The 71,588-nt window shown below is 49.5% G+C and overlaps 4 protein-coding genes across 4 annotated transcripts in view; 1 reads left to right on the top strand and 3 right to left on the bottom strand.

Annotated features, from left to right (window-relative positions):
* LOC109752401 (very-long-chain aldehyde decarbonylase GL1-2) overlaps positions 1–6 on the top strand; it is a 5,256-nt gene extending 5,250 nt beyond the window's left edge. Inside the window, exon 10 of the mRNA XM_020311304.4 lies at positions 1–6. This exon is cut by the window's left edge and continues 345 nt beyond it. The gene's annotated coding sequence lies outside the window, so the exon portion shown is untranslated.
* A 14,733-nt stretch (positions 7–14,739) lies between these two features.
* LOC109752405 (flavin-containing monooxygenase FMO GS-OX-like 4) lies at positions 14,740–22,409 on the bottom strand. The gene is made up of 7 exons (XM_020311306.4): positions 21,685–22,409; positions 21,514–21,584; positions 21,244–21,396; positions 21,055–21,137; positions 17,044–17,179; positions 15,352–15,525; positions 14,740–15,265 (listed from the first exon to the last, which is right to left on the bottom strand). Exons 1-7 carry the CDS (start codon positions 22,220–22,222, stop codon positions 15,068–15,070), a joined length of 1,353 nt encoding a protein of 450 aa, XP_020166895.1. The 5' UTR covers positions 22,223–22,409; the 3' UTR covers positions 14,740–15,067.
* Positions 22,410–29,849: 7,440 nt separating this feature from the next.
* Positions 29,850–31,012, bottom strand: LOC109752402 (transcription factor IBH1-like 1). The gene is made up of 2 exons (XM_020311305.4): positions 30,295–31,012; positions 29,850–30,191 (listed from the first exon to the last, which is right to left on the bottom strand). The coding sequence occupies exons 1-2, from the start codon at positions 30,809–30,811 to the stop codon at positions 30,115–30,117; spliced, it is 594 nt and encodes a 197-aa protein (XP_020166894.1). The 5' UTR covers positions 30,812–31,012; the 3' UTR covers positions 29,850–30,114.
* A 6,791-nt stretch (positions 31,013–37,803) lies between these two features.
* LOC141025896 (uncharacterized) lies at positions 37,804–38,441 on the bottom strand. The gene is made up of 2 exons (XM_073501829.1): positions 38,238–38,441; positions 37,804–38,151 (listed from the first exon to the last, which is right to left on the bottom strand). Exons 1-2 carry the CDS (start codon positions 38,439–38,441, stop codon positions 37,804–37,806), a joined length of 552 nt encoding a protein of 183 aa, XP_073357930.1.
* Between the last annotated feature and the right edge of the window lie 33,147 nt (positions 38,442–71,588).

The raw sequence follows: 71,588 nt of genomic DNA on the forward strand, positions 1-71,588 counted from the left end.
TTGATTCGTCATCTTTTTTCTATGACAAGAACCCCCCAAAAGGGATAGTAGAGTTTACATCAACATTTCGACGGAGAATGAACGACGATCAATCAAGGCCGGAGAGGGGCGGGAAGATGCGTGATAAGGTAGTGGTGCACGATCGATCTATTGCTCTCTGAAGTAGTAGCTATTACAGATTGATTACAAGGAGCGGGGCTCGAATGGGAAGAACAAGAGGAACTAGGGTTCGGGAGTGAGCTAGGTAGCCGCCGTCGATTCATTCGGTGATCCTCTGGATGGATGATGCAGCCTCTTTCGCCTCCTCAAGTAGCGGCGCAGGTGGGCTTCAGTTAGCCCACGTCGGCCCGAAGACGCGTGGGTTGGGCTTCCTGGGCCAGGTCGACCGCGGTGCAGAGGCGACGCGGTCGCTGTTGTCGCTGACTTGCGGCCCTGGTCTGTCAGGGGCGTTGACATCCCCCTCTCCTTGAGTCGAGGCTTGTCCCCAAGCCTCAGCTAGCGGGAACCGCTCCTTGAGACCGGCTTCGTCCTCCCAAGTGTCAACCAGTACATCTGAATTGGACCAACGGACGCGAACCTGCTCGCGCATCTTGCCCTTCGACAGCCTCCACGTTGACTGAAGAATTGTCACAGGAACTGCAAGTTCGTCAGAACAATGAGGAAGCTGAGGTTCGACCGTCATACCCGAGTTCAGAACGCGACGCAGCAGAGAGGCGTGAAACATGGGATGAATCGTTGCTTGAGGTGGGAGTTGGAGCTTGTATGCCACTTCATTGATCTTGGCTATGGTCGGAAACGGGCCGTAATACTTGTACGCCAACTTGTGATTTTCTCTTGGTGCGACTGAGGTTTGGATGTAAGGTTGCAGCTTCAGGTATACTTGATCACCAACCTCAAATGTTCGAAACGACCGCTTCTTATCTGCCTGACTCTTCATCAGTTGCCTTGCTCTGTTCAGGTGCTGCTGCAAAAGTTCTTGGATGGTATCCCTTTCTTCGATCCATGATTTGAGTACTGGCACCGAACAGGTGTTCTCTGCTGTGATCCCCCAGTGCCGAGGCTCGTACCCAAACATGGCTTTGAAAGGTGTCATCCCTATAGCCGAGTGGTGGGAGTTGTTGTACCAGAATTGAGCGAGCGGAATCCAGAAGCTCCACCGTCTTGGGCATGCTTGCATGAAGCATCGCAAGAACGTTTCCACACACTGGTTAACCCGTTCGGTCTTGCCATCTGTTTGAGGGTGATTGGCCGTGCTGAGCCTGAGCTGAGTGCCTCCAGCCTTGAACAACTCTTGCCAAAAATGGCTAGTGAAAACCGGGTCACGATCTGACACAATTGCTCCCAGAAGGCCATGAACTTTGTAAACTTGTTGGATGAAGAGTTGGGCCACTGATGTTGCCGTATATGGGTGAGACAGTGGCAGAAAGTAGCTGAATTTGGTTCTTTTATCGACGATCACCAATAGACAGTTGAACCGGCTTGATTGTGGGAGGCCTTCCACAAAATCCATGGAGATCATGTCCCATGGTTTGGTAGGGATCGGCAAGGGAAGCAGGAGCCCGGGTGAAGCCGCTCTGTCTGGCTTGGCTTGCTGACACACCGAACAGCACTGCACGTATTGCTTAATTTGTATCTTCGTCTTGGGCCAAGCGAAAAGGCATCTGATGCGTCTGTAAGTAACCGGGAATCCTGAACGACCCCCGACTGGGTTGTCATGAAAGGCTTGGATAATGCGCTGCTGAATGTGTGTTCCTCCTCCCAGCCAAATTCTCCCTCTGAACCTAATAATGCCCTGCTGTAGTTGGAACCTGCCCTTGGGGTCGTCACGAACTGCTAGCTGTTCCAGAAGCTTCTGGGCGTGAGGGTTGCTGTTGTAGCTGCTGAGAACATCTTCCAACCAACTGGGTTGACACGATGTGACTATTGCGAGTGCCTCTGTTTGGTTGGCTCGCAATAATGCATCCGCGCCGTTGTTTTCAGTCCCTTTCTTGTACTTGATGCGATACCGGAGTCCCAATAGCTTGGTAAAAGCTTTTTGCTGCCATGGAGTATTTAATCGCTGCTCTTCCAGGTGGGTGAGACTTTTTTGATCCGTGTAGATGACAAACTCTGTGTGTTGTAGATACGGGCGCCATTGGTCCACTTCTACAATGATTGCCAGGTACTCTTTTTTGTAAGTCGACAGACCTTGATATCTCGGGCTGAGTGCCTTGCTCATGAATGCGATGAGGTGCCCTTGTTGTTGCAGAATGGCCCCTATGCCACGGTCGCACGCGTCTGTCTCCACTGTGAACGGCTGCTCAAATTGGGTAAAGCCAACACCGGAGCCGTGATGAGTTGCTTCTTCAAGACCTGAAAGGCAGTTTCTGTGATGGAAGTCCAGAGGAACAGAACCCCCTTCTTCAGTAAATTGAACAGCGGTCGTGCAATCACACCGAAATTGCGGACGAAGCGGTGATAGTATCCCGCGAGCCCCAAGAAGCTGCGGACGCCCTTGACATCTTGTGGAGAGGACCAGTTGACCACTGCTGCTATCTTGGTTGGATCCGTGGCTACCCCTTGCGCACTGATGACATGGCCCAGGTAAGACACTTTGCTTTGCCCAAAAGTACACTTGCTGAGCTTCACTTTCCATTAGTCCTTGCGAAGCAATTCCAACACTTGCCTCACATGGCATGTGTGTTCCTCCAATGTGGCGCTGAAGATCAAAATGTCATCGAAGAAACAGAGCACACAGACGTGTATAACTGGCTTGAGTGTTGTTGTCAACCCTTCAATGAACGTGGGTGGGGCCCCAGCTAGCCCAAAGGATAACACCTTGAACTCAAAATGGCCCTGATGTGTTGAGAATGTTGTCTTGTACTCCTCCCCTAGCGCGAGCCTGATCTGATGATAACCCACGCGCAGATCCAGCTCGGAAAACCACGCTGCTCCATGCCATTCATCCAGAAGTTCTTCGATAACTGGGACTGGAAACTTGCCGATGACAGTCATGGCATTCAACTGCCTGTAATCGATACAGAGGCGCCAAGTCCCATCTTTTTTCTTGACCAAGATGACTGGAGAGGAAAAAGGACTGTTGTTGCGCTGAATGACACCTGACTTCAACAGGGCCTCAACCTGAGCTTCGATCTCTGTTTTCTGCTCCGGTTTGTAACGGTATTGTCTGACATTGACTGGTCAAGCTCCGAGGATCAGCGGAATGCGATGATCACACGCCCTCCTAGGTGGGAGCCCAACTGGCTCTTCGAACACATCCGGAAATTGGTCCACAATTTCTTGAATGCAGGCCGGTGTCTGTTCCCAGTTTTCTTGGTGAGGTGCAACCACACAGAGATGTATAACATGTGTGATCGACCCTTTGCTGCATAGGTTTTGCAGTTGCAAACTGTTGATGGTCTGACAACTTGTCGAGGCCGCGTCATGCCCTATGAGACGTAGCGGACCTGCTGGGTTGGAATCTCAATGAAGCGAGCGCGCTAGTCGACGTGCATCGGGTTGTGCTCTTCTAACCAATCCATTCCAAGTATGACGTCATACGTGCCCAGAGCCAGCACCTTCAGATCCGTATAAAACTCGTGTCCTTGAGCGTACCATGCACACTGCGGGGCGACTTTCATGCGGAGCAGTTCACCCCCATCTGCCACGCGCACTGATGCGTCTCCGTCGTATCTACTTTTCCAAACACTTTTGCCCTTGGTTTGGACTCTAACTTGCATGATTTGAATGGAACTAACCCGGACTGACGCTATTTTCAGCAGAATTGCCATGGTGTTATTTTTGTGCAGAAACAAAAGTTCTCGGAATGACCTGAAAATCAACGAGGATTATTTTTGGAAAATATAAAAAATACTAACGAAAGAAGCAAGGTCAAGGGGCCCACACCCTGTCCACGAGGGTGGGAGGCGCGCCTGCCCCCCTGGGCACGCCCCCTGCCTTGTGGGCCCCCTGGTGCTCCACCGACCTCAACTCCAACTCTATATATTCACGTTCGGGGAGAAAAAAATCAGAGAGAAGGATTCATCGCATTTTACGATACGGAGCCGCCGCCAAGCCCTAAACTCTCTCGGGAGGGCTGATCTGGAGTCCGTTCGGGGCTCCGGAGAGGGGAATCCGTCGCCATCGTCATCATCAACCATCCTCCATCACCAGTTTCATGATGCTCACCGCCGTGCGTGAGTAATTCCATCGTAGGCTTGCTGGACGGTGATGGGTTGGATGAGATTTATCATGTAATCGAGTTAGTTTTGTTAGGGTTTGATCCCTAGTATCCATTATGTTCTGAGATTGATGTTGCTATGACTTTGCTATGCTTAATGCTTGTCACTAGGGCCCGAGTGCCATGATTTCAGATCTGAACCTAATATGTTTTCATGAATATATGTGAGTTCTTGATCCTATCTTGCAAGTCTATAGCCACCTACTATGTGTTATGATCCGGCAACCCCGAAGTGACAATAATCGGGACCACTCCCGGTGATGACCGTAGTTTGAGGAGTCCATGTATTCACTATGTGTTAATGCTTTGGTCCGGTACTCTATTAAAAGGAGGCCTTAATATCCCTTAGTTTCCGCTAGGACCCCGCTGCCACGGGAGGGTAGGACAAAAGATGTCATGCAAGTTCTTTTCCATAAGCACGTGTGACTATATTCGGAATACATGCCTACATTACATTGATGAATTGGAGCTAGTTTTGTGTCACCCAATGTTATGACTGTTACATGATGAACCGCATCCGGCATAATTCTCCATCACCGATCCAATGCCTACGAGCTTTTCACATATTGTTCTTCGCTTATTACTTTACCGTTGCTACTGTTACAATCACTACAATACTGCTACTATTACCTTTGCCACTACTACCGTTACTATCATACTACTTTGCTACTAAATACTTTGCTGCAGATATTAAGTTATCCAGGTGTGGCTGAATTGACAACTCAGTTGCTAATACTTGAGAATATTCTTTGGCTCCCCTTGTGTCGAATCAATAAATTTGGGTTGAATACTCTACCCTCAAAAACGGTTGCGATCCCCTATACTTGTGGGTTATCAAGACTATTTTCTGGCGCCGTTGCCGGGGAGCATAGCTCTATTCTTTGAGTCACTTGGGATTTATATCTGCTGGTCACTATGAAGAACTTGAAAGACGAGAAAACTAAAATTTATCCCTCAACTATGAGGGGAGGTAAGGAACTGCCATCTAGCTCTCACTTGATTCACCTTCTGTTTTGAGTAAGCTTGCGACACCTAAACCCGCTTCTGCTATTAATTCTGATATGTCGCATGTTATTGATGATGCCACTTCTGTTATGCATGATACTTATGATGAAACTACTTCTATGCTTGATACTACTGTGCCACTTGGTGAATTTCTTGATGAACAACTTGCTAGGGCTAGAGAGAATGAAATTATTGAACATGCTAATATTGATGAAAGTGATGATGAAGATTCTCCCCCTAGATATGAATTGCCTGTTGTTCCTGAGGGTTATGTTATGGATGAAGAAACTGCTAGAGATTTTCTTGCTTGCAATGATAGAAGTGATCTTAAGAAATTATTAGCTAAGCTGAAACAAAAATCTCTGAATGCTTGAATGAAATATGATCCTGCTTATGCTACTTCACCTATCTTTGTTACTGATAAGGATTATGAATTCTCTGTCTACCCTGATATAATTACTTTGGTTGAATCTGATCCTTTCTATAGCTATGAATCTGAAACTGTGTGGCACATCTTACTAAATTAAATGATATAGCCACCCTGTTCACTAATGATGAGAAAACCCACTACTATTATATCCTTAAAATATTCCCGTTCTCATTAAAGGGTGATGCTAAGATATGGTTTAATTCTCTTGATCCTGGTTGTGTGCGTAGTCTATGATTTATTACTTCTCTGCTAAATATTTCCCTGCTCATAAGAAATAAGCTGCTTTAAGGGAAATATATAATTTTGTGCAAATTGAAGAAGAGAGTCTCCCACAAGCTTGGGGGAGGCTTCTCCAATTACTTAATGCTTTGCCTGATCATCCTCTTAAGAAAAATGAAATACTTGATATCTTTTATAATGGACTAACCGATGCTTCCAGAGACCACATGGATAGTTGTGCTGGTTGGGTTTTCATGGAAAGAACAGTTGATCAAGCTGAAATTCTATTGAATAACATGTTGACAAATGAAAATAATTGGACACTCCTGAACCAACTCTTAAGCCAACTCCGAAGAAAAGGAGTGTTCTATTTCTCAGTCCTGAAGATATGCAAGAGGCAAAGAAATCTATGAAGGAAAAAGGTATAAAAGCTGAAGATGTTAAGAATTTACCTCCCGTTGAAGAAATACATGGTCTTAATTTACCGCGTGTTGAAGAAACACAAGGTCTTGATACCCGGCACAGGTAGTGAAGGTAAATTCTCTCTATAGATATGACAAAGCTGAAATCCCGCCTACTAAGTTTGCTAGCCAATGCTTAGATGAGTTTGATGACTTTATGGTTAAGCAAGAAAACTTCAATGCTTATTTTGGTAGAGAATTAAAACGCAATGCTTATATGCTTGAACACTTGAGTGATTATATGTCTAGAGTTAAAGGTGAACTTAAACTCATTAGTAAACATGCTTCTATGGTTACCACTCAAGTTGAACAAGTACTTAAAGCTCAGAATGATTTGCTCAATGAATTGAATAGTAAGAATAATGATTTTGCTGTTAGAGTTGCAACTATGGGAGGTAAAGTGACTCAGGAACCTTTGTATCCTGAGGGCCATCCTAAGAGAATTGAGCAGGATTCTCAGAGAAATAATGTTGATACACCTAGTCCTTCTAAAAAGAAGAAAAAGAAAAATGATAGGACTTTGCATGCTGCTAGTGAACCTATTGCTGACACACCTGAGAATCCCAACGATATTTCTATTTTGGATGCTGAAACACAATCTGGTAATGAACATGAACCTAGTGGTAATGTTAATGATGATGTTCATGAGGATGCTCAACCTAGCAATGATAATGATGTAGAAATTGAACCTGCTGTTGATCTTGATAACCCACAATCAAAGAATCAATGTTATGATAAGAGAGATTTTGTTGCTAGGAAGCATGGTAAAGAAAGAGAGCCATGGGTTCAGAAACCCATGTCGTTTCCTCCCAAACCATCCAAGAAAAAGGATGATGAGGATTTTGAGCGCTTTGCTGAAATGATTAGACCTATCTTTTTGCGTATGCGATTAACTGATATGCTCAAAATGAATCCTTATGCCAAGTATATGAAAGAAATTGTTACTAATAAAAGAAAGATACCGGAAGCTGAGATTTCCACCATGCTTGCTAATTACACTTTCAAGGGTGGAATACCTAAGAAGTTAGGAGATCCAGGAGTACCCACTATACCATGCTCCATTAAAAGAAACTATGTTAAAACTGCTTTATGTGATCTTGGAGCCGGTGTTAGTGTTATGCCTCTCTCTTTATATCGTAGACTTGACTTGAATAAGTTGACACCTACTGAAATATCTTTGCAAATGGCTGATAAATCAACTGCTATACCTATCGGTATTTGTGAGGATGTGCCTGTTGTGGTTGCAAATGTTACTATTTTAACAGACTTTGTTATTCTTGATATTCCCGAGGACGATAGTATGTCTATTATTCTTGGAAGACCCTTTTTGAATACTGCAGAGGCTGTTATTCATTGCAACAAAGGCAATGTCACTTTTCATGTTAATGGCAATGAGCATACGGTACACTTTCCGAGGAAACAACCTCAAGTTCATAGTATAAACTCTATTGGAAAAATCACACTGATTATTTTTGGAGGTTTTGAATTTCCTCTTCCTACTGTCACAAAGAGATATGATATTCTTATTATTGGGGACGTGCATATCCCCGTTGAGGTAACTTAGTGCTATTCGAAAATTCTCCGGTTTCATGCGATTCGGAATGAGTTTGTTAACAAGACCTGATCAACCTTGTTAGTGGATTCCTTTTGATGAACATGAGATGGATGAAGTTAGGAAGCACAACTCTCTGTACCCTCCTTTTAATTTCTGTTATTTAGTTGAAATAAAGTAAAAATAGTTTTTTCTGTCTGTTTTCTAAATTATCCGTGCAATATAAAAATACCCCGAAAATAAAAGTTCTCCAAATGCCCTGAAATTTAAATATGATTTTTTCTGGAATATTTGAGAATATCTGGCACTGAGAACACAGCAGGGGGAGCAAGCACCTGGCCATGAGGGTCCAGGGCGCGCCCACCCCCCTGGACGCGCCCCTGCCTCGTGGGCCCCTGGTGGCTCCCCTCCACTTATTCCAGCCACCACACACTCCTTCCTCCTCCCAAAAAATCACCAACCAGCTCAAGCACGAGTTCTAGCTCATTTTGCTGCGATTTTCGATCTCCTTGCTCAAAGCACCTCTCACAAAACTGCTTTGGGGGATTGTTCCTTGGTATGTGACTCCTCCAATGGTTCAATTAGTTTTTGTTCTAGGCTTTATTCATTGCAAATTTTTGCTGCTTAGGTGACCAGGTTCTTGAGCTTGCATGTCAAATTTGTTTGGTCCCAAGTAGTTCTAATGCATGATATAGTCTCTAGGCACTTGTAGGAGTAGTTGCTATCAATTTTATTAAGTTTGGTTCACTTTTATTTGAAGTTACTAAAAATTTCAGAAATTTTCAGAAAATGATGAAGAGATTTTTGAGGGGCTCTTCAAGCCGAAGCTCGAAGGATAAGCAAAGTGAAGAAGAAGAGAGGCCCAAATATAATATGCCTCGCACCGCAGAGGTTTGGCCGTGTGAATGGCCCTGCGATGATTTTTTGAGAGCAGCCGGGATTTATGATGATTTTTATGAGTTGGCTGAGAATGCAGGCCTCACCGACTTCCTCCGCGACCAACGCGAACAATATCTCTTACTCACCAATATCTTTGTGCAAAATTTTCATTTCCATTCTAGGAGGTCACCACCTACGGTGGATTTTTATTTATATGATGAGTATAAGGAGATGACTCTTCGTGAATTTTGTGAGGTTTGCAAGTTGCCCTTTCCGGCCATCATAGAGGGACCACATCGTGACGATGTGGAGGGGTTTATTGATTCAATTGCTGTAGGGGAAACGAGGAAGGTTTCCGACGCACGAATCACTAGCATACACTTTCCTGTTCTACGTTACTTTGCTATATTTGCTAGGGGTGCTTAATTGGTCGCGGAAACTGTGAAAACCTGAGTGCCCCTGATATTGTTATTTTGTGCCATGTCTTGTTTCGTGATGAAACATTTAGTATGGGCGCTATTGTTGCAAAGTGGTTAAACCTTAACCGTACTAAGGGCCCCATCTTGGGAGGCATCTTCGCCTCGCGCCTCGCTGCATACTATAACATACCTATTAGGCATTATGAGAAAGAAGAAAAATTGCTGCCTCCTATTTTTCTAGACTATAAGAGTATGATAGCGCATGATTTTATTGTTAAGAATAGGGAAAAGGCGCTTATGTACAAACTGTTATTTGATAAAAATTACCCTGAGACTATTACCTTGCCTACCCCTTCCTTGTTTGACTTATCTGCAGGCAAGTATCTTGTTCCACTGGTGGCCATCCACGCCTACCGGAACCCTACATTAGCTACAGAGCCAGAGCCGGAACCACAATTTGATCCTCCATGACAGTCTGATTACCAGTGGGTTCTGGAGGTGATTGCCAACGGTGGCAATCCGAGGCTTCTTCTTCTCAGTACGACCCCAGTTATAACTTCGGATATCCGCCAGGCCAGCCATGGCAGTAGACCAACTTAGGCCAAAATCCTAAGCTTGGGGGAGTACGTATTTCTCACCGACATTATATTTATGTTCGCACACTCATGCTAGTTGTCGGTGTTCATACTTTTTCATTGTACTATCCATGCTAGTTTATTTTCCTTTTTATGTTTTCTTCTTGTGTGTTTGAAAAAACTTTAGAAAAAGCCAAAAAAATTAGTTGTAGCTTTTAGCTAGTTTACTTTCCATGCTGTAGTAGTAGTAATTAAAAAGAAAACCCAAAAAGATTTCTTGTTCTTCTTTTGCTTGTTGGGAGCTTTCCCGTGTAAATAGTTTTATTTTTTTTCTTTTCTTTGGGGGTCGATAGGAGAAGACCATGATGAAATTTTCAAAGTAGCTCTTATATGCATTATTGTTGATTTAACCAAGAGCCCATATTGCCTTGTCTTCTCCTGTTTATTGAATGCTTGCAGATTCCAGCTTAGTCCAATGCACGTGCACTATTATTATTATCATCGTTCGGTCGTGCAAGTGAAAGGCAATTATGACGATATATGATGGACTGATTGAGATAAGAAAAGCTGGTATGAGCTCGACCTCTCTTGTTTTTGTAAATATGATTAGTTCATCGTTCCTGATTCAGCCTATTATGAATAAACATGTTTGCAATGACAATTAGAGATTATAGTTGCTTATGACATGTTTAATTAGCTAGGAGTTTATAATGGTTTATCTTGCGTGCCAGCATGCTATTAAAATGATTGTGATGTGGTATAGTAGGGTGGTATCCTCCTTTGAATGATTCAAGTGGCTCGACTTGGCACATGTTCACACATGTAGTTGAAACAAAATCAACATAGCCTCCACGATATTTATGTTCATGGTGGATTATATCCTACTCATGCTTGTACACAATGTTTATTAATTTTAATGCATGTTCATGACTGTTGTCGCTCTCTAGCTGGTCGCTTCCCAGTCTTTTGCTAGCCTTCACTTGTATTAAGCGGGAATACTGCTTGTGCATCCAATCCCTTAAACCCCAAAGTTATTCCATATGAGTCCACCATACCTTCCTATATGCGGTATCTACCTGCCGTTCCAAGTAATTTGTATATGCCAAACTCTAAACCTTCAAATGAAATTCTGTTTTGTATGCTCGAATAGCTCATGTATCAACTAGGGCTGTCTGTATCTTCCATGTTAGGCGGGTTATTCTCAAGAGGAGTGGACTCCGCTCCTCATTCACGAGAAAATGGCTGGTCACCGGGATGCCCAGTCCCATGCTTTAAGCAAACCAAATCGAAATAATTGCAAACAAAACTCCCCCGGGACTGTTGTTAGTTGGAGGCACTCGTTGTTTCGAGCAAGCCATGGATTGATGCTTGTTGGTGGAGGGGGAGTATAAACTTTACCATTCTGTTTGGGAACCGCCTATAATGTGTGTAGCATGGAAGATATCGCCATCTCTCGGTTGTTATGTTGACAATGAAAGTATACCGCTCAAAATATTATTTATCTCTATTTCAAAATCGAGCTCTGGCACCTCTACAAATCCCTGCTTCCCTTTGCAAAGGGCCTATCTATTTACTTTTATGTTGAGTCATCACCCTCTTATTAAAAAGCACCAGTTGGAGAGCACCGCTGTCATTCGCATCAATTACTATTAATTTATATTGAGTATGACTATGACTGGATCTCTTTTACCATGAATTACAATGTTTAGTCAGTCCTTGATCTTTAAAGGTGCTCTGCATTTATGTTTTGCGGTCTCAGAAAGGGCTAGCGAGATACCATCTTGTTATATCATATCATGATTGTTTTGAGAAAGTGTTGTCATCCGAGATTTATTATTATTGCTCGCTAGTTGATTATGCCATTGACATGAGTAAACATGAGACCTAAGAGTTATTGTGAATATGGTTAGTCATAATCTTTGCTGAAAACTTGAATGCTGGCTTTACATATTTACAACAACAAGAGCAAATAGAGTTTGTAAAAGTTTTTCTTTATCACTTTCAGTTTTTCAACTGAATTGCTTGAGGACAAGCAAAGGTTTAAGCTTGGGGGAGTTGATACGTCTCCGTCGTATCTACTTTTCCAAACACTTTTGCCCTTATTTTGGACTCTAACTTGCATGATTTGAATGGAACTAACTCGGACTGACGCTGTTTTCAGCAGAATTGCCATGGTGTTATTTTTGTGCAGAAACAAAAGTTCTCGGAATGACCTGAAAATCAACGGAGATTATTTTTGGAAAATATAAAAAATACTGGCGAAAGAATCAAGGTCAGGGGGCCCACACCCTGTCCACGAGGGTGGGAGGCGCGCCTGCCCCCTGCCTCGTGGGCCCCCTGGTGCTCCACCGACCTCAACTCCAACTCTATATATTCACGTTCGGGGAGAAAAAATCATAGAGAAGGATTCATCGCGTTTTACGATACGGAGCCGCCGCCAAGCCCTAAACTCTCTCGGGAGGGCTGATCTGGAGTCCGTTCGGGGCTCCGGAGAGGGGAATCCATCGCCATCATCATCATCAACCATCCTCCATCACCAATTTCATGATGCTCACAGCCGTGCGTGAGTAATTCCATCGTAGGCTTGCTGGACGGTGATGGGTTGGATGAGATTTATCATGTAATCGAGTTAGTTTTGTTAGGGTTTGATCCCTAGTATCCATTATGTTCTGAGATTGATGTTGCTATGACTTTGCTATGCTTAATGCTTGTCACTAGGGCCCGAGTGCCATGATTTCAGATCTGAACCTAATATGTTTTCATGAATATATGTGAGTTCTTGATCCTATCTTGCAAGTCTATAGCCACCTACTATGTGTTATGATCCGGCAACCCCGAAGTGACAATAATCGGGACCACTCCCGGTGATGACCGTAGTTTGAGGAGTCCATGTATTCACTATGTGTTAAGGCTTTGGTCCGGTACTCTATTAAAAGGAGGCCTTAATATCCCTTAGTTTCCGCTAGGACCCCACTGCCACGGGAGGGTAGGACAAAAGATGCCATGCAAGTTCTTTTTCATAAGCACGTATGACTATATTCGGAATACATGCCTACATTACATCGATGAATTGGAGCTAGTTTTGTGTCACCCAATGTTATGACTGTTACATGATGAACCGCATCCGGCATAATTCTCCATCACCGATCCAATGCCTACGAACTTTTCACATATTGTTCTTCGCTTATTTACTTTACCGTTGCTACTGTTACAATCACTACAATACTGCTACTATTACCTTTGCCACTACTACCGTTACTATCATACTACTTTGCTACTAAATACTTTGCTGCAGATATTAAGTTATCCAGGTGTGGCTGAATTGACAACTCAGTTGCCAATACTTGAGAATATTCTTTGGCTCCCCTTGTGTCGAATCAATAAATTTGGGTTGAATACTCTACCCTCGAAAACTGTTGCGATCCCCTATACTTGTGAGTTATCACGCACCCGGCTGGGTTTGGACAGCAGCTGGATCCCTGAAAGTTTGCTTGCTAGTTGCTCGTTGATGAAAGAATTGGAGCTGCCCGAGTCGACCAACATGAGCACTTCGTGTCCCTGGAGCCATGCTCGAAGCTGAAAAGCTTTAGCTGACACACCTCCTGCAACTGCAGAAACTGAGATGGCCATGGCAGTGTCTTGAAACCCTTCGTTCGAGCTCACTTGGGTGTCGACGAAGCTGTCGATGCTGAACAGGTCCAGCAACTCCTCGACGACGTGCAATTGCACCAAGGTGGGGAACACATGGTCGTGCCCCCACTTCTCGCCGCATTTGAAACATAGGCCGCGAGCTCGCCGGTATTCTCGCAGTGTCTTGAGATTGGATGCTTCGGCGCGAGCTGCGTCAGTGCCACGGCGATCGGTGGCGACCGTGGCTGCAGGATGACGCATCGGAGGTGCAGGTAACGGCAGCGGCACCCCCGTGCGCTGCGACAGCTCCGGGGGTCGTACGGGAGTCGTACGCGCGCCATCGGCCACTTCTTCCTGAAGCAGAGCCAGCGCGCACGCCGTGTCCAGATCGGGAGGGCATTGTACCATCACCACCGCCCGTATATCAGTCCTCGGTCCCTCGACAAAACGAGTTAAGAAATAGTAAGGATGCATAGTATCTGAATATGAACTTAGGTGATTGATAATCAATTCAAATTTCTCAATATAATCCGCCACAGACGTAGTCTGATGGATGGTGAAAAATTGCCGAATGAGCATCTGGTGACGATCTTGGCCGAAACGCGTGCCCAACAGCGCGGTGAACGAGTCCCAATCGAACTCGTGCAGTCGTTTCTGAATTGACTGAAGCCAGATGGCCGCTGGCCCAGAGAAATTGAGGGCGGCCATGGGAACCCAAAAGGATTGAGTTATCCCAAACATGCTAAAGTATTGCTCACACAAAGTTTTCCATAGATTAGGGTTCTCGCCTGAGAATTGGGGGAAAACGATGGACGGGTGTGCCTGGCCCAGCCCTGTGAGCATCTGACTAGCATGGGTAAACGGGGACAGGGGAACAGGGGAGATCGGCGCTGGGGCTGACCTTTTGCCGGGGGCGGAGGCGGCGTCCCCAGGGACGCCACCGGGTGCCCTCGTTGGAGAAGAAATGCGCCGTGGCCATCGGGCCCTTGTTGGTTGCTCGCTGTGCCTGCCGAGGTGCCGATGTGGTCGCCCGGCGGCTGCAGCGTGGTGGCGCGCTGGTCCTCCTGCTCCTTCGATGGCGGTGGCACGGCTTGGAGGGCGGCCACTGCGTCGCTGAGATCCGCGACGCGGCGCTCGAGGTCGGGGCGCCAACTTAATAGATCGTCGATTTTTGTCGCGGTGGTTTGTTGTGCCTTGGTGAGACCGTCAATGGCGGCCTCGATCTTCGTCTCGAAGCGGTTGAGGAAGGCGGAGACGCTGGGATCCATGGCGTCGTGAGCTTGGCGGAGACCGCGCGTCTCGATGAGATGCGTCAGGGCGGAGCGGGGAGGGGTGGTGGTTGGCGTCTCTGATACCAGATGATAAGGTAGTGGTGCACGATCGATCTATTGCTCTCTGAAGTAGTAGCTATTACAGATCGATTACAAGGAGCGGGGCTCGAATGGGAAGAACAAGAGGAACTAGGGTTCGGGAGTGAGCTAGGTAGCCGTCGTCGATTCGTTCGATGATCCTCTGGATGGATGATGCAACCTCTCTCGCCTCCTCAAGTAGCGGCGCAGGTGGGCTTCAGTTAGCCCACGTCGGCCCGAAGACGCGTGGGTTGGGCTTCCTGGGCCGGGTCGACCGCGGTGCAGAGGCGACGCGGTCGCTGTTGTCGCTGACTTGCGGCCCTGGTCTGTCAGGGGCGTTGACAATGCGCCGCGAAATCTCGGTTTGCTTGGGCCAGCAGGTGGTCGTAGTCGCCGCCGTCCCACTCGTCCCGGTAGTTCTCCGGGCGTTCCACCATGACCTGCATCGCCGCGTCGAACATCTCCCTCCTCCACCCCTCGGGCCCGCCCCGCCGGCATTGCTCCGCGAGCCAGTCCTCGTTCTCGAACTGCATGCATAAACAACGTCAACAGAGAAAATAGAAATCTCGCCTTGCTGGGCCAGACAATGTTATTTCGGGCGAATTTCGCGCACCTCGCGGTCTCGCAGTCTGTGGGTGTATCTTCGGGGCCATCCGCGAGCGGCCAGACGCGAGTGGAAGGCCGTCACGTCTCGCACCATCTCATCCTTAGATGGGAGCTTGAATCGCCCCGACAGAACGCCGGCCACCCAGTGGCTCTGCAGCTCGAACAGTGGAAAAGGGACCACCTGGATGCACGTACCGAACAGAGTGGGGAGAACTAAGATGCATGTTCAAGATCGCAATGTTTTCTATGTGCTCTTGGATGTGATTAACTCTATGTACCAGGCGCTTTCACAAGATTCCAGCGAACAATTTTAAAAAATTAGAAAACTGAAGATACTGCTAAAAAAATAAATTTTTCATGTGGTAGCTTCGGAGAGGTGTTGTCTTTGACAAAGGACAACCTGGCTCACCGCAATTGATAAAAAAATCAAGAAGTGTAGTTTTTGTGCTCATGATAGGATAGTTAAACAACTCTTCTTTCAGTGCAAATTCACGCACTTTACGTGGTCAATGTTTCAAATAGAGTCTAATTTGTATCCGACAAAAAATGTTGTCAATATATATTTCTAGAGATATTGTAATCATTCTCCCATGAAGGCTATCTATCGATGTACGCATTGCCTTCATACATAGTCTATGCTACACTGATTGAAGTATCGTCCGCTATTCACAACAGTGGGTATGTGATTGGAGCAAGTGATGATTCAGCCATTTTTACTCAACATAGGTGACGGCATAGTTTTTGGATAGGACCTCCACCCTCCCGACATAGGCATATTTTCGGTCTCATACGAATGTACTTCTGCCATTCATGGTAGTCAAAGTCAGGATTCTCAGTCGGATCGATTTTCCTAAGACAAAATCGAGTCGTAATTCCGAGTAGTGGAACCAAGGATTCTACAAGATTTACTCAAGTAAGATATTGTGTATCCGTGCAACAAATTTATATGTTTTTTTAGAGTTTCAACACGAAATATAGAGCCAAAAAAAATACTACTTAAAACACAATAGATGTTTTGTAACATAGTAGTAATCTAACCTGATCCGGATTCATAGTAGGGTCTGGATCGGCATGCTTTCATAGGATCGTGAAATCATAGGATTCCACAGTAGAATTGCGACTTTGACTACCTTATTGCCACTGTGTCTTTTTACATTGTGAAATTGTTCGTGTTAACTGTGTACATTCTAGTCATGCAGAGGGTAGGTGTCCACTTATCATGCTTTGTATCTTTTTTTTTCGGATGATGCTTTGTATCTTGTTGATGCCACATTACGAGTTAATAAAAGGATTTTTTATTTTAAAAAAAAGACCGCGAGGCTCAGAATTATGATGGATAACTACTTGACATGTATTTCTAACACAATAATTACATGCTAACTACACGGGAGGTACACTGGATCCATATTCCTTGTTATATTGATGGTGTACACACTTCATATATGTCATGTATTTAGTTCTATACTATATTACCCTTGGATCTCAAAGTCTTTATTGATGGCTCAGATTTAATCCTCGCTTGGATACATGTCCCAAAAAACCGCATCCTACATATGTACAATATTATATTACTTAAGCTGAAAATTTCCAGACATCCTTATTCTTATGAACATAAAATAAATAAAAAACTCATCGCAATTGCCAAAAAATAGTGAGCCTGCTATATAGGCGCACTACAAATATAATGATAGAGACAAACCTTTAAAGGCAACCCGATGAAGGAGAGTCGAGGAGCAACCTGTGGCGGGAACACATGCTTGTACAGTGGATCGACACAATTGTCGTCCACGGAGACGGTTGCATCGTTGGTGAGGAATGGGAAGTTGTACTTGTATCTACCCTCGGGATAAGATAAACATCATTTCATAAAGGATAAGATAAAGAAAGGTATGAATTTTTAAAATTTATTCCACTTTGAATCATAATCCTGTGTAACTAAATGGATGATCCCCACTAATGTATTTCTCTTAACATGCAACGATGCATTGGAGAAGGCCCACCTCAAAATGCTAGCATGCATGGGAAATTCTTTACATTCTATTATGCTACTGATATTCAATAAATATTTATACAATAATAAAATATAATCAACATACATATTTTCAGCTTTAGTTCTCATACAATTAATCCAAATATTCATGTTCCATACAACTAAATATCAATGAATTATATTGCAACTATCATCTAGTTAATTATTGTCCTGGGCTCAACTTGAACCCCATATGCAGATGCTATCTAAATGGAACCATGAACTCTCTAAAACCATTAAAATAAACAGTGTAGTTGTTTTGAAAAGTGAATTTGTATTTTGGGCTTCTCAAAAACTACAAAAAGTTCATGGATGTAGGGAATGCTTTGAAGATAATCCGCATAAGTTCATAATAAGGACAATGTGCGAAAATAGGAAGATAAATTCGTTACAGTTTTTTGTACGGAATAAAAATGTTGACCCCCACAAAAAATGTTGATATTGGTTGATGATTTTTTTGATAGACCACTAACTTGTTTTAGATTTATTTTAGAATCCTGGAATAAAGTCAATTCCCAAACATTAACCGTAAAAAATCATTCGCAAACATTAGCCTTGTTATTCAAGGTGATTTTGCATTGAAACCCTAAAAGAAGACAAGTTATTTTGCACATTGCACAAACAATTATAATTTTGTAATGGAAGCTTGCATGTTTCGAATTCCTTGCATTCCCTACATTTTGTCTTATTTTGAGGAAACACCTAAATGCAAAAGTACTTTTCCATCGTGGCTAAGGTTGGAACTAAATGGTTTTGGAAATTACAGGGTTTAATATCTATGGTTCCATAGTTTCGAGTTTGAATCTATCTTAAATGTGTTTGGTGTGCCTGGGTGGCCTAAAGTGTGTCTGGAAACTGTATGCACCTTATTTGGTTGATGACTCGATAAATCCTCCAGCAGACTGGCTGGACGAAATATAGGGGCGATTAGCCTGGCCAGCCATCTAGGCATACGACGAGACTGGAGTCAGGTGGCCTAGGTTAGTCACATATCGTCCAAAAACGAGGTGCATGGCGACCAAAACTGAGCAGCCCATACTAATTCAAGAGCTCAGTACAACAAATAGCCTAGGCATCCTAGCTTTTTTTTTTAGAAAAGGAGGTTAACCCCTGCCTCTGCGTCAATCGATGTATGCAGCCATCTTTATTAATTATTTTACAAAGGTTTGACAAGAACATACATCAATTCATCCGAAGCCACCACTCACATCTACAAACTCGATAATATGAAATGCTCTCACTCCCCTAAAATCAGTGTCATCGCCGATCCATCCACATAACGTATCGGGACCAACAGCCTAAGCATCTTAGCTAGGAAAAAATCTTTCATTTTTCAAGCCAAGCCAGACACCGATTTTCCTCATGCATAGAGCCCAGGTTAGCAACCAAACATGCCACCAGCACCTTGAGTGTGATATGACTTCTGCTACAATATGCAGTATATCATACCACCTCTCCCTATAAGCTTAGACTTTTGGATGAGTTGGTTAGTTCTCGAGTTCAAGACTACCAACGCTGTATTTAAAAATATATTCTACAATTTACATCAATCACACGTCTAACAGTCTAAGGTCTAAAAAAGTCTAGATGTGAAGAGGTGTGTTGAAACATATTGCCTATCTCTTTTCACCAATTCAGACTTTTGAACGAATTGACTAGAGCATAAACTCATTACGTGTAATTCAAGTTAGTATAGTCTCGGATCACACAACATACTTAAAATGCATGTGGTCCTCTCTCTTAAAGTTCTATATGACCACCATGCTCTGATGACCACACGCCCATGTCTTGTGAGTCTAGACATTAGAGAGGGTGCACCAATATCTTGTAGCGCCCCCCTCCATTAGCTTAGCCAACCATTTCTTTTAGAAATGGAGGAGGACCCCCGGCCTCTGCATCTGGACGATGCATGCGGCCACTTTAATTATTTACACAAGACCTTACAAAGTCATACGACAGTAAGACTAAAGCCACCGTCTAGGCAACATCTGTCGCTACTCCTATCCAGTTGATGAAAGGATGCTGATAGTCTGGGCCTAATATCAAACAGACCTCGCAGCCAAACCTAAACATCTAAGACCTGAGGTCCCAACCAGGACGCCTGCCGGGTATGGGGCACCTACCAGTCCGGCGTATTCCACAATCAGGACGCGTGCCGGGTATGAGGCCGCCGCAGCCACCTGCCACCAATCCATCTTCAGAGTTGTACTGTTGCATCTACCGTGCCAGGTCTCTCTGTCATCGACGCCACCACGACACCAGACAGCGTCGTCCTCCTGCGCGATTCCATCCTCGCACATCGAACGCCGAATCTGTACTGCGCCACGCCGTCGAGATCCGTCGCCATGAATGTGTAGGATGAAGCACCGCTCCACCAAAGAAGCCGTCCACTGGTCCCGCGAGAACGAGTGCACCTCCAAGAATGCCGCCCTCAAGGGGTAACGACACATGATTGCCGCCAACATCCGATCAGCTGATTTAGGGTTTCCCCCGGAGGCATTGAGTGGAGCTGGGAGCCTCACCTCGATGATGCCTTCATGAAGGAAACGATGATAAGGACATCGTCATCACCTGCTCCGGCCATCGACTGAAGACCAGGTTTTCACCTGGATTCGTCCCAAGTAGTCCACCCGATAACCTGTGCATCATCTCGACCACCTTCAAAGCCCCGGATCTAGCCGCCTAGATCCGGCGACCAACCGCAACAGCAGTGCCACCGTAGGAGCCCTGGCGCACCAGCCACTGCCTGAGTGTGCCACCACTGGAGCCTAGGAGGAGGGCTCCCACCCCACCTCGCGAAGCCGCGAGAGCAGCCTAGATGGACCCCGCGTGCTCGTCACAGTCTTTGATCCGAACCAATCCGTAAATCAAATCGCCGTCACAGATCCGCCTTGGACAGGGACTGCACCACGCCATGCCGCCGCGGAAAGCCCTAGCTTCACCGGCCGCCACCCTCCAGGGCCGCCGCCCCGGGATCCAGACAGAACATTGCCGCTGCCACCGGCCATGTTCCGCCGCCGCCGACCGGCCAAGCCGCCGGCCACTACGACCTCCGCCGCCATGACCATGCGAGCACAGCCAGCTGGCCGACCAACTACGACGAAGAAGAAGGCCACCACCAATAAGCCTAGGACCGGCGCCCCAGACATCCTCGTGTTGCAGATCAAGTCCAGGAGCAGTGCACCGCTGACGGCGATTGAGATCGGTAGCAGAACGAATTAGCCCGTCAAGGCCAGATCCGCCGTTGCTGGTGCCGTCCTCCACCGCCGCCGCCGCATGCACCACTTCCATGTCGCCGCCGATCTGCGCCACCGCCGCCGATCTGGCCGGAAAGGAGCGCCGCCTCCCAACCAGATTGCGATCCGAGGAGAAAACCGTCGCCGCCGCCACGCCAAAGGGCTTTGCCCTGTGACGCCCCGGGCGACGGCGGCGGAGGGGAGCGGAGGTTGGGCGAGGCTGTAGGAGGAGGACGGGGGCTCCCCGGTGCGGGGCGGCGCCGCCGCACGGGGAAGGGACGGGTGGGACGGGACTTGGTTGGTACTACATGTAATTTAAGTACTTATTTTGTTCTTAACAGACGGCCGTGTGTACAAACATGACACGATGATGAGCATCCGCAGGCCAAGCACGACGAGATGGTGCCAAAGAAAAGAAGGTAAAAGAGGAGACGAGCATATGTACCCGGTGCAATGCATGATGACATCCGCTTTGACCCGACTTCCGTCGTGGAAAACCACACTCCCGTCTTCCTGAGCACGGTCGATCTGTGCATACATGCCGAGAAGGATTTCCATGGGATTGTCGTCGGGACAGTGCAAAGTTTGCATCGTGAATTTTTTGGTTGCTATTACTGTGGTATGCTGACATTACCTCGGAATGAAACCACATATTAGCATGTCCGGGCAGCTTCTCGCTGGTGGCAGAAAGCGACCATCTACTGGCGAGATGGACCTCTTTGGCGACGCCAGCGATGTCCCTCGAGATGTCCGTGCCACTCGGTCCACACCCTATCACCACGACAACCTGCCAACCAAATTGAATTTACTGTAGAGTGTTGAGAAACTTCAGATCGCATCGACCGTCGGACAAGTGCAAAAGAAAACAATCACTCGCCAAAAACACACGGAAGGACGGACGCACTTGGCCGTGGAATGGCTCGGGCACACGGTAGCTGGTGCTGTGCAGCTGCTTCCCAGGCCAAGCATCCACGCCTGCGGCACCAAAGCAAACTGTCACGAGCTCGATCGGCGACGCGTTGTGCAATAGGAGGAGTGCGTGCCGGCCGAGAATGAGAGTGGATCAATGTGTTACCGGCAACGTCGGCGAAGTGCGGCTGGGAGTAGTGGCCGTTGCAGATGACGACGGCGTCGAACACCTCCTCATCCGTTTCGCGCTTCTCGCTGCCGGACGCCTTCCTCGAGTACCTGACGCGCCAGCTAGTGCCGCTCGTCTCCCTGCTCACCCGGACCACCTCCGTCTCCAGCCGGACGAGGCCGTCGAGGTCGAACCGCCGCGCGAAGCTCTGGAGGTACCGGAGCACCTCCGCGTGGCCGGGGAACCTGCGGGTGTCGCCGTCGGGGCCCGCGACGAAGGGGAAGTCGAGGAAGCCCATGCACTCGCGCGGGAGGTTGGTGCGGAGGGACGCGTCGAGGTTCGAGCGCCGCTGGGTGACGAGCGGCTCCGGCGAGGCGGACGCGTCGGCATCGGCCTCGTAGACCCAGGTGCCGCCCACGCCGTCGGTGCGCTCGAACACGACGGGGGCGTGGCCTTCGCGTCGCAGCTCGCGCGCCGCCACCAGGCCGGCGGCCCCGGCGCCGATGACGGCGACGCGGAGCGAGCGCGACGGCATCGGGGTATCGGACCGGTCAGGACGACGGGAGGAAGCGGCGGCGCGGAGGAATCGATGTCGCCTCCCTCTCCTGTGTTTTTGTGTTTGTTTTCGGCAGAGCTTCTGGCGTTGGAGGGAGTATCATGCAACATAGATTTCTCGAGGAATTTATTAGGTTAGAGCAACTTTTTAGCACATGCGGCATGGATGATCGCCATAATAACTGCTAGCACAACGATCAGTAAAAAGGAAAAAGAATATTATAGCAGAGTTTTTTTAGGATGAAAGAGAGATTTATTCCATGATAGCAGAGTTACAATCAGCTGGTAAGCTAGGCACGGCCTGCAGGATAGTACGGCTGCTTGTTACACATGCTTACAAGAAGAAGACACGGTCGATCACATACTTCTCCATTGCCCCTACGCTCGGGAGGTGTGGCATCTATGCTTCACACAAATCAGTGTCACCGTGAGGCAACCGCAACCTGGTGATTCACTTGAGGCATGGTGGCTTCAAGTGAGGAGTGCAATTGTGACAAGGGATAGAAGAGGTTTTGACACTATTGTCATATTCGTCGCTTGGTCATTATGGAAACAAAGAAATGCCAGAGTCTTTGGGCGGCTGGAGCAACAGAGGAGGCCGAGACAATTGGTGCATCAAATCTTCGACGAGCTTAGAGAATGGGACGAGGCCGGAGTCGGAAGAATACACCGTTTTGTGAGAAGTTAGATCTTCTTTTTCCTTTAGGTGTTGAGTGGGTTCTGCTAGCATGATGTTCGCATCTATGCCTAGCCTCTTGTAATTATGTTTGCTCTCTTCTATAAAAATATGGTACGCCATTGGCGTACTCTCGAAAAAAAACAATCAACTGGTAAAAGCTCAGCGATACAAGGTGGGCAATTCTGTAGCGAACAAACCATGCTACACTCTAACCTCTCATAGTTTGTCGGGCGATCTGCTACTCTGTTTTGGTTTCTAGAAATTTTCAAAAGAAAAAACTCTCTACCAACTAAAAGAAACTTAATCTCCGAGATTAAATGACCAATATGTTGACCGGTCTAAAATATCTGAGGCCAATGAAGAAAGAACCATAAAGGAGTCAGACTAGATTACCACCGGTTGGTTTGATCGCTCCATGGTGATTGCAAGCCTTCTCTCAACGCATGTAGTTCCGCTTCAAGTGAATCGTTACAGAAGAAAAGGTGTCGGCAGGCTGCAAAGATTAGGCCACCGTCTGAGTTTCATAGGATCATTCCGGAACCCGCGGTTCCATCGGAGGAAAACGAGCTATCGACCAACAAGGCGACATGCCCAACAGCCGGAGCAGGCCATAAATTAGACTATGAAGGCGCTTCTATGCATCACAATAGGTAAAATTTGTGAAGCTCGCTCCAAAAGCAGCCTCCAAAACTAGGTTGTTGAGCTTTCGTTTGGACCTCCCTCAAAACCCAATCATCAACGCGAGGAAGTTTTGTCATCTCCCTCCCCGCACCACGAACATAGATAATCATCAGCGAGGGGGGCGCTACCGCTAACCATCCATCCTATTAATGATGAATTGCTCCCTCAGATTCCCGTGACGGTCCGTCAGACGGACGCACATGACAACATCTTCTCGCGGTCACCGACTATAAAAGCCCAACGACGAGGCACCCCATCTCGAAAACCCTAGCCGGCACCTCCCTCCCTCCTCGCCGCCTCCTCCCCTAGCCAACTCCTCGACTCGCCGCGACAATGTTGTCACGCCATGACACAACCTATTAGCTGAACGTGCTATCGTACAAGAACCTCCTATCCCAGGCTGTGCAAACTCTCTTTGCGGTGCACCAGTCGTGGCAACCGCTACATCCTCCTGCAACGTGTGTGGCACTGGCGGCTCCAGTGGTAGCGGCTGTCCGGATCCGGCGCCTCCCATGGATCGAGCGGCTCCAGTCTAATGGGCGTAGTTGATCTGGAGCCTTGGGACCCTCATCCCCTTCGTCGGCGCTGTCACATCGGCGCCGTGACCTCCTCGTAATGTTTGTCCACATCCTCATCGAGGCCAAGCTCGAACCTGATCCCGAGGACCCACTTGGGGTCGTATTGCAGCTCAACAAGCTCTAGGTGAAGGTCTGCCACCGCGAAGGGGAGCGCATCCGCGAGCGTTTCGTCCCTGTAACGATCGACTAGGAGGAAGAGGAGCAACTCACAGCCGCCGCTCAACGTTTCCAGGAGGAGGATACCAACTTCGCCTACATCGATGAGCTGTCGGGCTCGGACGAGCACATTGACTAGATGGTGGCGGCGAAGAAGCAATGTACAATAATAGCTAGCAATGTCGATTACAAACATTGCATATTATGAAAATGTCGCTTAACGACATTTCAAGTTGCAAAGTATATATAATGCAAATATAGTGTTAATTATGTTTATCATGCCTGATGACGATTATGAACCATTTGGTTTGATCAAATGCCGCTTAAATTAAACCAAATAACAAAAGCGAACGAAAAGAACAGATATAAAGGCTGGCATCTAGTGATTATGTTTTTGCGCACAGCCCAGCAGCCTCCAAATTATTATGGAGCACACTTCTTATAGTGGATGGCGATCCAAATTATGGTGACATACTAGAGTTACTCTTTGCATATCAATCCTACCAACATTTTCGATTACACCCATTGATTTGCACACAAAAAAAATCCACCCATTGCTAGTTATGACCGAGATCGCTTTTTCTGAAAAAAAAAAGACTGAGAATCGCTATCCATCTCAACTGCAAAAAAAAAGAGACTGATAATCGCTATCCATCTCAGTGACACTAAAAGAAAATTATGATTTGTCCCAATTGTTATGCCCCTTTTTCCTATGTTGAGAATCGATCTTGCTGCTTGCTACTAAGTTTAGTTTTTGAGGGTCTGCTGCTTGCTACTAACTATGTTCCAGAATTTCTCCGTGATTGTATTACCCGCGAATGTATTACACCTGAGTAATCAATAAAGCTCCTAAGCTACAAAAATAATAATTATATCCTCCATATTAGGTTAGAAAAGCTCTTTTTTTTGTTAGGCCGGCCTGACCGCTGAGGACAACGACGTGAAAGCATAAAAACAGCGAGACCTCCTACGTTAGCGCCAGTTTTTTTTAGAAGAAGTTAGCGCCTGTTTTTTTTTTTTTTAGAAGAAGTTAGCGCCAGTTAGGTCTGCTGACGCTCACGAGAGACTTGTAGCGGGACGGCCCAGCAACATGCTCTCACAAGCAAACGCAAAGAAAATAAATTAGCAGGTTGTGTCATAGCCAATAAGCACTAGGTTGAACTCAATTAGTTGTTTACTATGAGAAAATAGTGCTATTTGACCCTTTCTTTTGTACAACATTAACATATATTCACTCATATAAATTATTTGAAAAGAAAGCATAAATTTGAAAAATAATTCTTACAAATTTGAAAACAACCACGAATTTGAAAAAGTTCACATAATTGAAAAAGGTTGGTAGGAATTGGAAGAAGTTCACGGACACGAAAAAAGGTTCATGAATTTGAGAAAAGTTCATGAATTTAAAAAAAGTTCATTAATTTCTAAAAACTTAACGAAATTTGGAAAAAAATCATGAAATTTGAAAAAGGTCACGAATTTGAGAAAAAAGTTCTTGAGCTAAAAGTTTATGCATCTAAAAAAGTTCACATATTTGAAAAAAAGTTCAGGAATTAAAAAAAGTTCAATTTGCAAAAAAAAAGATAAAAAGAAAAAGAAAAACATTTCATTGAGCAAAACCATTGCTGCAAAAACAAAAAACAAAAAACCTGCCCGAAGAAACCCGCGGAACCTACAAAACCGATGACAAAAGAACTTACATGAGACGCCCGTTTGCTACCTCGTGTTGCATGGGGAGTGCACCAGTTAATCCAATAGTCTGTAAATGGCGATTAAGGCGGCAAATAAGAATTGGGTAAAACAACCCTGCTCAAGAACAAGTTGTTGGACCTGGGCACTTACAACATTTACAACCGGAATTGGCAAATTCGGACCCCTATATGTTTGCAGATGCACCCATACATGTGTGCGGACAGTGACAAGACACACAACAAAATCCGCCTCCACAACTGGCTCCCTCAAACCGGATCCTCAATTCATACTAGTTTGATGCAGTGTTGTTCACGCATGTCATCGGACTATCAAAAATTGACATGTTCTACTAACCACGAATGAAATGACAATAGAAAAAGTTCATCCACGACCGCCCTTGCCCATGCCGTCTTCGTTGCGAAAGCATCGGTCAAAGATGCAAAACGGATCTAGGCGGATCTGCTCCCTTGTGGATCTCGACGAGAGATCGATCACGTCCACTCCACCCCCACCCCTTCACCCACTGAATGGCCCGGCCTCGTCCTCATGGGACATCCCCTTGTTGTAAAGCTCGAGATGTCGATGCTCATCGGTGACGAGCTCAGATGCTTCTGGTGGAGCTCGACCATGTATTCGTTGCACGCTCCGCCTTGATCGACTCGATGGCATACCGGTTCTCCCGCAACTAATGATGAGAGACCAATAAGGGTCGAGGTCGACTATCGGCGGGACGTTGGGGTATCCCAAGGTGAAGTTCAACTTTGCCTTGCTGTCGTAGAGCCCCACTACCTTGATATGGCACGCCCTCATCGCCAACTATGTCGATTGGCAGGACACCACCCAGTACCGGGCGCTGGAATCTGTGTCCTTGATCTCGGACACCTAGGCCTCCCACGACGGCGGTTGGTCAGTGAAGGAGTGGAGTGGGGGTGCCGCTGTGGTCTCGACCCCAGTTTCGCTGCGAACCTTGGCGTGGATCCATGCTGCACATCGGGAGCGGTGACCACTGACGGTGTGGTGGCTTCGGGAGGGCTGCGTGAGGGCCGTCATGGTGAATTTGGGCACAATGGCGAGGATGAGCTGCGGGGAAGAAAGAGGGGCGATGATGAGGAGCTGGATGTTTTTTTGGAGAATGAATAAATTTAAGGGCCGGCCAACGCGAGGAGTAAAGAATATACTCCTCTAAAGCCTTTAAGGGATCGGCTATGTCCGGTTTAGGACCTTAAAACCAATTTTTTTACTTCTCCAAAAGCTTTTGAGGGATCGACTAGAGATGCTCTTAAGTCCTATCCACAAAGCAACATTTCAATCCTGCCTTGCTAGCGGTAATATCCTTAATTATAGCTCATTTAGCAATTTTAGGTTCTCAACTCTTATGATAGGTTGCTCGTGTGGCTCTTCAAATCATTCTATGTCAGTCCATCTTATACTAGCTTGGCTTTTATAGATTTGCCATCAAAGAAATGGTGAAACACCGAGCTGCGAAGACAATAAGATGACGTCTTCATTAAATTGGCATCAATTTCAAAATTTGTGTATCGTTATCCGTGTTTGCTTTTGTTTTCTCAGTTATATCTTGTTTAATTAATCAATAAAGCCATACGATCCCATTTCTTGAAAAAAGGCCATGTTTTGGCAGAGGTGTGTGCAACTAGTGAGCAAAGTGGTAGGTGGTTCATCGATCATTAGAAGAAGAATTAAGCCAAAAAAAAGAATATTTTGTGGGTAAACAAGGCTTCCACCAAAAGAAGCAAATGAAGGATTTCATAAAATATCTCGTGGAATTGAGAATGAAGTTTCCTTTTGCACACGCGAGATCATCGGTTAGTAAATTGGCTAACTACACCCAATCTTCGAAAAGTCCCGATTGTTTCAAATTTCGGAATGACATAAGAACGAAATCCCCATGAATATGAATATATGATAGAACCTCTTGCAACAAAGTATACGAAAATGCCAGTAAAGGTCAACACATTACAAGAAGCGACAAAAATTACCTACGACTACGTGACCATTCTTCCGCATCAATACCGTCAAAAGGTAGTACACCCTTGTGTCAACGTCGTGAAGACCTGCCTGAAGGCGGGATAAGGATTTTCATCCTGAACTAGAACAATGCCCGTGTGTTGCAGCGGGATATAAATATTCTAGTACTTTAGCTTGTGATTTACCTGTCCATAATATGTGATTGTGGAAATAAATGCATCATTAAATTATGTTCATGATTTAAATTATATTTTGATCATAAGTGATTTACCTGCTCATAATATGCGATTGTGTAAAAAAAATCATCAAATCTACCCGTGATTTACCTTATATTTTGATCATAAGTTTGGTAAGTAAATTAAAATGAAATTGGTTCGGAAGGTAAGAAATTAAGATGATTGATTATTATACGGGGAAGTTTGGACAAATGGGTTGTGGGAAGAAATGTGAAATGGGAACCTTACGTTCTTATTAAATATTCTAGTACGTTAGCTTGTGATTTACCTGTCCTTAATATGTGATTGTGTAAATAAATGCATCATTAAATTATGTTCATGATTTAAATTATATTTTGATCATAAGTGATTTGCCTGCTCATAATATGCGATTGTGTAAAAAAATGTTCATCAAATCTACCCGTGATTTGCCTTATATTTTGATCAGAAGTTTGGTAAGTAAACTAAAATGAAATTGGTTCGGAAGGTAAGAAATTAAGATGATTGATTATTATACGGGGAAGTTTGGACAAATGGGTGGTGGGAAGAAATGTGAAATGGGAACCTTACGTTCTTATTAAGTATATAATACTAAAACAATGCTTGTGCGTTGCAATAGGATATAAATCATCTAGTACGCCAGCTTGTGATTTACCTGTCTATAATAATGCGATTGTGTAAATAAATGAGCATCAAATTCCGCCCATGAATTACCTTATATTTTGATCCGAAGTTTGGTCAGTAAATTAAAGTAGAACTGGTCCAGATGGTAAGTAAATTATGTTGATTTATTATCATACAAGGAAGGTTGGACAAAGGGGAGGTGGGAAGAAAGGTGAAATGGGAACCTTATGTTCTTTTTAAGTAGTATAGGGATAGGGATAATACTAAAACAATGCATGTGCGTTGCAATAGGATATAAATCATCTAGTACGCCGGCTTGTGATTTACCTGTCTATAATAATGCGATTGTGTAAATAAATGAGCATCAAATTCTGCCCATGAATTACCTTATATTTTGATCCGAAGTTTGGTCAGTAAATTAAAGTAGAACTGGTCCAGATGGTAAGTAAATTATGTTGATTTATTATCATACAAGGAAGGTTGGATGAAGGGGTGGTGGGAAGAAAGGTGAAATGTGAACCTTACATTCTTTTTAAGTAGTATAGGGATAGGGATAAAGATAATACTAAAACAATGCCCGTGCATTGCAATAGGATATAAATCATCTAGTACGCCGGCTTGTGATTTACCTGTCTATAATAATGCGTTTGTGTAAATAAATGAGCATCAAATTCTGCCCATGAATTACCTTATATTTTGATCCGAAGTTTGGTCAGTAAATTAATGTAGAACTGGTTCAGATGGTAAGTAAACTATGTTGATTTATTATCATATAAGGAAGGTTGGACGAAGGGATGGTGGGAAGAAAGGTGAAATGGTAACCTTACGTTCTTTTTAAGTAAGTAGAGATATCGGTCCACCCAATGAATACTAGAACATCGACACGACGACAATACCGACAAGGAGATGGCACAAAATTTTCGTCGCCGAGGACAAGACCTTGGTATATCAGATTACAGAGGAGAAAAAGGAAGATGAAACAAACGAATCAGCATGGAGCGAGGCGAACACAACCGAATTCCAAGTCCATGTTTACAAGCACAATCCAGCTGGGAATTCCCACCACCTCATATCTCCCCGGCTGGCCATAAATTAGTGCACCCAAAAATTTATGTGCCTTGCTGACACTACAACTAGCCGCTGCTAACACTTGTCCTAACCTCCCAGTTCCGAGATCCTAGATCTCATGCCTCTGAACAATACAAGATCTTCTTGGCCATTCTGCACACGCTCCTCGGCGGCTCGGATTGCTGCCATCTCTCTATTCTTGGTTTCCATCCGAGGCTTGAGCCTTTCCGGTCGTCTCTGTTTTCAACGGTACTGGTGGTGCAACAGCCACTGCACGAATCATGATGATATAAGTCAAAGTGAATCACATGGTTATGTTTTGCAATTTGCATGCAGGGCACAGACATGAGAAATCGGGGAGAATGGAACGGACCTGTCATGTGGTGGGACGATGGTCTGTGTTGCATGGCGTTGGAGACGCGGCGGAGCACGGCGACCTGCGCGCGCAGGTGGACGACGTAGTCCATGGCCTCGCGGAGCAGCGAGGCGCCGTCGAGGAGCTCGCCGCCGGGCACCATCCCCCGCAGCACCTTGGTCCGCTTCCTCACCAGCCTCCTCGCGATCTCGCCGCTGCTCGTCGTCGTCCTCCTCTGGAGACAGCGCCTCCTGGCCATGTTCTTCCGCCTCGTCGTCGTCTTCACCGTGGCTGCAGCCGGCAACCGCCTAGGCCACGGCAGCGAAGATGATGACGATGCTGCTGCTAGGAGGGCCTGCGGCCACATGGCTCCGCTGCCGCGGGTGGTGGCCATGGCGATGTCGGCGGACGACCTGACGGCGCGCTTTCTCTCTTGCAGGCCCATGGCGCCGTTCCTGCAGGATCTCAGGCTCAGGAGGAAGCTCCGGAGGAACCCCTGCTTGAAGGCCTTGGTGCTGCTGCTAGGGGCCCCCATTGCCGTTGCTCTGCTCGAGCAATGGACTCCTCCTCGATGTCGACGCACTGCCTAGCCAAATTGCTGTGTGTCTGACTCTGACATTGTGTGTGTGCGTGAATATATATCCGCGAGGCGGGGACGAAGAGAGCGCAAGACGGCATGCCGCCACGCACATGTGGTGTGAGCTAGCATGCATTGCGGCCATCTGGGCCGTGGTCCTGCGAGTGACCAATGGCAGTCCTCTTTTGCCGCTTTTCTCATGCAACGCCAGCCTATCCTGTTTAAGCTTGGAAAAAGGTTAACTAGATAGCAGCAGTACGTATCAGGGATTTGCACAGAACATGAATGAACAGCTCGGATTTCTTTATAGTTGAACATGCGCGCATGTGGCTGACGCTCGAGTTGGGGAGTACAAGGTAGGAGTATCCCCGTATCTGATTTCTCCGCATTTTCTTAATGCCACGCTGCCATGATCCTTTCGAGAAACGCATGTTATGTATGCGTGCAACATGGCTTGTAAAAGTACAGCATATTATGTACGAATGTGCACAATGCGGGTGCTGAATGCTAATGGACGTACGCAGATCCGTGCTCTTAAACAGTTTCATCGGTGATCGGAGGCAGCGGATGTTAGACGTACGGTAACGGGGGCCCAGGGCCAAGATGGGCAGGCAAACACGACGGGCAGGCGGAGCACATGGCGGCACATGTAGCGTCGCCCCCCGGGTTGGCAACCCCGCGAGTGATGAAGGAAACGTAGGTGCGTTGGCATGCGCATGTCGCCGGCCGGCCGCGCGCGCATGGGCTGTCATGGCTTGGCAACCGGTTCAGCGCATGCATGGCCGGCCATGTTCCGCCAGCATGTGTATGCAGGCACCAAAAGCTAGCTAGCGCAGATGGGGCACCCAACGGAACCCCCGCCGCACCGACATCGTCGATGGTAAAAATCGGGCAATGCTCATTACGATATCAGTGAGAATCGGGTAAATGTAATTCTCCCGTGTTGGCATAGGGAGGGTCCATGGTAATGGTGGTGGTGGTGGCATATGAAGCCGTCCATGGAATTTTGGTGTCTCTCGAGGCAGAGGGAGGGAGTGTGTCGTGTGTGCTTTTGAGGAAAAGGCAAGGAAGGGGCGGCGTGGGCGCGCTCACATGGCGGCCACATGGGCTTCCTCCCCAAACCCGGCGCGGGCGCACATGAATCCCTTCCCCGGCTCTCCGTGTCACGCCGGCCCGATCGCGTGCGCTAGCTAGCTGTACGCGCACAGTACGCCTCCTCCTTGGACCTGCAGGTGCCTCCGTCTTCTTTTCTCTCGCGCCGTTGCGTGGCTGGGACCGGCCGGCCGGCCGGCCGGCCGGGGGATGGATGGAGTGGCATGATCACGGAGCACGCGCGCGTACGTACCTACACCCCATGTGAGCTTTAAATTTCTCGGCCTGGTTGGTTTGTTTGTGCGGGGCGGAGATACGCGGGATACGAGGGTATGAGATGAGATGAGATGCGTGTCCCGGTGTCACATGCGAGATACGGAGTATATGCAGCACAGCAGCAGCAGGCAAATCCTAACAAGAAAGATTTGGGGTGGGATTTTGCTGCGGGCGGCGGTGCATGGATGCGAGGAAGTTTCGGGGGGCAATGTCGATGCGAGAGCTCTGAGATCGGGTGATGAAGACCGCGATCTCGACCTCTGTTCATGTGTTTGTGTCAGATGGGCCGTACCATGAGATGCAGTGATGCTACACTTACCGGGAGACTTTTTACAGACTTCACAGAGTAGCAAACGTGGAAGAATAGGATTGGGTTTAAGGGGGTGAGAAGGGGCCCACCCCTCCTGAAATTCAGGGGAGGCTAGTTTGATTAGTTTTGTAAAGGTCCGTGAGTCTAGCATTTTTGGCATGAGATGTTGCGCCGGACGGACCATAATAAGAGCGATTGTAGCTAGTAGGTCGACTTAGTAGAACTGTATTTTTTTATGTATAAATAGGCTTTTCCTTATTTATGTAACAGAGATGCTATTTTTCATTCGACTGGTTTTAATTCGCTTTATCGGAAAAGGCTTTCGCGCCGCTTTATATATAAAGCAAACCATCACAGCCACAAGGTTCAACACAACATACACACATACAAGATAGCACGACACAAAGTACGGAGTACGAAAGGTAAGGGTACAGCTCAACAAGCCCTTAAAATGAAAAAAAAGGCGGGCGCGCCGCAAACAAAGAAGCTAATCCGGCTCCGGTGGTGGTGGAGGAAGCGGCGATGCCAAGCGAAGAGCCATTGAGCGAAGGTCAGCGATGATGATGTTGATGGCGTCCCGGTCCGAAGGGCGGTCGCACGTCGCAGAGGGACACGCTAGATCACAAGCTTATTTCGAACCATCCAAAGTGTCCATGCAAGGACACCAATCACTAGCCACCTAATGTGGCGGCCCGTTAAGGGTAAGGTCTGAAGCTCGGCGAAGAGATCCGGGAAGTTGGTGTTTCACCAACGACCACCAACCACCTCGCGGAAGCAACTCCACAGGAACTGGGGGGACATACAGAAAAAGAAGATGTGGTCCGAGTCTTCCGCCGTCCCACATAGAGGACAGATCCCATCACCCGGGGCATGCCGCTTGAGCACCTCCACGCCGGAAGGAATGCGGCCCCGGATCCATTGCCTAGAAAGATCCTGATCTTCAAAGGAAGCTCGATCGACCATGTCATCACCAAGGGCACATGTCCATTCGTGCTGGATTTTCGAATCGACAGTTTTTTCCGTTCTCATTGAACTTCACTCAAAATTTCTCTGGATGTCCGATCCCCTGCTATGATTCGTGCTGGATTTTTGAATCAACTTTTTTTCGTTTTCATTCAAATTTTGGATATTCGATCATACACTGCGATGGCTATAGCATTTCACCTTTATTCAAAATTTGATATTTTGTCTTCTCTGTTACGTCATTCTTCGAATAACTATATAATTTATCTCCTCTTTTGTTGTCCTAAAATTACTATTGCCAGTCTTTAGTTTTTTTAACACATCAGTCCCTGTAGGAGAACGGTTTGACAAAGCAATACTCGATGTATTGATCGGGTGCAGGTGCACGTATATAAAGAGTACAAGTGGGTCTCAACCTCAACTATACAAGACTAGAAGGTGGGCTAGGATATACACTTACATGCAACACATATATTCAACACCCCACCGCAGTCGAAGCGTCGCCGGAGACACAGAGACTGGACCGAAACTCCTCGAAGACGGGAGTAGGCAATCCCTTAGTCATCACGCTAGAAAACTGTTGCGTCGTCGGAACATGGAGAACCCGAACACGGCCAAGTGCAACCTACTCACAAACGAAGTGAATATCGAGCTCAATATGCTTCGTACGACAATGGTGCACCGGGTTGGCGGAGAGGTAGACCACGCTGACGTTGTCGCAGTAGACAAGTGTGGCCTTGTGAACATCACAAAGCAACTCCTGGAGCAGCTGACGGATCCAAGAGCATTCCGCCACGGCCCGATACTTTGCCTCGATTCTGGAGCGGGAGACTGTGGGTTGTCGCTTGGATGACCAAGAGATCAACGAGGGCCCAAGGTAGACGCAATAGCCGGACGTAGAGCGGCGGGTGTCGGGGCAGCCTGCCCAGTCGGCGTCCGAGTAGGCGACGAGGTCGGTGGAGGCGGTGGCCATCAGGGTGAGTCCCATGGACATAGTGCCGCGTGTATAATGGAGAATACACTTCACCAAGGTCCAATGGGAGTCATGCGGGGAGTGCATGTGGAGGCACACTTGCTGGACAGTGTACTGCAGGTCCGGGCGTGTCAGCGTCAAGTACTGTAAGGCACCAACAATGGAGCAATAAAACGCTGCATCGAACACGAGAGACCCCTCTAGGGAAGAGACCTTCGCCTTCGTGTCGATAGGGGTGGGTGCCGGCTTGCAGTTAAGCATACCAGCGCGCTAAGCTCGTGGGCGTACTTCTGCTGATGCAGAAAGAAGCCATCAGCCCGACGGACCACCTCGATGCTGAGGAAGTAGGGCAGAGGCCCCAAGTCCTTGAGGGCGAACTCATCACGAAGACGAGCCGTGAGCCGCTGAAGGAGCTCGGGGGCGGACACCGTGAGAATGATGTCGTCGATGTAGAGCAGCAGATATGCCGTCTCAGCTCCCTGATGATACACAAAGAGTGAGGCATCGAAGCGAGTGGACTGAAAGCCCAGAGACTGCAGGAAGGCGGTGATACGCTGGTACCAAGCCTGTGGCGCCTGGTTCAACCCGTAAAGAGAATGGGAGAGCAAGCACACGAAGTCCGGATGCTCGACATCGACGAAGCCAGTGGGATGCTCACAAAACACCTGCTCGGCAAGATGACCATGCAAGAAGGCGTTGGAGACATCCAACTGATGCAGAGGCCAGACTCGCGAGACTGCCAACTGAAGCACGGTGCGGATCATGCCCGGTTTGACAACCGGCGAAAGTGTCGGTGAAGTCCACGCCCACACGTTGCCGAAAATCACGAACCACCCATCGAGCCTTGTAGCGCTCAAGAGAACCGTCCGGGTGGGTCTTGTGTCGGAACACCCACTTGCTAGTGATGTCATTGGCACGAGGGGGTCGCGGAACAAGATGCCATGTGCGGTTGCACTGCAAGGCGTCGAACTCCTCCTGCATCATTGCGAGCCAGTGGGGATCCCGAAGGGCAGCATGAGCCGAGGTGGGGATGGGTGACGGCGTCGATGTCGAGGCAACACACACATACTCGTCGGAAGAGTAGCGGGCCGATGCACACCGGCCCGAGCACGGGTCGTCACGCCAAGAGCCAGACCAGCGGCGCCGGCCAAGCCAGTGACGGTCGGGCTGGCAGCAGCGGCCGGACCAGCAGCCGTGGGAGTGGCGACGGATGAGGAGGATGTCGAGCCCGTCGCCGGAGAGGCGGCGCCGACCGGGGTGGTGGGCAGGGTGCCCACTACGGCGCCGGGGTGGGGGCCTGGTCTGACTCAACCTCGTAGGAGGGAGTCGGGGACCCAGGGGCCCAGTCCGACTCGACCTCGGGGGGGGGGGGGAGTCGGGGACCCGGGCGGCGGTAGAAGGTGTCGGGCTGGTGGGACCGCCTACGGTCATGACCGCGCATCACGCCAAGCAGGGGGCGCGGGGTTCGGCGCCCAGGGAGCCAGAGCCGGAGAGACCTAAAAAAGGGAACACCGTCTTGACAAAACACATATGCCTCAAGGTGTACACGCGGTGAGTGACAGGATCATAGCACCGGTAACCTTTGGTGTTAGAGGGATAGCCAAGAAAGAAGCATGGGAGTGATCGTAGTGCGAGTTTGTGTGGAGTGGTGGACGCGGTGGTAGGTTAGCAAAGACACCTGAAGATGCGGAGACCGTCATAAGACGGTGGTGCACTGAAGAGAAGGTGGTGAGGGGCGTAGTTCCACCGAGGACGACACAGACGGATGTTAACTAGAAGGGTAGTAGTGGCAAGAGCATCAGGCCAAAACCGGGCGGGCACGTTAGAGTGAAAGAGTAAGGTGCGAACACAGTCATTAAGAGTGCGAAGAATGCGCTCGGCGCGGTCGTTCTGCTGTGAGGTGTACGGACAAGTTAAACGGAAGATAGTGCCGTCAGAGGCGAGAAGGTTGCGGAGAGCAACATTGTCGAACTCTTTTCCGTTGTTGGTTTGGAGTGCAAGAATGGGGCGACCGAACTGTGTGGTGAGATAGGAATAAAAGGATATGAGTGTAGCTAAGGCATCGGATTTGCGACGAAGAGGAAAAGTCCACATGTAATGAGAATAATCATCTAAAATCACCAAAGAGTATAGGTAGCCCATGTTACTTGCAACGGGAGACGTCCAAACATCACTATTAAGTAATTGAAATGGAAAAGTAGAAACAGTTGTAGACGCACTAAAGGGAAGACGAACGTGCTTGCCTAAACGACAAGCCTCACAAGTATGCTCGTCGAGCTTATTACATGAGAAAAAAACTCCTAAGAATTTGACACAAAACGGTGGGGTTGGGGTGGCCCAAGAGAGCATGCCAAAGGTCGACGACGGTGGCGAGGGCGACGAGAGTGGAGGTGGAGGCGCCGGCGTGCACGGGATAGAGCTCATTGGGGCTGTCACATTGGTGAAGTACCATCCGGGTACGGGCGTCCTTCATAGAAAAACCAACACCGTCAAATTCACCAGTAAGTGGGTTCTGACGAGTAAGACGACGAACAGAAACTAAGTTCGTGACTAATTCAGGCGAAACAAGAACATTAGACATAGTGATGGGTGTGGAAGTGGAGGGAAAACTAGTGCTACCGATGTGAGTAATAGGTAAAGAGGAGCCGTTTCCAACGGTGATACGAGTGGGTGTGTGAACGAAAGTGGAGGAGGTTAGGTTGCCGGGATGACTTGTCATGTGCGCTGTAGCACTTGAGTCCATGTACCAGTCGCCTCCACCGCCATAGCTACTCGACGACGGCGTAGAGTGCAGGGCGGCCAGGAGGCGGGGTCCCATGGCGCAGGAACCGGCGGCGGCAGAGGGCCCCCGTAGGGAGGCACCAGGGCGGGCGGACCATAACCACCAAGAGGTAGCGGCGCGAGGGGGCGATGTTGCCGGCGCCGGCGGGCTGGTAGGGCGTGCCGAGGAACGCCTGGCGGCCCGCGGGGCGAGGACCGAGAAGACCCGGCGCAGGAGCCCGTGGGACGAACATGTGATAGGCATGCACGACGCCCGTCCACGGGTTCTGCCCGGCTACCCACGGCGGAGGGGGCGGCTGGTAGCATGGCGCCCCCTACACCCTGGGCCAGCTGCTGCTGCTGGTGGTGGCGATCCCCGCCGGTTGCGCCAGCCCCCTCCACCTTGCGGCTGCTGGGGAGGCGGGGGGGGGGGGGGGGGGGGTGGCGCGGGCCATAGCGGGTAATACCCGGCTAGCACAGGAGGGCGGGGCTGGGTCGGCGCGGCCGATGGAACGGGGCCGCCGCGGGTGGTGCCGGCGGCAAGGGCGGTGTGCTGGACCCGCTGCTTCACCTTTGTCATCTGGCGCTCCTCGAGCTTGAGGTACGCGATGACGCGCTGAAAGGTGGTTGTGGCAGCAAAGTGAGGTTAGAAGCCGCGTTGCCGAAATCCTCGTTGAGGCCGGCGGTGAGGATGCTCAGCATGAGGTCGTCGGAGACTTTGGCACTGATGTCGCGAAGTTCATCGGCGAACATCTTGAGCCGCATGGAGTACTCATCGATGGTGGAGTTGCCCTGGTGACAGTCGAAGAACTCCTGCTGCAAGAAAACAAGGCGCTGAAGTTTGTTGTCGGTGAAGAGCGCGTTGATCTTGGTCCACACGACGCAAGCATCGTCGTCCTCGGCGATAACCGTGTGGAAGATGTCCTTGAGACGGTTTGATAAAACCATCGGATGTGCGTGGCCTCAATGGCGGAGCACTCCGGATCGCCCTTCATGTAGTTGCCGTCCACAGAGCCATCGATGTGCTTGGGGAGATAGTACTCGCGGAAGACAAGGTTGAAGTAGGTCTTCCATGCGTAGTATGAGGTGCTGGAGCTGTCGAAGTGGATGGGGACCCGGGCCTCGATGTTGAGGTCGCGGATGGCGGCGGCGGAGGGCTCGGGGCCGGCGAAGGGGTTCGACGAATGTGTGGTGGAGGAACTCGGGGAGTCCATGGCGCGGCTAGGGTTAGAGGAGCGGCTAGGGTTAGGGTTGGAGGGAGAGAGAGGGAGGTGGGCAGCGGTGGCGGGGGGGGGGGGGGGGTGCGACGGCTGCGGGTGGGAGGGCGGCAACGGCGGCGGGAAAAGGTGGCGGCGCGACGAGGCAGCAGCGGCGCGGCAAGGGAGGCGCACGGCGGCTGCAGGTCGACGTGGCGGGAAGGAGCGGAAGTGGCGGCGGTGTCGGAGGAGGACACGGCGACGGCGGGGTGCCGCGGCGGTAGGAAGCAGCGGTGGCGGCGGCTTGCCCTAGGTTAGGACCTTGAGAGATGAAACCATGTAGGAGAACGGTTTGGCAAAGCAATACTCGATGTATTAATCGGGTGTAGGTGCACGTATATAAAAAGTACAAGTGGGCCTCAACCTCAACTATACAAGACTAGGATATTGGTCAGGATATACACATATACATACAACACATATATTCAACAGACCCAAGCGCTCATATATACACGCATACACTGACCCTTATGAACGCGCGCACACACACCCTACCCCTATGAGCACCTCCGAGAGACTGAGCCAACATATCATCTTGAGATTTTACGAAGTCATTATAGGCACCTCGTAGTAGGCGCCTCATAGTCGACAGGAATTTTTCCTCCCACTAAACACGCATCGTCGAAAATCCTGAAATAAATTCATGATAAATGCGAACATCAGGGCTTGAACCCTGATGGGCTGGGGATACCATTGTCCACCTAACCATCCAACCACAGATTAGTTCGCAATCTTTAGTTTTCACATTACAGTTTTCAGACTTGGAAGTTGCAGTTTACCTTTTTATTGTAACGAATACATTGAATTACTATGAAATTATGTCCATGCTAGCATTGAAAATGATGATTAATTTTTGGTTCTCCCACTCACTCCCACAGAGTTAGTGTTATCAAAGTGCACCTTTTATAGTTCCAAAGAACTTAGAAATCCAATTGGGCTCTTGAGAGCATATGGTCTTGCTAACATAAATGTTTTATTGCAAATTTTTTAAAAATATAAAACATATGTGTGTTCATTGTTACACCCAAATGCTACATGTGAATTTTTATGGTGAAAGCTTAAGCATTTTAACCTATGCAAAAAAAGGTCGAACGCCAGATGTTACCTTCAAATATTACACTTATTTTTTTTCGACAAAGCACTTATATTCTGTTTTGCACGATACTAATTGTCAAGCATGCTTTGTTACACTAACAAGAACACCTACCAAAAATTCAGAATTTTTGAATTTTATTTTGAATTTACTATTCATTCGAGAGCATATACACCTAGAACACCTACCAAAACGGCCCTCCCGAAGCATTGGGAAGAGGTCATATTCAAATGCTGGAGGTTTGCATCACTCCATGGACATCACCAGAGCACGGCTGGGTTAAGCTAAACATGGATGGTTCTCTGGCTACATCGAATGGCATAGCACAAACGACATGGTATTACGGGATGATACTGCAGTGACAATATTTACGTCATGTCGGCAATTATTCATTTGTTATGATGCCATTGAGGTTGCGCTATCCGCGATTAAGGAAGGAGGGGCGCCTGTGACACGACGGAGTCAATTGCCCATTGTGAATTAATTAGATTGTTTGGAGATGATCAATCTTGTGAAAAGGGGGGAGAGGGATAAGTCAAGATATGGTTTCTTGGTGCACAAAATCAAACGTCTTATTTTTTTAGAAAAGGAGGAAGACCTTCTGCATCTGCATCTGGGCGATGCATGCAGCCACTTTATTAATTATTCACAAAAGATCTTAAAAAAATACATCATAAGTCTGAAGCCACCGTCTAGGCAACATCCGTCGCTACTTCTATCTAGTTGATGAAGGGATGCTGATAGTCCAGGCCTAATACCACAGTCCTCGCAGCCAAGCCTAACATCTAAGACCTGGGGCTCCAAACAAGTCACTTGCCGGGTCTCGGGCACACACCGGTCCGGCGCCAGAGGCCGCCGCCGCCAACTGCCACCACTCCATCTTCAGAGTTGTACTTATGCATCAACCTTGCTCGGTCTAACTGTCGTCGACGCCATCAAGGTGCCCAATGGCACCACCTCCTTGTGCGCGAATAGCTGAGCACGTCGCGGTCGCTAGCGGTGCACCTCAGCACCATGTCGCCAAGTACCACCAGCCGACACAGTTTGAAGTCTTTGGAAGATCTGTCGTGCGTAGCAACTGCCGACCAGGCATGACAAAGCGTAGCACCTGTCGGTCAGACATGGCTTGACATCTTCACCGAAGCTCCTTGCAAGACGAAGCCGCTCCACCTCCTGCCTCTGACTTCCAGCGCTGCTCCACAAACGATGCTCCCAAGAGAGAAACGACATCGCAGTGCCGCCATCGTCCGATCTGGAACACCAGATCCTAGGGTTTCCCCTGGAGCAGCACGAGTGGGTCGACAGTAGTTACATGACGATGTCTTCATCAAGATAACAGCGTAAAACACCGCCATCGCCTACAGCCGGCTCGGTTTTCACCGGCAACCATGTCTCCCCAACTCGCAACCGGGACTAGATGATGGATCTCGAGATCCGACCACCCAGCCTCTGGCCGGCCACCTCCGACGAAGAAGATGACCACCACCGCTGGCTACACCGGCCAGAACAGATCTGCCGGAGGTGCCACCGAGCAGTCCACCAGGCCCTCGACGCTGTCGCCGATCTAAAGCCAGATGATGCGCCGCCGTAGACCGCATCGCGCCGCCGCCCGATCCCAGCCAGCCGCCGCAGGCAGCCGCCCATGGCCCGAGGCAGGGCCGACCACCGCCGCCGCCGTCGAAGCCATCGCCACCGCTTCTAGATCGATCGCACCTCCACGCGTGTTGGGGCCCCGCCACCCCTGAGACGCGGGAGAGAGGAAGGACCCCCGCCACCGCCGTCGGCCTCCGGGCGCAGGCCGGCAGCGGCGGGAGGAAGGGATGAAGATGATTTAGGACCCGAAGGCGGCTAGGGTTGGGGTGCCACCCGAGTCGCCCGAGCGGGGGGCGACACGGGGGAGCAAGGGAATTTTAGGTAAGATTGATATGTCCTCAAAACCTTCTAAGCCATCTAAACATCTCATGAAAGATCAAAGTGTGTGTGTTACTCAGTGTGTGGTGTACTCAAAACCTTTTAAGCCATCTAATGGCGGATTATGGTAGGGTTGAAGGTTGCACTACTGTGTGGCTATGGTCAGTACATCAGGAGGGCAGCAAACAATGTTATATCAAACATAACCTAGTTATATGAGTAATATAAGTATTTTCGGGCCAAAAATAGATACCGTTGTTGTATACAACTTGATGTACTACCGGAGTTCTTTGCATGTTAGCCTGGATTTTTCATGATTCAGTTCTTACCACCCATAATTAATTGGGTTGGATTTTCAAGGTGATACTGATTTTGTTTCCAGTCAAACATCATAATTTGGTTTCATATACATATATAGTCGTGTTTTTATTGGCTAAATTTATTGATTGAAGGGCAAATCGGTTGGAAATAGACACTCCACTTTATGTATGTGCGGTATATGACATAATACGAGAGTGACTATAGCTAAGTCAAACTTAGAAATAGTTATTCTTGGTTAAGATGATAGTTGCTCGATCAATATATTCTTATTCTTTTCTATTGCACAGATCCTCACTAGTAAAAATCGGGGTTTGGAAGCGGTATTCACACCTGGGCTGGCGGCGGTTACTCAATCCGCCTAAAAGCCTATATCTCTAATACTCAAGATGTCGGAGATGGTTTCAGAAACGTATTACTTATTGAGTTTGTGTTGGTTTTTATAGGGGAACGTTGCATGAAAAATATAAAAAAAATCTAGGCACATGCAAGATCTATCCATGGAGATGCATAGCTACGAGAGGGGAGAGTGTGTCTACGTACCCTCGTAGACCGTTAAGCGGAAGCGTTTATCAACGCGGTTGATATAGTCGTACACCTTCACGATCCGCCCGATCAAGTACCGAACGTACAACACATCCGTGTTCAGCACACGTTCAGCTCGATGACGTCCTCGCCTTCTTGATCCAGCAAGACGGGTAAAGTAGTAGATGAGTTCCGGCAGCACGACGGCGTGGTGACGGTGGTGATGCACCTATCTCCTGCAGGGCTTCACCAAGCACTACGAAAATATAACCGAGGATGAACTAGAGGTAGAGGGGCTCCGCACACGGCTTGGGGATCGTGGCGTGTGTTGCTCCTCTCTCTCCTCACATATATATAGGTGGAGGGGGAGAGGAGGCAGCCCTAAGGCGCCCGCAAGTGGCCGGCGGCTGCCCTAGAGGCCTGCCTAGCCACACGCCCCCTTCCATATATGGACATGGGGGGAAGGAAAGGGGGGCTAGCTGCCTTAGGGTGCCTCCCCCTTCCTTCCCTCCCTTCCTTGGCGCATGGGCAGGGGTGGAGGGGCGCGCAAGCCCCCTTGTGAGCTGGTGTGCTTCCCCCTCTTTGCCAATAGGGCCCACCGCTTACCGGTGGCCTCCCGAAACCCCTTCAGGCACTCCGATAAATACCCGGTATGTTCCGAAACTTTTCTGTTGACCAAATACTATTGTCCTATATATCAATCTTTACCTCCGGAGCTCCTCGTCATGTCCTTGATCTCATCTGGGACTCCGAACAACATTCGGTCACCAACTCACATAACTCATATAATACTATATCGTCAACGAAAGTTAAGCGTGCGGACCCTACGGGTTCGAGAATGATGTAGACATGATCGAGACACCTCACCGGTCAACAACCAATAGCGGGACCTAGATGCCCATATTGGTTCCTACATATTCTATGAAGATCTTTATCGGTCGAACCTTTATGACAACATACATAATTCCCTTTGTCAATCGGTATGTTACTTGCCCGAGATTCGATCGTCGGTATCTCCATACCTAGTTCAATCTCGTCGCCGGCAAGTCTCTTTACTCGTTCCGTAATACATCATCTTGCAACTAACTCCTTAATCACTTTGCTTGCAAGCTTCCTTGTGATGCTGTATTACCGAGAGGGCCCAGAGATACCTCTCCGACACACGGAGTGACAAATCCCGATCTCGATTCACGCCAACTCAACAGACACCTTAGGAGATACCTGTAGAGCATATTTATGATCACCCAGTTACATTGTGACGTTTGATAGCACATAAGGCATTTGTCGGATTCTGGGTTCCGGCAAACCCTTGAGGTTCGAACACTGGGGTGCGCACGAAGATCTCTCTCTTCCTAGCTCGCTCTCGCAACGATCTCAAGGCCTAGCTCGCCGAACCCAAGGAACAAGAGACACGAGAGTTTATACTAGTTCGGGCCACCGTTGTGGTGTAATACCCTACTCCAGTGTGGTGTGGTGGATTGCCTTGTAGGGTGAGGATGAACAGTACAAGGGATAAACAACCTCCTGAGGAGAGGTGTTCTTGAGCTCGGCGAGCTTGTGTGTGTGAGGATGGTCTGAATGATCCGTCTAAGATCAGTCCATCCCTGACTACAGTGGTGGCTAGTCCTATTTATAGAGGCACGGGTCCTCTTCCCAAATATTTGGCGGGAAGGGATCCCACAATGGCCAATTTCGAAGGGAGACAACTAGTACAAGCTCTCCTGACAAAAGGTGGTCTTCGACTACCAAAGGCTCCGGTGGTGACGCCGTCGTGGGCTCCGCAGTGACCTCCGTCCGGCTGGCCTTGGTCTTGTTGCACCGATACGGAAACCTTTGCCTGACGCCTCGGGACTCCTCGCCTGCGCTTGCCCCTTTAGCACCAAAGAGGCAACGGGTACTCTGCGCCCCCTTGCGCCCGCCTGGCCTTGGTCGTCATGGCTCACGTCACGTGCACCTCACGAGGTACCCCTTGCATAGATATCTCCATTCCTCGAGAGCCAGCCTAGGGAGGCTGCCCTGAGGAGGTCTTGCGTCGTCCGCCTCGCGAGGCTTGGCCCCTCGCGAGGGTCTTGAGTGGTTGTTGATGAAGATGGGCCGTACCAGGACGTTGGTGGAGCCACGCCCTGGGCCGCAGGCAGGCAAGTCTGGGTACCCCCGTTCCCAGGACGACGACAGTAGCCCCCGGGCCCAAGCCGCGCTCGTACTTGGCTTCGAGGCGAAGCCAAGGGCCAAGTGCGGAGCGCCGCGGGCCCCAACAGCCTACGGCCTTGATTGACGCGTGGCGGTTGATGGGACGTGGGTGCCTCCACTTCCCCATGCAGCCTCGATTTCCGCCTAGCTAAGCAGCCACCGTCGCCTACACAGCACCGCCCCCATTACAGGTAGGTGCCCTGCAGCTCCCTCGTCTTCCGGCAAACAGCGGATCCTCTCCCCCGGTCCGATCTGACACCAACTCTCTCCGCCGCCATGGCACCAAGCCAGAAGAAGAAGGGGAAGAAGGAGTCATGTACCTCAGCCCCCACGCCGCCGGTCTTCAAGCCTGCTGTCGAGCGGTCGGTGGTGCTCAACCAGGAAGCGATGGACAAGGTGCGCCCAGCGCTCGCCGCCGATTCCAATGAGTGGGGGTGTGACGGTGGCCTGGCCTGCTCCCCGCGCTGAAATTTACATGAGGACCACCGAGGTCCCCCTCCATCTTCACGCCCTCTGGGCTCGTCTGATCCCTCCCTTCTCCGACTTCTTCAATGCGGTGCTTTCGCATTATCAGATCAACGCACTGCACCTTGATCCCCAATCCATCATCCTCCTTGCTGTCTTCGCCTTCGTCTGCGAAGCCATGGTGGCCATTGCCCCTTCCATGGCCTTGCTCCGCCACTTCTTCTCTCTGCATCTGACAGATGCTCTCCAGCGCTCGGGGTGTGTATATCTCCAGGCTGTGGCGGCGACGGCCGGCTCGGGGATCGATTTCGAGCTCTCACCGGACGTCGGAGGTTTTTGGAAGCGATGGGTGTTTGTGGGTGTCGGTGTGCGCAATCCCTTGCTGCTGCTCCCGCGGATTCCGGCCGCCCCAAGCTCCGGCTGGGGGCACGCAAGGCTCACCGACCGACGGCTCGCGCATGTCTAGCACCGGCTGGCCAGGTTGAAGGGCCTTGGGGTGACGGAGCCTATGGTGGTGAAGGAGTTCATCCGGTGCCGCATTGCTCCGCTTCAGCGTCAGTCCCAGTCGATGTGGACCTTCTCTGGCTACGGGGACCGCATGAGGCTTCAGGTGCCGGCTCTTGCCCCTGAGGCACGGTGCTTGAGCTCCTGATGGGCGACCCAACACCAGCCAGCCTGCCGGAAGAAGGTTGTCTTTTATACTGCTGCTCGAACAAGGTGGAGTTCGTGAAGCAGATGCCCCCTTCGACGAATGGGGACTACGCCCGATTGGCCTTGAAGGGCCTCGCGAGAGCCGTGTCTTTGTGGCTCCCTTTCCCGCCGCCACCGCGGTGATCTCCCCGAAAGTGGGCGTAGGGGGGCGACCACCATCGGCTGCTGATGACGCGGCTGCCGAGGAACCGGCGCCGCTTGGGGCTCCTGAAGGGTTATCCCCAGGGCCCCGAGAGAGCCGTCCTGAGGAAGCGGCCGGGGGGACGACACAGTCCGATACTCCTGTGGCTGAAGCCCCTGAGACCCCGGCGAGTCGCCACGAGGCGGGGGCCAAGGTCCCCACACAATCCAGCACCCCTGAGGTCGCCTCCTCAGGAGGGACACCAACCGCGCCCTTCATTGGTGACCGCACCCAGGGCTTCGGCCGGCTCCGACCGAACTTCGAAGCGCTCCGCAAGAGGAAGTCTCCCGAGAAGCGGCCTCCGCCTACCTCGGGCTCCCCGCTGATCCTGGGCGCCTCCTGTCGACCTGCCGTGCATGGCGCGAGGCCTGCCGGGGAGGCGGACGCGCCAGCCTGGCGTCTTGACCCTGCACTCTTGTCGTCCCTCCTTCATGGTCCTGCCTGGGGTGCAGAGAGTGTGCCGAGGGCCCCACTGCTGGTCCTTACCCGCGGCTGGGCGACACCGGACCTGGCCTCACCTTCAAGCAACGAGGTTCTGCCCCACCGGGCCTCCGCCGAGGCCCGAAGGGCAGCCGAAAAGGCACCAGCCCCCAGCTCCCTGCCGGGAGCGGGCGAGCTACTTCGAACTTCTCCGACAGGCCTTGGCGCGGAGGACGGACCTGGCCGCGCGTTCAAACTTGCACGCGGGCGCAGCGCCGTCCGCCATGAGCTCCTCTGGGAAGCGATGGGTGTGCTGAGCCAGCTTGGGGAAGAGCTCGTGGATGTCGACGCCCGCCTTGAAACAGAAGGCCTTCGGCTAGCGGACGAATGGCATCAGCTGAAGGTAGCCATCAACCTTGGGCGTCTCCAGCACGAACGCGCCAACGTGAAGGCCGAGGTGTCCCTTGCTACCTCGCGCGAGGCCAGTGCCCGGGCCTTGGAGGAGGCCAGGGAAGCTGACCACCGCCGCGAGGCCGCAGAGAAGCGCGAAGGGGAGCTCCGGGCTCTGAACGCCTCCCTGGAGCGACAGGTCAAGGCGCGCAGAGCTGCCTTGGCATCGATGAAGGGGGCGCCCTACGAAGAGGGGGAGCTCTTGAAACGTGAGGAGGCGCTGATGCTGGAGGCCATGGAGCGCAGCCTCGAGCTTGAACGGTTGGAGACGACGGAGCATCAGGTCGCCCAGGCGGAAGTCGACCCCAGGGTGGCGGAGGCTCCTGCAGATCTCGCCAACATGCATGACCTGAAGCTGAAGCTCGTGGAAGCCGAAGCTGAGGGCAGAACCGCTGCCCTTAGGTCGAGGCGGAGCAGCGTGAGAAGGCCGCCGCAGCGGCCCTGATCTCCATCCAGGCTGAGCCGGCCTCCGCCCGCGCCGAACTGCTTCCGCTTCTGCGGCGGGTTGCTGATGCTGAGTCCCTCGCGCGACAAAGCAGGGAGGAAGCGCTCCGCCGGTAGACGTTACTGCGCGAGCACACTCCCATGCTCCGGGCCCTCAGGGTGAGGGCCAACCAGGTGCTGGGTGCCATCTGCGACGAACATGCCCCTCACCCCCACGCAGAGGACTATGCCAGCCATCTTCGCTTCTTCACCGACGTCGTCGTGCGCCTGGAGGACTGGGCCGAGAGGGCTCGCGAGCTTGTCGAGGAAAAGAGCCGGGGCCTCCTTGGACGCACGTTCTCCCGCGTCTTCAACCATCTTTAGAATGCCAACCCCAACTTCGATTTTGATGCCGCCATCGCCCCAGTGCCTGGAGCTATCCGGGACAACCTGGCGCGCTGGGTGGACGATAACGTGGATTCTCTGGTCATGGCTTTTGCTTCTGATGACGATGCAGTGGTGGTCGTGGCGGATGAAGGCGGCGTGGTCGATGATGATGAAGACGACGCTAGCGACGACGCCAGCAGCATGTCCGGGAGCGATTCGGGAGATGCTGCGAGCGGCATGTATGATTGAGCCCGTGCTCCTTTGTTTTGAACCTGCACGCAAAAGCTTGGGCATGGCCCTTCAATATGTAAGAGCATTTTGGGGTGGGGGAGCCCCTCATGTAATCAGACTATTGTTTTATTCCTTGAGCCAGACTTAAGACGTGCTTTTGCGAGTCCTCAAGTTCTTCCGCGAGCTTGCTGTAGTAACTTACCTCAGTCCAGACAAACCTTGGACTGGCCTTGTGGTTGCCGGTGTGTGTTTCTCGCGAGGGTAGTCCTTCGTGGGCCCGCGAGGCGTTGGGCTCCTGATGAGCCTGCTAGTCCGCCCAAGAGGGCCTTGCGAGAAGCGAGCGCCTGAGCGCAGCAGGATGCGCGCGCATGCCACGTCCAGCCCCCGCTTGCAAGGTGCTCGTGAGGGAGGGGTAGCAGGCGCGGGCCTCAAAACAAGGCACAGGACCAGAAAACTCAAGAAACCAACACGAACGATAAAAAGACGCCCCCCGCACTTGTCAATGAAAATACAATTTCAAGTTCAAATCCAAAAAAGCGGCAACCGAGCTACATAAAAAGGGGTTGAAAGCAAATGGCCGCGTCCGGCACCTAGCTAGTCTTCTTGTCTTCCCACCATCGCGGAGCTAAGTGCTTTCACAGGTCGTGAGCATAGTCATTGGGGGACAGTGTCGACGGCCAGCGCGGAGCATGGTGCTTCCACTAAGACGTGGGCGGGAGCCCCCGAGGCCCGAGGGCGGCTCTATGCAGACTCCGGGGCGTGTACAGCCCCACTTATTATTACGTGAGAGTGTCAAGGGTGGAGACCTTCACAGGCGTGAGCCTTGCTTCATATCGCCAGACGAGGGCCCCGCCTTGCACCACCCTTGACCACCGTTGGGGTGTCCGGAAACCAGGACGGTGCCAAGGGGCAAAGGGGACGCTAGCGGCGCCCTTGGCGACCACGGGCCCTTTGCCGGGGGGAGGGCTCGCCGGCGCCTCCCCAGCAGAGGACCTACCTCCAGGCTATGCCTTGCTCCGTGTGGCACGGGGGAGGGCCTGGCTCCAGACCCCTCCCGTGCAGCCCCTAGTGCGCTACCCATGGTTGGAGCGGGGCTGCCGCGCTGGGGTCGCCGTCCGCCGCTATGGCATGGTTCACCTGCGACCCATGGTTAGCATAAGCTTGCTCCTGAGATATCAGTGGTACCCTGCGGTTGTTGTCGTTGGCGGGGTCGGCGAGTCTCCTGGGTGGCCCGTGGAAGGCCTCGACTTCCAGCATCTCTTCTTCCCAGCCCGACTCAAGGAACGAGCATGGGCCATCCTCTAGTGTGTACTCCCGATCCACCATGCACGGCACATAGGCTTCCGAAATCGCCGCTCCGGAACCCCCGCTGAGGCGCCCTGCGCCCCGTGCCGTTGGGCCCAGCGCGTCCCCCTGTGGCCGTAGGGTGGCGCCCCATTGTGGCCGCGCGGGGCAACACCCGTATCTGTGCCACCCGGGGGAAGCGCAGGCGCAGCCGGATGTTCGACACCGTCGGCCGTGCCGCCGCCGGTGAACCCTCCTGGTGCGCCTGGGAGCACGTGGGTGCGACGAGGCCCGCCGTGCGATCTGGCCACAACTTGAGACGTAGGTAAGGAGCAGAAAGGCGGCGTACCCCTGGATGTAGCGTCCAACAGCTCAGCGACGCGCTCCAGCAATGCATCGCGGCCGCTCTCCGCCAGCCGGCACCGCAGCAGCTCCCGTGCTACTATGAGCACGGCTCGCATGTTCGCTTGTTCCCGTCGGGTGTGTGGCGCCGTCGCTGCTGCGTAGCTTGAGGACCTTGCGGCGGCCCGAGCGCGCCACGGTGTGAGGGTGGAAGGCGTCGGTCCGCGCCGCCCGCGTCCTGCGGCGTGCGGGCCGCCTAGAGTGCGGAGTTGAGGTCTCCTTGGGTGGACGGTGCCGCCCTGACGGGCCAAGCTGCCCAATGGTCGGCGTTGGTCCTTGGGTCACCGGACTTCGGAACCGCAGGGTGTTGGCGGATCAGGTGACGGAAGAGAGACTTCAGCGCACCCCTACGTGGTGAGGGAGTCCTGGACTAAGGGGTCCTCGGGCGTCCGGCCTGTTATCCATGGGCCGTACTGATGGGCTGTGAAGACATGAAGGCTAAAGACTGTACCCGTGTATGGATAGGACTCTCCTTGGCGTGGAAGGCAAGCTTGGCGATCAATTATGAAGATTCCTTCCTATGTAACCGACTCTATGTAACCCTAGATCCCCCCGGCGTCTATATAAACCGGAGGGTTTAGTCCGGAAAGGATATACTCATTACCATAGTCATACAGGCTAGACTTCTAGGGTTTAGCCATTATGATTTCGTGGTAGATCAACTCTTGTAATACTCATATTCATCAAGATCAATCAAGCAGGAAGTAGGGTATTACCTCCATAGAGAGGGCCCGAAACTGGGTAAACATCGTGTCCCCTGTCTCTTGTTACCATCGACCTTAAACGCACAGTTCGGGACCCCCTACCCGAGATCCGCCGGTTTTGACATCGACATTGGTGCTTTCATTGAGAGTTCCACTGTGCCGTCGATGAAAGGTTCGATGGCCCCTTCGATCGTCGATAGTGACGCTGTCCAAGGAGAAACCTTCCTCCCCAGGTAGATCTTCGTATTCGGCGGCTTCGTACTGCGGGCCAACTCGCTTGTCCATCTGGAGCAGATCGATAGCTACGCCCCTGGCCACCAGGTCAGATTTGGAAGCTTGAACTACGTCGCGGATATTCGTGGAGACTTGATCTTCGATGGATTTGGGACCGCGGCGATCGCTCCCCCTCGCTCCGATGAACGTGACTTAAATCTGTCATCGGACCACATTCAGGAGATGGTTCCTGTAACTGCTATGGCCTTATCCGGAGCAAATTGTGCCATCCGAGGCCACGGAGTCCGCGGCGTTGGAGCCGCACACAGACTCAACACTTTGCAATATCTGCGTCAACGGAATTCCGGACTCGTTTCCGGCTATAGGTTCCGAACCCCATACGCCTGCGGACACCGAGCTTGATCGGTTATCAATTTTCGAATTCGGCGCCGCAGACATCTTCCAACACACGCCCTTAGGCGATGTGCTAAACTCATTAAAGAACCTGTCCTTGGCAGAGGACTCGCAGCCGAACTATGTCCGGCTCGAGCCAGGGGCTGATGATGGAGAATTTTGCTTCCCACCTGCCACCCACTTCATAGCCACTGTCGAGGACTTAATCGACATGCTTGATTATGGCTCCGAAGACATCGACGATATGGACGACGATGCCAACAAGAAGCAAGGCCAAGACCCGCCATTCACTAAACATTGGACGGCCAGCTCTTCGTACGGTGTGTACATGGTTGATACACCTAAAAAAGCTAGCGACGATGACAAAGAAGATCCAGTTGAGAATAAACCTCCTGAGACACAGTCCAAGCGCCGGCACCCTAAACGCTGTTCTAAGTCACGTCGCTCAAAAGACAGCAATACTGGCATCGGGGAAAATAGTACTCCGGACGACGCCGAAAACAATGAAGACCCTGTTGGAGCAACATCCGAACAGGAGGAACAAGAAAACGAGCAAGTTAACCCTGATAAACAGGCCATGCCCAACGACTCGGGTGACGATAGTTATCGTCCACTCTCCGAGGATGAGGAGAGCCTCGGCAACGAGGACTTCATCGTGCCTGAGGCACCCCTCGAGCAGGAGCGCTTCAAGCGCCAGCTAATAGCTACTGCAAGAAGCCTGAAGAAGAAGCAGCAGCAGCTTCAAGCTGATCAAGACCTACTCATTGACAGATGGACTGATGTCCCGGCAGCCAAAGAATACAGCCTCAAGCGTCCAGCCAAGAGTTACCCAAAGCGCAGATTGCTAGCTCAGTTTGATAAGGAGGCGCCGGAGCCCATACCTCCCTCGCGCAATGCAGAACGACCACCACGTGGTCGGGACAGTGCGGCGGACCGACCACCCCGCAGTCGGGATAAAACGGCAACTCAGGCCGAACAGCAGCCCGCCCCACCACCTCGTAAAAACAGAGACAAAACAGCTCGGGACTATACATACGACAATCGGGAGGACTTGGACAGTAGAGCAGGACACACCGGATCAGTCTACGGATCGCGAGGACACTTTTCGACTCGCGATGACGGCTACCTATTCGGACGTGACAAACCTAGTCACGCCCGGCCGATAAACGCAGGCGGACTTCATCGGAGGTGCGCCGCGACGCGGCCCGATATAGAGGCGCCGCACACCCTCTTTGCTTCACAGATGAAGTAATGGATCATGAATTCCCCGAGGGGTTCAAGCCCGTCAATATTGAATCATACGACGGAACAACCGATCCCGCAGTATGGATCGAGGATTTTATTCTCCACATCGATATGGCCCGTGGAGACGACCTCCACGCCGTCAAATACCTCCCACTAAAGCTCAAATGGCCAGCTAGACACTGGTTAAACAGCTTGCCTGAAAATTCCATCAGCAGCTGGGAGGACTTGGAAGAAGCTTTTCTTGACAACTTCCAAGGTACTTATGTTCGGCCACCAGACGCCAATGACCTAAGTGACATAGTCCAACAGCCTGGAGAATCAGCCAGAAAATTCTGGACTAGGTTCCTAACCAAGAAGAACCAAATAGTTGATTGTCCGGATGCCGAAGCCCTAGCGTCCTTTAAACATAGCATCCGCGACGAATGGCTCGCCCGCCACCTCGGCCAAGAAAATCCAAAGTCTATGGCAGCCCTCACGGCACTCATGACCCGCTTTTGCGCGGGTGAGGATAGTTGGCTGGCTCGTAGTAAAAACACAGCCAACGAGGCAGGCCCCTCCGAACCAAAAACAGCACCGGCAAGCTCCGGCGCAATAGACACAAACGCCGAAGTAATGGCGATAACACCGATGACACTGCAGTTTACGCCGGATTCAATGGCTCCAAGTCCGGCCAGCGAAAGAAACCTTATAAAAGGAACAACGAGGGACCATCCAGCTTGGACCGCATACTCGATCGTCCGTGCCAGATACATGGCACCCCAGACAAACAAGGCAATCATACCAACAGAGATTGTCGGATTTTCAAGCAAGCCAGCAAGTCAAATACTGAGAGCAAGGAAATGGGATCGCAAAGCGAGGACGACGACGAAGAGCCCCGGCAGCCGAACACTGGGGGGCAGAAGAAATGTCCCCCTCAAGTCAAAACGGTGAACATGATATATGCTTCACACATCCCCAAAAGGGAGCGCAAGCGCGCACTCAGGGATGTCTATGCGGTAGAGCCAGTGGCCCCAAAATTCAATCCGTGGTCGTCATTCCCGATCACCTTTGATCGTCGAGATCATCCAACTAGTATCCGTAATGGCGGTTCGTCCGCACTGGTCCTTGACCCAATCATCGACGGATTTCACCTGACACGAGTCCTAATGGACAATGGTAGCAGCCTCAACCTTCTCTATCAGGATACAGTGTGCAAATTGGGCATTAATCCCTTACGAATCAAGCCCACAAAGACTACCTTTAAAGGAGTCATACCAGGCGTAGAGGCCCGTTGTACGGGCTCAATCACGTTGGTGGTGGTCTTCGGTTCGCCGGACAACTTCCGAAGCGAAGAGCTAAACTTTGATATCGTCCCCTTCCGCAGCGGCTACCACGCACTGCTCGGACGAACCGCGTTTGCTAGATTCAATGTGGTGCCACACTATGCTTATCTCAAGCTCAAAATGCCCGGTCCACGTGGTGTCATAACAGTCAATGGATACACGAATGCTTCCTCCGTACTGAGGAGCACACAGCCGCCCTAGCAGCAGAGGTACAGAGCGGCCTTCTCAAGCAGAACTATAATCCGGCTGCCGAGCCCCTGGACATTGTTAAGAGTGTCCGGACTACACTGCAACAGGACAGCTCGGCTTGTCAAGAGCTCGATTAGCAATTCGGCCTCCATCCCAGCCCCGATGAGGGAGTGGCATTCGTACCGCGCATACATAACTACGCGCCCAAAATCCCATGGATATGGACGGAGGCATAGCTAGCTCGCGATCCACAGTGCTGTCGACCGACCCAAGGATTCGCGTACCTTCGTTTTTTCTTTTCCATTTTAGGTTCTTTCTCTCTTTTCGAGGTTTCTTTTGACAACCCGTTTGTCGGACACACCAAGGAGGCAAGGAGCTTTGGCGTACAAGGGAATCCCCAGGTGGCCTCCATTAACGATTGCTATACCTGTTTTACATACCCGCACGTAGCTCGCACTTGGTCTTGGCATGTTAAATAGCATTTCTTGCTTATCGTATTACATATACAAGTATGCCTCGACGTATTAATCACATTACAAAAAGAAAGGGCAGCGTCATCTTATTACTTAATTTTCCCCTTTGCCTTTGTATTTATTAGTCATTGCACACGTACACTCTCATACGTATTACTGCGCCAGGGGCTTCATCACGCCCCGCATTACGGCAACAAAAGTCCGAACACTTTTAAAGTACAGTTCGGCACCCCGAACTTATAGCATTATATGCATCGGCTCCGAATCATGTCTTTGGTCAATAGTTGGGTTGCCCGGCTCCTGTGCTTACTACCTTACGTTCCGCTATATCGGCTAGGGTAGTAAAGAGAGAACTACTGCGATTGTGTCCCGGTTCTTACGGACGAGCACCTCAGTAGAGAAAGCCGAAAACTGACTGTCATGATGTGGCGAGAGCTGGTCAGCTGTTCGAGAGGTCTCAAATCCCTAGAGATTTTTTTCGCTTTATGCGAGGAATCGGTTTTCTCCGATTAGGCGTGTATAGCGCCCCTAGTTCGGCCTTCCGAACACCAGGGGCTTCGCCGAAATTTTCATTGTCAAAGTCCTATGGCTAAGTGAGGGTGATAAAGGCCGTATAGTCTGATTGCCTTGTTCGTTGCGCTAAACACCTCCTTTAAGGACCAGAATGTGGAGTAAAGAGTGTTTAGATTTATCCCGAACACCCCCATACTATCTACGTGGGGGCAGAAGCCGACGACTGGTCAAACCCTCAGATTTTAATAAACGGCCGCACAGGAGGTAAAATTTCATTACAAGCATCATATTACATACAGATCTTGTTTCATATTACAGGACAACCCGAATGTTTTCATGGGAATATCACATCCTTCGCACATTGCTCCGCCAGAAGGCGGGATCCCTCCAGGACACTATCATAATACAACTCGGGTCAACGATGCTCCTTGCCCTCCGGTGGCCCCTCGGTCATCATCTTCTTGGCATCCAGCTTCGCTCAATGCATCTTGACGCGGGCAAATGCCATCTGTGCACCTTCAATGCAGACCGATCGCTTCACGGCTTTGAGCCGTGGGCAGGCACTCACAAGCCGCTTCACAAGTCCAAAGTAGCTGCTGGGTATGGGCTCGGGAGGCCACAGCCGGACTATTAGGTCCTTCATGGCTAGCTCGGCCGACCGGTGTAGCTCGACTAGCTGTTTCAGCTGGTCGCTAAAGGGCACCGGATGTTCTGGTCCAAGATATTGAGACCAGAATAGCTTCTCCGTAGACATCCCCTCTTCGGCTAGATAAAACTCGGCAGCATCTGATATGCTGCACGACAGATTCATAAACGCCCCTGGAAAACCCAAATTCGGGTAAGTACAAGGAATGTTTCCTTCGCATACTTGCTTTGCATAGCGAAAGACTTACCCGCCGCAATCTTCTTGGCCGCCTGAATCTCCTGGAGGGCGCTCTGGGCTTCGGCTCGGGCATCCTGCGCGCCCTGGCGGGCCTTCACAAGTTCGGACTCTTGCGTCCTAAAATCGCGCTCCAAGGACTCGAACTTCTCGACGGCGTCCTCGAGCTCTTGCTGGGCCTTGTTAACCAGGGCCTCGTGCTTCTCGCACGCGGCGCGTTCCTTGGCCGCTTTGTCCTCGGCCTCGGCTAACGCCTTCTTGAGGGCTGCCACCTCGGTCGTGGCCCCTAATAAAGTTCATGACACTTTAGTCCGCACGGACCATTCATCCTTATTAAATGAACACACAGGTTATTGCATACCTTGGCTATCCTCCAGCTGCTCCTTCACGAGGCCGAGCTCTTCCTCGGCCCGCTCCAGTTTCTGCTTCAGTCTAGAGACCTCCGCAGTATGAGCGGTAGTAGCCCGCAGCGATGCCTGCTTATTCACATAGACACCTTATGTTAGACTCCTGCGAAAATTATTTTTGATCCTTTCTTCGCCTTTTTCTTTCCGAACACCGAACAGAGCATCAGGGGCTACTGTCTACACTGTGATATTCTTCCTACAATTACATTACTCACCTCAAAGCCTGTTAGAAGGCTAGCGCAGGCTTCGGTCAGTCCGTTTTTGGTGAACTGAACCTTTTCGATCACCGTACCCATAAGGGTACGATGTTCACACTACAAAAAAATACACTTCCGTGATGATACGTGTTTGTCACAGTAGGTCACGTTTTCTGTCATGCATGTACATCCACGACAAATTTATGACAGAATCAAGATAGTCATACCTGTGCTGTCGTAGAAGTGTTCCATGACATTTCCAAAATTATCATCACGAAAGTGTCCACTTCCATGACGATAAATCGCGCGTCACAGAAGTGCTTTCGTCAAGGGTGATTGACACATGGCATCCACCGTAACGGAACGCCGTTAAGCTATCGGGTCCGGTTTTGGATCCGATAACCCGTTAACAGCCCCGACTAATGGGGATTTTCCACGTGTAAAATCATCATTGACTGGAGGAAACACGTGTTGGCTCACCGTTGGGACAGATGTCATCCACTCATTGGACCCAATGCGCCTATGATACGTCGACACGTGGCACGGCCCAACAGAGGCCCATTCATGTGAAAAGGCCGGCCCGTTTGACTTGGTCAAAAGGTGGCGGGCCGGCCCACGACAAGCCTGTGAACGGCCTGTTCGCATATAGCCCATTTACAGCCCGCTAACGCAGGGCCCGTTTACGGCCTATCCGAATTAGGCCCAGTAGCGTCATCTGGGCCGCCCAATATAATTCCAGCCCGTTTTAACTTCCGGCCCATGTATGGCCCGTGACGTCTTTCGGCCCATATGAGGCCCTTATTACTCTCGGCCCATTAACGGCCCATGGTAAAACTGGCCCGTAATGAACAGTGTATCACTTTATACCCATTAACGGCACATGGTGAAACTGGGCCGTAATGAACAGTGTATCACTTTATACCCATTAACGGCCCATTATTCCGTTGGGCCGTTTCCAGCCCATGTCATCTTTCGGCCTTCTCGGGGCCCATTTATTCTTGGGCTCATTTCCACATTCGTTTACTTACGGGCCGTTACTGTCATTTTCTGCTTGTGGGCCAAATTTAGCCCGTGGTTACAGTCGGCTCGTTTGTGGCCCGATAATACATTGGGCCGTTTTCATGTAAAAAAAACCCGTTGGGCTGTTTTCATAGAGTTATCAAATACGGCCTATTAACGGCCCGTTATTGTCCATGAATAGTACAGCCCATAATTGGCGAAATGATGATACGCCCCGTAGAAGGCCCATGGATCCTACGGCCCGTAAAAGGCCCATGAATCGTACGACCCGTAGAAGGCCCATGGATCCTACGGCTCGTATAGAAGGCCAATGGATCCTACAGCCTGTAGAAGCCCATGGATCATACGGCCCGCAGGAGGCCCATGGTTACAACAGTCCGTGTGTTGCCATGATTATTCTGGCCTAGTTTCCAAAGATAGGTTATTGTGGCCACTAGAAAAACACAGAAAAAGAACTGCAGTGACTACAAGCAAACAACTAAACAAGACAATAAGGAAATAAATAAGCAAGCAATTAACGCTAGCCTATTACCGCTATTACACATATTACATCCACTGGGCATCAAAGTTCGCCACCAGTGCAAATATAGGGAACAAAGCAGCATATTACATACACTGGCCGTCAAAATTGGCCACCAGTGCAAATAAACGCGGCAGCAAAACAAGAGCATAACTGAAACAACTTCAGAAGAGCTCAAGAAACGTGGTATCCACCATGCTGGCAATAAGCTTAGCAAGCTTATTAGTTTTTTCCTGTTTGGTGCTAAAATCCTCCAACGCTTGCTATTGCACCAGAAAGTATGCATCTGAATGCTCCAGGTACTTCCGCAGTCCTTCCGCTTCTTGTGGCAGCACAGCTGATCGATGTCTTTCAGCTTGTAGTTGAGACTCAAGAAACCGAACTGATTCAGACAGTGAGTTTGAATAGCTTGTGCAAGCGGTAGTGGCCAGTAACTCCAACACTAAACCAAGACAGGACTTTGGGGTTGTCTCACTGTCTTCGAGATAGTCTTCCTTAGCTGTTTTATCAGCTTTGTTGGAGACCAACAAGGATGTGTCACTATCCTGAACCTTATCTGCATTACTTCCTTTACCATTACTTAATAAGGCACTCTTCCCCAATATTCTGTCAGCATTCTAAAAGAAGAAACAAGCAGACACATAACAGTGTAGAATGCACTAGTATATGAAACTCATTTCGGTGAACCAGTTCATTAGTAAGGTGGACATGATTATACTACCAAGTCTTCTATTGCCAAGTACTAGTACATAATAAAAGCATCAAACAAACATATATCTATGTCCTATGGTCACTGCATTGTCTTGCCAAATCAAAATAGAGGCACGGTTCAAATCATATCAGTTCAAGACAAAGCAGCAGTGAAAGAATACAAAGCGTGGGAAACTACACGGTACAACAAGATTTCAGATGGGTACCACGGGTCTACATGTACAACAACACTATTTGCTTTGTTGTGATGCTAGTAATGTGCATGATATGAGAAGTCAACTGTATACACAATTGAAATTGAAATCAACAGAGCTATTGATAAGAGCAAGCCTGTTAAAGAAACATGCATGAACATACTTGCTATGCCATTGGAGTTTCGATTGGATCCTTCAATTTAAAAATAAGTTTGTATGAGTAAATACAGTGATACAAGAGCAAAGCAGTATGCACGATAGCAATCATAGTTAAAAAAGGCGCTCTAGGCATTGGCGAAACGCATTGCGCATAACTACGCTTAATCTGTGCATAACTGCGCATAAGCATGCGCTTTGGTCAGTAAAGCGCAAGGCGGTGGCAAAACGCACAATTAACGCCTGGCGCTTTTTGGAACTATGATAGCAATGGAATCTTAAATTAGAACAGTTGTTCTTCAGGTTTAGGCACTTGTTCTACATGAACAGAGTACAGTAAGACGCAAGAATATAGTACTTCAAATAGAAAATGAGCTCATAGACCTTACCACATTCTTGGTTCGGGACCAGTACAGAACAAGGCGTTCCCAGTCATCGTCCAGTAAATGTGTCTCGGGAGAACGTAAGGGAATTTGATGAGTTTCTTTGCTGGTGAAGTACGTTTTCTTCAGGTAATTCCGATATGCCACCAAGCATTCTTGAAGATAGCAGAGGTATTAGCACATGTTACCTCATCCTGAGTTTCCAAATCGGTCCTTCTCTATAGAGAAAAATGGGAAAATTTGCTGTATTATAACCATCATGGAGGTAGGATGTATGTGACAAAGCAAAGTAATTGCCATGAATAACATTACTTACACATAACTCCTGGACAAACACCTGCAACTGGCATTTTCCTTCATCTTCAATATAATATTTCCAAGATGGGAAGATACGCACATACGATTTAACAACATCAAATGCGATAGATGCTAAACTAGGACTAGGTGGTTGTGCTTCCTCCACAGGAATAGGCGTACTAACTGGTGGAGTTGGGGTTCGCCGTGGTATTACTGGCCCTTTGGGCACTGGAGCTACCTTACTAACTACTCTTGTTTGGAAGCTTTGTGGTGGAGATGGTGCTCTCTCAACAGGAACTGGGTTACTATCTGCTGGGGTTGGGGTTAGATTGGGTGAAGCTGGTTCTCTGTCCATCGCAGTAGGGGTACAATGTGCGAGAGTTTGGGTTATGTGTGGTAGGGCTGGTTATCGTGCATGTACAACTGGGGTGCTATCTCCACCAAGAGGTAGCACTGTTTTATTTGAAGACCGTGTTTTTAGTCTGCTAGATGCTGGCATCACCCGCTCCAATTCAAATGGCTGATAAACAGGAAACATAGTTGAATGTACAGACATTGTATGAGAGACAGATGCAATAGATAGTGTGGAAAAAAGAGGACATGAAATAGTTGACATGTATATTGTTTAACTAAAACGGATATCATGACATAATTTCACATATATGATGTCTATCTAAACTGGATAGCATAGCATAACATAATTCAAAGATATGATGAATAACTAAAACGCCGTGCCAAGTTAGAGCATACACCTCGGTGGGGGAATAAGACTGGTCATCTGTCTCTGAATCCATCTCTGAGGAGCTATCGGGACCCAACAAGAGATCTGCTTCGACAGGTAGCACTGTCTGCTCTGAAGGCCTTGTTTTCACTCCAGATTTTTCAATCTCCCACCCAAATGGTTGATTCACAGGAAGAGTAGTTTAATGTACAAACATTGTCGACAAATGGAAATGTAATGAAGAAAAGGATGGGCAAGATATCATTCAAATATATGATGCCTGGTTAAACAGGATGGCATTGCACATTTCACATATATTATGGCTGGCTAAAAGACATGAGACTGCATAATTCCCATATATGATATAGAAACTAAACAGGTGGCGACAGAACATGTCTAAACTAAGCAGATGACATATACGATTTCAAAAGTAGGCACTGCAAGGAAACATATGCATGATATGACTAACATCATCATGCCAAGGTAGAGAAAACACCTTGGGGGGTAAATAGGAGTGGTCAGCGGCGTCTGAATCCGCCTCAGAACAAATATCTTCCTCTGGATTACAATCTGGAGAGGGGTGGGGAGGGTTTGCCATTGAACCCACCATGGAGCGATGTCTGCATGACATTGTATTGCCGCGCAAAACTCTTCTCTTTTTCTCTACATGTTCAACATGACTGTGTACAATATCTGACATGCATACGAAAAAAATATGGTGAGATTATGTAAGGAGACCATGCAGAAATTTAGAGTGATGGTAACAACCAGTGGATGGATCCAAAAATAATGATAGCAGGCTGATGATTGCTTTAATTTAATAAAAAGACAGATGGTGATTGCTTTACTATTTGTTTCTCACCCAAGATGAACAACATAGGCATACCCTAGGTGAACCAAATATTAGACAGAGATACTATTCATTGCTTCCTCGATATGTGCCCCTCAACTAATTTAGAACTCAAGTTTGAACATTAATTTGGACCTGACTTGGAGTCCAAGAGGTGAACAGGACGATAAAGTAGCAGGTAATTTTAAGAAATGCATAACATAAGCATAATCAAAAGAGTGCGACCTCTCTTGTGGACCCGTGTACTCCTCAGGTTCATCTGCCGAGTCAATGATGGTGATGCCGTTACGGTGGGTGCCGGCGGCAGGGAAGGAGATCTGAGGCGGCGAAAGACGGTCAGGAGTCATGATGTCTGGTTTGGTGGATGTTTCTGTCGATGGAGCAGCTCAGGTGAGGTGGACGACGTCGCGGCAGGAGCAGGACAAACCACACAAAGTTCCCTTCGACACCTACCTGTAACTGAAGTAATTCTGTAAGGGCTCATTTGGCTTGCATGATTCTAAAAACGCAGGGATAGGAAAAACACCGGAATAGGATAGGAATGCACATGGTAAACAGAGCATTTGTAAACACAGTATTTCTGTCAACTTGGGTGTTTGCTTTACAGGAATTGGAAGAGCAGAGGAATGCAAAGAAACATGGCCAAAATAAAGTGAAACCATATGAAAGCGTGTACAGTTAGAATGTTATTCTGCCACTAATGCACTTGGTCTTGTTTTCATGCATAGGATTTTGAAAAGTAGGTCCAGGTGGATGTTTTGCTTCATTCCTTTCAACAAAATGCATGAATAATTGAATAGTAGAGTGCCAATGGAAAATTCCCTATTGCTATGTTTTTCCGTCGAACCAAAATAGCCCTAATGGATCGACATGAATGTATAGTAATAAGTGATGCAACAAGTGTACAACCTCTTTGCCATAGCCGTGTCGACCTCAGCATCATTGGGTTGGTCGCTGAAGCAGTTGAGGCAGAGGTGGCTGTCGGAGGAGTGGAGGAAGATCTGAGGAATCTGTAGACGGCGTCCAGGGCACCGCTCTGTTGTGATGGATCGTTCTGTCGTTGGAGCAGCCCCGGTGAGCCGTAAGACGTCAAGGCTAAAGCAGCACAAGACAGACATCGTCAATCTCAAGTGGGATTCTAATAGCATCTCCAATAGATGATGTAAAATAGATGTAAAATTTACATCACCAAAAACCACCTGACTACAACAGATGAGGTAAAAACTATTGACTCTGAACTTACTGTCGAAACTGAAATTTACTGTGGAATCTGAATGTTACTATCGAAACTGAACGCAATGGTAGCAGAGAGGCACTTGACATGTAGTTTAGGGAGGGCCTGCAGTTCATCTTCAACCTGCACCGCCCTGAGCCGCCAGCCACCACCAGCCGAACCGCCAGCCCCAGCGCCGCCTTGCCGCCCCGAAACAACTCCCCACCGCCGGTCTGCCGCCGCCCCGGCCAGCCCTATAGGCCCCTCGCCTCACCCTGAACCCTAAGATAGATAGTGGGGTACCTCTCCGGCGAGCCCCCGTCCCTGTTGCGGGTGGTTCTTAACTCCGGCGAGCCCCCCCTGAAAATCGACTGACCCAAAAGTCGATTCAGTCGACTGAAGTGTAGCTAAATCGGAGTAGAGCAGCAACACGAGCGAGGGGGAGAGCAGCAGCAGCTGGGCGAGCGAGCGATCGAGCGAGAGCCGGAGCAGCAGCAGATCCGGCTGGTATGGACGCCGCCACCGAAGGGGCCTCGCACTGGGGATGGAGCAGCAGATCCGGCTGGTATGGACGCCGCCGGCGAAGGGGCCTCGCATTGGGGTAGAGATGTAGCCCGCTGCACCGACTTCAAGGTAGCCGCTCCATGGGGGTGCGGATGGAGCACCGTCAGCTCCGGGAGGTCGAGCTAAGGAGAATGTGTGATGCGATGAGTGTACAACCTCTTTGGTGGCGCCGAGTAGGCCTCGGCTTCGTCCGAGGAGTCGGTGAGGAAGCTGCGGTTCCGGTGGAGCAGGTTAAGGCGGCGCTGTGGGGATGGAGCAACCGCGATAGACAAGGCGATCATCGGAGCAGCTCCTTGGAGGTGGAGGACGGGGCGGATGAACCGGCGGGACGAAGAGATGGACGACGGATCCTCATCCGGGGAGGTGGACGAGGGACGTCGATCTGTTGCGGTGGACGACGTCGTCGGGGAAGAGGCTCCGGCTGGGCAGCGGTGAGGTGGCGGACGGAGGAGGGTGGGGTTTCGCGGCTGGAGCGGAGAGGTTATGGCGGCCTGGGATTTCGAATGGCAAAAAGGAGGCGATGGGAGGGGGTGAACCATGACTTAGGGACGCGCTTGTCCAAAATGTAGAGTGTGTTACAAAAGTACCCCCCACCGATTTGAACTAGCGGCCCTTTCGGCCCAGGGTTAGAAGGGGGATTTCGCGTGTCGGGATTTGGCAGCTGGAGGGAGTTTTCACGCGCGTTGTAATTTCGGGATAGCAAGGCGCGAGTTGTGAAGGCGCCAGTTTTGGGAGCACGATATCTGAATTTTCGGGATATAACAAGGCGCGGGTTGAATTTTAGGGACAAGCCTAACGTGTAATATTGTACTTGTACGTACCAAACCAATTCGCACTTCCCTCAACAAAAAGAAAACGAAAAAAATAAAACTATTCACACCACACAAAGAGAGAGTCTTGCCCCGTTTTACTATAAAAATGTTATTTAAAGCTACTCATACCAACAATTTAGTGCAATTAAATGCTATTCGATAGTATGAATCCATGTTATGTCCAATTAAATTTTTTCGCTTGCTGTATAATGCATGTAACCTACTCATACCAACATTTTAGTGCATTCCAAATGTCTATACTACCACTGCAATTCGAACTGAGTTTGAATTCGTTTCTCTATTTCAATAAGAATCTATAATCATGATTGTTGCCAACTTTAACCATCATTCGTGTATTACCTTAATAACACACCACAAGATTACTATAGAGATAGATATGAACTATGTGTACTACGAAATCGATTTCAAAAAAGAACTACTAATCCTTAACTTTTCGAGGAATCGAATTCTATTTTTTGAATACACTTGATGTTGATTCCAAATAATAGTACATTTGATGTACTAACTATATATTCATAATCTAAACCATGTTCCATACGTGTACACCGTGTTTATCAGACATAGTATAGTGCCCCGCCCCTACATTATGACAAGTATTTAGACCTGAGCTGCAAAAGCCACACATTAGCCCAAATTATGATCAATGTTCTATATGTTATACGTAGTACTAGCAAGATGCCCATGCATTCCACAGAACATTAACATGATCAAGGGGAGGCCTAATTTGCAAATATGGAGAGGGGTGTGGGTATCCTTTTTCAAAATTGCCATAGTTTCCTTCCTATCCGTCAAATATTAATCGGACGGCCTATATTGCAGGATGGCACCATCATCAACAACTCCGTTTTTTATAAGAGTAGAGATAAAATATATTATATGTAGTATAACATGTTCAACACCACACCATGTGTATCACCGTTATATATATTCACACATGCGTCGGTTTAAAACACTGATAAATTCTTCAAATATCCAAATTCGCTTTTTATAATGAAGTATGATCTCTATTCGTCTTTTACACCCACACAATCCTCTTATCTTTGTAGCTAGCTAGCACTAACTTTCTGTCGTGCATGCAGATGCCCGCATCCCTCTAACCCTCCCTCAGTATTCTCTAGCTCCATCGCGCAAATTCGTCTTTTGACTTTAGGTCGTTCACCCATGGTGTGTGTAGGCCCCCCAGCTCCTTCTTTACGGCACACATCGATCGATGTGCCTCTCTAGCCAGGTGTGCCTAGCACAAACACAAGCTTCCCCTCTTCTCTTATCACCGTCCATGCCTCACTCCCACCACTCTTTTCATTGATCTCGTACTCGCACACTCCTTCCCCCTCGATATAGTATGACTCTCGCACCACCTCCTAGATGCATCCCTCTCTCTCTATCCTTCTCCCCGTGCCTCATTTGCTTCTAACACACACATGCATGTATACCGATCGATCTCCCAACATATACCTAGGTCGACTTTAACTATTCCCCCCCATCGATCGACGTACCTCACAAGTTATGTCTCTCCTTTCTCTGACAAAGGACGATTGATCTTCCTATGTAGTTATGTCTGCTTACCACAGCCATATCGTCCCCCCTCATCATTCGTGCATGCCTCCTAACCCGTCTCTCACACGCACGTGCACGGACAGGCAGCCATCCCTTCTCTTATTGATATTGCAGGCGTGCCCTCCGGTTGTCTAGCAAGCCTATCCCACCATTTGTTAGAAGCAACTCCACTACCACCCCCTCCAACACTCTAGCTCTGTCTCTCTCCCAACCTTATTCCTCTCCTACACATATGCATGGATGCCGATCGATCTCCCTTAATACATGAGGTAGATCGATCTCCCTTAATACACGAGGTAGGCCTCTCTCCTCCTCCACACATATACCAGCCATTGTACCTCTATAGTTAATTAGGCCTCCCTCCCCCCCACCACACACCGATAGTCAAGCGTTGTAGGTAGGTATCCATGCCATAGAGACAAACTGCACATGTCCCCTCTCTCGTTCTAGTAGGCCAGCCACTCTATATCTTTGACGTGGGCACACACAAATTCGATGGCACTCTTTATCGACCGCACGCGCGCACACACACACATCATCCCTCTCTTCGATTCTATGGACACCTCAAGTCGATGATACCTCCACTCTCTTCTCGTGGATCACCCCCTCTATATATATGATATATCCAGGACTCTATTTCACACACATTGCATATGTTACATTTTTTGATTGACCCCCCCCAAAGAAAACTCTCACGAACCCACACACTATCTCTCTACGTTTGTATCTCTCTCACACAACCCCACATAGGTGGTGTATGTATACAAGAAGAGAATAGGTGCACCGTGCACGTACTCACGCTTCGTGCCCAGCCACACCCGCGCGGGTACACGATAGAGCTCATTTCTATACGAAATGGCAGCCCACGTGCTAATTTGAACGCGTGTAAAGGTTGTTTACCTACGGAGGTCGTGTACCACGCGTGCACGAAACAAAGTTCGACTTGATGCATTGGCGCGTTATTTTTAAATAAAGTTATATCGCTCAATGGCACGTACACAGAATATAGAACAATTTTTATGGAGAAAAAGGTAGTCCGCTCCACTATATACAATGGAGCCTCCCTGCCTGGTTTGTCTCTCTTCAGAGTATCTCACACAAGGCTACGGTGGCCTCTCTCTCTCTCTCACCATTGGTTACTGATCCGGCCGCATCCCGTCCGCCAGTGGAAAGGGAGGACGTGCATCGTTTCTCCGTTCGACGGTGCCGAGGCAGCACGTCCCGATCTGCGGTACACGCCGTTCTCTCTGACCAAGCTCCGGCGCGGTAGGGCCTACACCACCTGCTCGCTGCCGCAGTATGGGCAGATTCCGCCTGCCGCCGCTCACCTAGTTACATCCCGACGACCTCCAGGTATCCCCTCCGGCCTTGCTCCACTGCCCGTCTTCCCACGTCGCTGCATGTGGATCTTCCATAGTTCTTTGCACAAACGTAGCTTGTCCGGCGTACTTTCCGTATTGCAATCTCATCCTCACACCGTTTTAGATAAACACAACCGTGTTGTTATCTTCCCTTAGGACAAGGAATATGCTTCTTTTTTGTCGTCGCAACTGTCATCAACAATATTTGTCTTTTTACTAATTTCAAATGGGCATATTTTAGAGTGTAGATTTACTCATTTTGCTTCGTATGTGTACTCCCTCCGTTCCTAAATATTTGTCTTTCTAGAGATTTCAACAAGTGACTACATACGGAGAAAAATGAGTGAATCTACACTCTAAAATATGTCTATATACATCCGTATGTAGTAGTCCATTTGAATCTCTAAGAAGACAAATATTTGAGTAGTCACTCGTTGAAATCTCTAGAAAGACAAATACTCTGGAGTATATTTAAGAACCGAGGGGGTAGTGCACAGCCGCATGGGAGACTCAGACCGGTCGTTTCGCCGCATTAATAGTGAGTAATGAGCAGTCAAATCATAAGCCCCTCCTTTCCCACTGTAAGTTGCTCGGAAGAAGCAACCATCAATACGCTCTTCTTTGAATCCGCTCATACTACTCCACCCGTCACTGTTTATAGAGCGCGCTTCAGAAGAAGAGAAAATCTCTGGGACCCAGGCGACTAGCGATCGGCCTGAAAAATAGCATTGATAGTTATAGCACGACGTCTATTACTAGAGGAAATAATGCGTACACACATGCATGCAGTGCTTCCACCCCGGGTACACACATGCATGCACTTACTCCACTCCGTAGTACTACATCGAGAGAAAATTGCAGTTACCACGCCCTAATTAGTTGAGCATTAAACCAAACGCGTCTAAAGTCTCTCTGGTGGTGGAAATGCATTGAGAGAAATGCATCATAATGAAGCGCACCCTGCAAACTGTGACGGAGGGAGGAGTAGTATGAAGGTGCAAAACCAAGTACGCGTATGGCCAGTCGGTCAACGCACCTCCTCTTGGCATATCACTGACATGTGGGACCGGAGTGTGAGCAAACCGATCTCAATTAACGGCAAAATGGCCAACCCGCCGTTCCTTGAGAGAAACGAGGAGGGAGAACACACAGACGGGCTCGCACGGAGGCCAAGATATATTCGATTATGGTTGATCGATATCATCATTACATGTTGGGCTGCTGTTTTCCGCCCTTCTCCGGAATAAATGTGTACTTTATCAGAGATTAAGAAAAATAAGAGTACAGATGCTCCACCATGTGGCTCTAGTAGTAGTACTACTCGTACTACTAAACCTTGCGCTTGGCTCTTCGCCTCTTCGTGAAGTCGAACAATGATGGTACTCCGCATGTTCGGTACTACAGTGTATGCCTCTGGCAATCTGACACCGAATGAACTGATGCATGTCCACCGCCTGGGCGAGGGTACGTTGCATTAGTCAAAAGGTGTAAGCGAGCTTCACCTTGTCCTGCAAGCTTCTCCTCGTTCTGCGAGTTGACGGGACACACCAACAAGTAGTGCTAGTCCATACTCCCTCCTTTCCGGTTAATATGGCTTAATCTTTTTTGCGGGTAAATGAGAGAGCTTTATTCATATATAAGCATTCTTAGGACGATCAGCCAAGACACTGGTCACTAGGAAGCGAGGTACCCCGCAAAAAAAGAAGTAGGAAGCGAGGTGTTTCATCAAGCCAGCTCTCGGCCACATTCAAAGTGCAGCAAGCACGGTCCGCACAAAGATGCGCCGCAAGGTTTGCTGACCTATTTACATGCTGAATAACAAAAAAAGAGGAAATATTACCGAGCGCTCCTATTTGTAACAGGATATGAGCCAGAATTAAGCGAGAATTGTGGCGAGTGTTCCATGCAATCAACTTCCATTATCACATGCGAGAACCCTCGAAGAGAACCAAATGTGTTGAAGATTGCTTTATCACATTTTTAAATATAATAAGAGTGCAGACGCTCCTCCATCCGGTTCCTAGTACTAGTATAGTAGTACATACCTCTATAGACTATAGTAGTAGTACTAGTACTAGTAGTTAACTTTGTGCTTGGCTGTTCGCCTCTTCGGGAAGTGCAACAATAATAGTACTAGTATAGTGTATGCTTCTGGCAACCTGACACCGAATTAACTGTTGCACGTCCACCGCCTGAGCGAAGGAGAGCTTGCATTAGTCAAAAGTTTCTCCTTGTCCTGCGAGCCACCGCGCGCAAGCCCTCCCGTCCTGCAAGCTTCTCCTCGTTCGGCAAGTTGACGGGACACATCAAAGTAATGCTAGTCCATACTGCCTCCTCTCCGGTTAATATGGCTTAATTTCAAACGAGATAAATACACTGTCTGTCACTGTATATTTGTAAAAATACGGTCAGTGGACTTCATAATACGCTCATTGCGCTCAATATATACATTTTCCGGGGTTTATACGGTCACTAGCTCACCCTGGCTGAGTATGTGTGTCCATGCACATGTAGGTTGAGCACTTGAGCATGACCGTGTGTGTTCCGTCGTGTGCTCGGACATGTATGCATTAGGGCGTCGCCCGCGTTTTTGCGTCCATGTGTACGTGTGACTGTTGCATACACGTAGGGGGAGTACGTGTAGGGGCCACTAAAGGAGCAGTCAAATCACACAGTAAGTTAGTCGGAAGAAGCAACCATCATTTCACTCTTCAATGACACATACGCAATATAAAATGGTTGATATGGAGAAAAAAATAAAACCACTATATATACACTAGCAGGAGCCTAAGCTACAAGCCTGCTTGCTTGGGTTGCTCTCTTCACAAGCATAGAACGACGGTGGCCACACCGCTGGTCACATATCCGGCCTGATCCCGCAGCTGGGGGAAGGGAACAATGTTCTGCGTAGAGGCGGTCGACATCGGCGAGGGAGAAAATCCACAGTCGGTGCGTCCCAATCGGGGGTCACCGCGGTATGGGCCGATGCCGCTTCCCAACCGCCCTTCTAGCTACAGCCCGACGTCCGTTTCGAAAATATTAGTGCATGTCAACAAAAATTATACTAGTATCGATGTTCCGTTTCGAAAAAAAAGCATGTAAGGTGTTACTTCTTACCCAAAGGATCTTTATATCCAACAGACACAAAATATCCATTTGACTGTTCGAACTTACTTTCACTGCTGATCTGATGTCGAGGTAATTGCTGCATCGCCACCAAAACCCACCATCTCTTAAGCTAAAGTAGACCAAGCTAACCCCTATATTAGCATATTACTAAGATAAACAGAAGGCACTGTAGAATCATTTAGGACGTGAGCTTGTCAATCTGAATGTGGAGGGACACCAGCTTAGCCCCGGCCAGCAGCTTGGGCGGAACTGTGAAGAAGGTCAGCTCCTGCACGGCGACGTCACCTCCATTTCCACCTTGACGGCGTCGGTCCTGCCTTTGGGCTCCCCAGCGGGCCGTTCGCCCACAGCTTGGCCACGTAGTGCGGCAGTGGGGACGCCCCCACTCTGATGCAGACGACCGACACGGCAATAGGCGCGCCGTTGTCGAGCACGCCGCCGACCAAGAAAAATGCGCGGCCGTCCTCCTCCGTGAACAGCAAGAGCCGTGGCTCCGACAGTGGCACTTGCAGCTGGAGCGCCTTGCCGTACTGGATCCTGTGCACGGGCATGGGATGCACGGTGCTGATGTGGTGGGAGAGCACCGGTGGCGGGCCTTCGTAGCCACAGACGGGCACGGGGCATTTGCAGGGCGCGAGCGGACACACGCTCTGGTGATCGACGAGCTTGTGGTAAGTGACGTAGAGCCCACAGCCTTCGTGCGGGCACTCCACCCTCACCGAGGAGAGGACGGCATCCACCGCCGTGTTCCGCACGTCGAAGCCACCACCGCACTCACACTTCTGGCACTGCCGCTGGTTCCCGGGGCGCTCGACGCGGCAGTCCACGCAAGCCAGGTGCCCTCCCTTGCACTGCACAAATCAATCGAACAACACATCAATAAAGAAACCTGCACCTTGCTCGATCAGCCTAATGGACGAGGTGTATTCGAACCTCATACACTGGAGGCTTCAAGGGGCAGAGGCACAAGGGGCAGTGGAGCAAGGTGAGGTCCATCGAGACCATGGAGAGCTCCATCGTCGGGTCTTGTTCTGTCTGCATGATGTCGCCCTCCTCGTGCACAACCATCTCTCGCTTTATTAGGGCCGGGGCATTACAAAGCTTTACCGTCACATATTCATACTACTTCAAGGTCTATTAAATCAACACATGCAAGTATCAAAAGGAGAGTCACGGCATGCATGCATGCGTTGTAATTAATGCATCGGTAAACGCAAATTATTGAAATATATCGAGTGCAGTGCTTTGATGTGTCGTGTCAACTCGTACAAGACCGAGAAGTTTGATTACTACAACGCCCTCTCGCCTTAACCGCACCTGCCTTTGGCTGCATGACAGGTGGGCCACCGACCTGTTGGGCCCACCTGTCATGGACGCAAAGGCAGGAGCAGTAAGTCAATGAAGCTGCGTCCCTCCCTCGCCCATGAGCGTGGTGGCTGGCAGGACTAGGAGAAGCTTTCGTTCGCTACACGCTCTCCCTCCCGTACACGGTGGACATGCAGCAGTTCAATAGGTGTCAGATGGCCAGAAGCATACTGTAGTACTCCTCCACTGCAGTAGTACTCCATCATTTTGTTCGACTTCCCGAAGAGGCAAAGAGCCAAGCGCAGCCCGGACGCTCGTGTGGCAGTTTCATGTGTAGAGTAGTCTAGGATAGCGTGCACCATGCCTGTAAGCTTAAAATCGTTGGGATCGGCTCCATGTTATATTTTTTTGATTAAAATAATCTTCTGGCCCTACCTGTCATCCTGGTGATTCTAGTTTGCACGCTCATCTGGTCAAGACAGGAATATATATTTTAATTTGTGGTGGGGTAAATGTTAGAGTTTGCAGCAAATGGAGTATTGTACACTGCGGGTCTTTCAGCCAAGTTTCGAGGCGACCATGTGGGGCCAGTGCTATGATGTGTCGCGTCAACTCGTACAACGAGGAGAAGCTTGATTTTACTACTACACGCCTTCTCCCTCGCCCAAGCGTGCGGTGGCTCGCAGACGAGGACATGCTTTTGCTTATAGTACTACAACAAGCTATTCCTCCTGCTCGCGGTG

Source organism: Aegilops tauschii, chromosome 6, assembly GCF_002575655.3.
Source record: "Aegilops tauschii subsp. strangulata cultivar AL8/78 chromosome 6, Aet v6.0, whole genome shotgun sequence".
NCBI classification, from domain to species: domain Eukaryota; kingdom Viridiplantae; phylum Streptophyta; class Magnoliopsida; order Poales; family Poaceae; genus Aegilops; species Aegilops tauschii.

What these genes read in the sequence shown, in the direction of transcription:
- LOC141025896 (XM_073501829.1), bottom strand. Translation starts at nt 38,441, where the DNA reads ATGGACTCCCCGAGTTCCTCCACCACACATTCGTCGAACCCCTTCGCC. An exon ending in CCAAGCACATCGATGGCTCT is followed by an intron (nt 38,152 to 38,237) that starts GTGGACGGCAAC and finishes AACCGTCTCAAG; the next exon opens with GACATCTTCCACACGGTTAT.
- LOC109752405 (XM_020311306.4), bottom strand. Translation starts at nt 22,222, where the DNA reads ATGCCGTCGCGCTCGCTCCGCGTCGCCGTCATCGGCGCCGGGGCCGCC. An exon ending in GTCATCATGCATTGCACCGG is followed by an intron (nt 17,180 to 21,054) that starts GTACATATGCTC and finishes TCCCGAGGGTAG; the next exon opens with ATACAAGTACAACTTCCCAT. An exon ending in ACAGACTGCGAGACCGCGAG is followed by an intron (nt 15,266 to 15,351) that starts GTGCGCGAAATT and finishes TTATGCATGCAG; the next exon opens with TTCGAGAACGAGGACTGGCT.
- LOC109752402 (XM_020311305.4), bottom strand. Translation starts at nt 30,811, where the DNA reads ATGGGGGCCCCTAGCAGCAGCACCAAGGCCTTCAAGCAGGGGTTCCTC. An exon ending in ATCGTCCCACCACATGACAG is followed by an intron (nt 30,192 to 30,294) that starts GTCCGTTCCATT and finishes TGATTCGTGCAG; the next exon opens with TGGCTGTTGCACCACCAGTA.